Raw genomic sequence first — 72089 nt, 5'->3', positions numbered from 1 at the left:
CCAGGCTGGCATTGTGGGGAGGGGGAGGGGTAGAAGGAGGAACAACAAAACCCTATCTGAAAAATAGCTAAAGCAAAAGGGGTGGGTGCATGGCTCAAGCAGCAGAGCACTTGCCTAGCAAGTGCAAGACTCCAAATTCTCTGCTGAAAGAAAGACTGGATTAGTCTTCAGCCCCCTACCCACTGCCAACGCACACAAAACTCTACTGAATTATCTGGATTCTACCCAATGTTTAAAGAAAAATTAACACCAAATCTTCACAAACTCTTCTAGAGCAGGAAGAAATACTTCCTAACTCACTGTGGGAGACCAGTATTCCTTGATACCAAATCAAAGGTATCACAAGAAAATCACACACCAAATTCCTCAACAAAATACTAGTGAATGGAATCCATATAAAAAGGATTACAGGACCAAGTGAGATTTATTCCAGAAATGCAATGTTGATTCAATATATGAAAATCAATCAATGTAACATACTATATTAATTAAATAAAGGATGAAAGTACATAAGCATCTCAATAGATACAGGAAAGGCTTTGGACAAATGCCAACACCCTTTGCCATTCAGCAGCACTCAACAAACTAGAGATAGGGGAAAACTCCTCAAAGGCCATCTCTGGAAAACTCACAATTAACATCATACTCAATGATGAAAGATCAAATAACTTCACCCAATAATCAGGAGAAACTCAAGAACCTTCATCCTCACTGGAGGTTCAAGCCATAGCAATAAGGCAAGGGAAAACACTAACTCAGGTAAGGTGTCTCAGTCCTACATGGGAGGCAGAGTTTGGATCACAGTTGGAGGCCAGCCTGGGAACAAGTTCTCAAAATGCCATCTCAACATATGGCTGGGGGCAGTGGTGCACACCTGTAATCCCAGCTGTACTGGGAGGCACAAATAGGAGGGTGGTGGTCCAGGGCACCCAGGCATACAGCATAGCTCAAGTGGCAGAGCACCTGCCTGGCAAGCATGAGGCCCTGAGTTCAATACTTAGTACTGCCAAAACAAAACAAGAGAAACCTAAGTTACTCACGCCTGTAATCCCAGCTACTCAGGAGGTAGAGATCAGGAGGATTGTGGTTCGAAGCCAGCCCCAGCAAATAGTTCTCAAGACCCTATTTTGAAAAACCCATCACGAAAAAGGGCTGGCCGAGTAGCTCAAGTGATAGAGCACCTGCCTAGTAAGCATGAGGCCCTGAGTTCAAACCCCAGTACTGCCAAAAAAAAAATCCTAGTGTGTAAAAGAAGTAAAATTATCTCTATTCATAGATGACATGGTCTTGTACATAGAAAATTCTAGTGCATGGGTGGTGCAGGCACACACATGCATAGAACTCGTTTTTCTTTTCTATTTTTTTTTCAGCCCTGGGGCTTGAACTCAGCACCTTGTGCTTGCTAGGCAGACATTTTACTACTTGAGTCACTCCACCAGCATGGATACATAATCAATATACAAAAATTAGATGTGAGGCTGGCACAGTAGTACAGGCCTATAATCCCAGCACTCTGCAGGCTGAGGTAAGAGACTAGTGAGTTTGAGGCCAACCTGGCCTTCAGAGTGAGACCCTGTCACCAAAGAAAGTGTAGCTCAAGCCATAGAGCACCTGTTTGCAAGTGCGAAGCCCTGAGTTCAAACCCCACATCCACCAAAAAAATACAAAATCAATTGTATGTCTATATATTAACAATAAAATGAAATTAGGAAAATAATTCCATTCACAACCGCATTGAAAATTGAAAAGCAACAAAATATTGAAAATGGAACTAATATTTGAGGGAGGTTTTTTCCCTTTGGCAACACTGGGATTTGAACTCAGGGCCTCATGCTTGCTAGACAGGCATTCTACTACTTGAGCCACTCCACCAGCCATTTTTTGTGATGGGCTTTTCAAGATAGGGTCTTGAGAACTATTTGCCTGGGGCTGGTTTCGAACCACGATCCTCCTGATCTCTGCCTCCTGAGTAACTGGGATTACAGGCATGAGCCACTGGTGCCAGGCTGGATTGGGAGACAATATTGCTAAAATGACAGGTTCCCAAAGTGGCCCACAGACTGAGCACAATCCTTGTCAGAGACCTAAATGTAAGAGCGAAGAATGTAGAAACCTTAGAAGAAAACATGAGTAAACAACCTCACCAAAATTTAAAACTTTGGTGATTCTAAAATGTCATCAAGAAAGTGAGAAGATAATCCTCGACCAGGAGGAAATGTATGTGAATCAGCTATCTGATATATCTGATAAGGGCAGAGTCTCTAAAAGATATAAAGTTCTTAAAGTCAAGTTGAATACACAATAGACAAAAGATTTGTATAGATATTTTTCTGAAGAAGATACCTAAATGACACATAAACTCATGAAAAGATGCTCAAAATATTAGTAATTAGGAAAACGCAACTCAAACCCACAGTAAGATCTTATGTTACATCAGTAGATGACTACAAGAAAAAACAAGCCGGGAGTTATGGTTCACACCTATAATCCCAGCTACTCAGGAGGCATAGGTAGGAAGATAGAGTTTCAAAGCAAGCCCAGGCAGTTATTGAGACAAATAAGACAGACATGGTGGCACATGCCTGTCATCTCGGCTACATGGGAGGCACAGGTAGGAGAATTGAAGCTCCAAGACAGTCAGAGCAAAAATTGAGACCCATTAAAAGAAAAAAAAAAAAAACTACAAGGAAACACCTAAAGCAAAAAGGGCTGGAGGAGTGGCTCAAGGGTCAAGCTCAAGGCCCCGAGTTCAAACACAAGTACCATCACAGAAGAAGAAAAGGAAAAAGTCAAACAAATAAAAACCACTAGTGATGATGAGGAAAATAGGTTGCTGTCAGGGGTTGGAGGAGAGAGGAATGAGGAGTGCTGACAATGGAGGGGTTTTCCTCTGGAGGGAGGACGAACCTGTTCTGCACTTAGGAATGGTGCACGCTGCATTTAGAGGTGGCCGTCATCTTTGTGAATATCCTTAAAACTGCTCAGCTGTGCAGTTTAACACAGAAAATAGATGGTATGGGAATTACATCTTGATAAGCAGTTGCAAGGGGCTTGGAGGCATGGCTCAAGTAGTAGACCACTTGTTTAACAAGTGCCAGGCCTTGAGTTCAAATCCCAGTATTACCAAAAAAAGAAAAGAAAAAAGGAGAGGGCAAAGAGGAAGGGGTGGAGCATGTGAGCCAAATCGCCTTTCTATTTAGGAGTCAAAAGATACTGTCCAAAATTGAAAACAAGAGGAACAACCACACAGAAGCAGAGGAAATGCCAGAATTAAAGTAAGAAACAGAAGAATTAGCTGGGCGCCACTAGCCTGTAATTCTAGCTACCTGGGAGGCTGAGATTCAGATCATGGTTCTAGGCCAGCCTGGGCAGAAAAGACCCCATCTGAAAAATAACCAGAACAAAACTGACTGGAGGTGTGGCTCATAGGGTAGGGTGCCTCCCACTGTTGCTTGAGACAGGTCTTTCATTCCTGTGCTGAGGTAGGCCTCAAACACCTATCTTCCTGATCTCAGCCTCAGCTAGGATTACAGAAGTGAGCTATTGTGCCCCGCAAGTTGGATATTAAATTTTAAGCTTTCATTGAGTCTGTCAACAATGACTAACTGGTCTCCTTTTACAAGAGAAATGAGACAATTACTTTACTTTTTTTGTTACCAAAGGGATCATTAATGAAACCAGCAAAACAGTCTTATCAGAACATTATATTCCCTAGCCGTCCTTCCGTCCTTTAGCCCAGAACAAAATTATCTTCCTATTTTTCTTGGACTGGAACAGTAAGTTGGACCACAACATTGTTAAGAGGTACTGGGTGCTGACACCTGTACGGCCTGCACTGAGGTCATCTGGCCAGTACTGGTTCCTCTGTCCACGCTGTGTGAGAGGAGCTGGGGATGGTCACTGTGAATCACAGGAACAAACTCTCCAATTGCAGACTTGCTGTTATGAACTGAAGATCCTTTTGCTCTCCCTGTCCTCTTCCATCTGATTTATCAATTATTTTTCTAGAACTACATATTTCTGTATATGTTAGCTCATGAAATAGATGAAAGTTCATTATCTTTTTTTTCTCTCCACAATTCTTTTTATTTTGCAAAATACTTTCTTACGTTTTTGGTTTTTTTTTAAAATCATTTTTACATTTATTCACATGTATACATTTAGGCCACCTCCCCCCTACCCACTCCACTTCCAGGCAGAACCTGTTCTGCCCTCTTGTTCTCTGATTTTGTTGAAGAGAAAACATAGGAGATAATAACAAAGACATAGTGCTTTTGCTAGTTTAAGATAAAGATAGCTATACCAAGAGATTCCTACTGTTGCTTCCATGCACTTGTGTATTACAAAACACACTGGTTCATCTCTGCCAGACCTCTTCTCTACTTCCTGGTCCCCTTCCCATTGTGGCCTCTGCCACTTTAGGATTACTTTATTCACTCCTCTACAGAGGAGCACATCAACCACATTCAAGTTTTGGGTTTTCTTCCCTTTTCCTATTCCTCCTAAGTTCTCTCCTTACTGTGTAACCCATGTACAATAATAATACTGCATGTTTTAGGTCTATAAATGACACATGAGGGAGAACATGCTATTTTTGGCCTTCTAAGCCTGGCTAACTTCACTTAAGATGATGTTCTCCAGTTCCATTCACTTATTTGCAAATGACAAAATTTCACTGAAAGTTCATTAATTCAAAATTGAAGTTCACACAGCACAGAGAAACATCCTCCTAATCTCATGTACTACAGATGACACAGGTCTCCTGAGATTTGACCAGAGAACATTTGTCAGACCTTCTGCAACCCCAAAAGGGCACTGTGACCCTGACACATCCAGTGTCCTATGCTCCCCTTTCAGATGCAAGTCAGTGCCCTGGAATCCCACCATGCTGGGATGTGTTGGCTGCCCAAAGGTAATGGAAGCTCCAAAGGGAGGGAACCGGCATTATCTATCTGACTTTTGTGTCTCCACGCTCAGCAAGTGCCACCTCAAGAATAGACCCACTAGACACTTGTTGAAGGCACACACTCAAAATAGCAGCAGCTACTTAAATACATGAATTGACACTTTACAAATGTACTACAGGAGAAGAAGCTGTGTTTCTGGGCAGCACTTCTCCTTATTAATTTATGTTCAAACAGAGATGCTCTTTTCTAGGATTACCTGCGGCTTGGTTTAATGCAGATTCACCCTCATCTCTGATCCTTCCATCTGTCTACCACCTTCCAAGACCATGGAACCATGTGTGAAGCACAGCCTTCACCCAGGAATCATATCTGCCTTGGCCACCCACCAGTGTCCTGTCCTTCCTTGACTGTTATTAGCCTCCAGGACTTTAGCTGCAGTTGATGAAAATGTTCTACAAACTACATCCACATCTTTTATTCCATACCTTGTTGGCGCTACAACTATCTTGGTATATGAACCCGATCTCCCAGGCCCTTTCATAGTAGTGAAATCATATATCCTCCTGTTTGCTTCCTAAAAATTATTTTTTTCTTTATTCAAACAAGTTTCCTTTATCCTCATAGATCTTTTGTCAAATTTTGTTCCACTCAAGGTTAGGGTTTGACACAGGGCACCTGAGATAAGGTCTGCATATGTATGACTGGAGGAGCTGGAAGTCACCCTCTCTTCCTCCTGGTGTACCATTGACACATTCAATTTTGCCTTCAGAGAAGAATGGAATGTGTATTAAAGAGAAAGCTGTATCATCCTTACAAAGTTTAAATTTCATTAATCAAGTGAGAGTCAATGCATTATGTACACTAATACCACTGTGTTTATGTCAGTTATAATAGTGGTATCATTTTATTTCTACAAAGATGTCAGAGCTCACAACTTATCAAGCATTAGATCCGACACAGTATATATATATATGCAGTCTTTAGACCTAAAACAAATGCAGTAATATTATTCAACTTGGGTTGCACACTAAGGGGAGAACACATACAGGAGGAATAGGGAAAGGTAGGAAACCCAAAATTTGAAAGTGTTTGATGTCCCCACTGGAGAAGAGCTAATACATTAACCTTAAAGAGACAGAGGTCAATATAGGAAGGTGACCTGGAAGTTGTGAAGATGTCTGGAGGAGATGAATCGATTAGGGTTATAATACACTTGTGCATGGAAGCAGTGCTAGGATTCTCTCTGTATAGCTGTCCTTATCTCAACTAGCAAAACTGCTATATCTTTCTTATTGTTCCTTATGTCTACACTTTAACAAAATTGGAGAAGATTGTAGAACAGGTTCTGCCTAGAAGAGAGGGGGGTGGAGTGAGAAGGAAGAGGTAGGAGCAGGGGGATGAAATGGCACAAAGAATGTATGCACATATGAATAAGTGAATAAGAAAAAAAAGGTGAGAACAATTTATATGAGTTTATATTTTGTTATTAAATATTTTATAGAGTTATAATTTCAAAGTGTTGTTCTGTCCATTATGGTAAATAATGATAGTATTTATATTACTTTACCTTGAATTTGTTTTCTGCAACTAAATCTGTTGAATAGAATAGCCAGAAAATGGGGTTCACAGTGATATTTTCTTATCTTGCTCCTGACTTTCAAACCAAATCTTATAGAACTTTTAACCATGAACCCTGCATTCACATATACACTTGAAGCAAATTATAACAGACTTTTTACAAAAGCCTTTCTACTTTCCTTTGCATTCAAAGACCTGTGAGTAAACTATAGTTTTCATTTCTGTGTGTTCACGAATAGTCAGTCTCTTCTAAATGAAATTTTCTCTTCCCTTTCTCCTCACTTTCTTATAAGTGATCTCTGGAGTAACTTGCAGATTCTTTGAAAGCTATCTCTGTTCTGATAGTGCAAACTGACTGTTGAGTCCATACAGAAGCTCCAGCTTCCTCCCTGACCACAAGGCACACAGCAAAAGAGCCTATTCTCAGGAAAACATGTCCTTCAGGCTTTCTAGGTTCTAAGGATCCATCAATGAGCAAGACAGATGCTTGTTTTCTTTCCTCATTGATGTTCAAACCCTCCAGGAATGTGATATTCCACAAATTGTTAAATAATTTGTTCATGTCACCTTACACCAGTATTTTGTTGTGAGGCAGGACATTGCACGGTGCATGAAATAGTAGACTTTAAGACATTTATTTTTCATTTTGATTTTCACATAATTATTGTATATATGTTTTTAGTACAGTGTGATAATTCAGTATATACATGCAATATTTAGGGATCAGGCCAGGATTAGGAGAATTTCCATGTCCTGACCAGTGTTCTTTCTATATTTATGGCCTTCAAATACCTGTCTTAGTTTTCCCTTATAAAGTATATACTAGGGTATTGTGGGTAATATTCACCTCACCTTAGTGTAGAACATTAGAATTTATTACCCCTGACTAACTGTGTATTGTTTCTTTTTATCCAGACTCCCTCTATCTCTCTTACCCCTACATTTCCTTGCTTTAATAATTACTATTCTACTCTATTCTTGGTAATCAAATTATAAACTACCACATATGACTGAGAACATGTGGCATTTGTCTTTCTGTATCTATATAATTTCACTTAATCTGATTTTAATATTTAACAGCATCTCCTTGAAGAGATTGGAAGATGTGGCATGACAAACCCCCAGGTGTCAGTCTTTGGCAGCATCAATTTTGCTTTTCAATACTGAGGTTGGCCTCTCTTACTGTGAGAACTCACAACTTGGCTGTTACCCCAGGTTTTCACCTCTACCCTGCCTCTCCCCATTCCCATTTGCCTCCATATGGATAACTCATAAATCTGTCACTTATATTCATTGATCTTCACCCCTATTTTACCCCTCCTTCCTACAGGTTTTGAAACTCTGCAAGGTGGCCAAAGTCTCCTCAGAGAGCTGCTACTATCTCCCTGGACTAATAAGAAAATTGGCCATGATTTAGCTCTGCTAAAATGGTCCCAAATGTATGCTCAGAGAAGTTGTTTGAATATGATGGCATCTATTCAGCTCATGGTTTTTATTTTGCCACTCACCTTTGGTCAAATCCTCTTCCATCTGTTTAAATTTTTAATCAAATTTAGCTGTGTTAGTGAAGCTCTTTTAATCACTTTATCATCACCATTATTATTATTGTTATTAATTATTAGCAGTATTGGTAGTTGATCTCAATACCTCACCCTTGATAGGCAAATACGATTACTTCACCAACCCTTTTTGTGTTTGTGATTTTTGATATAGGGTCTGCTTTTTACTTGTACTGGAGTGCCCATATTCATGGTACTGACATGAGCTTTACATTTCAATAGAGAGAAAACGGGAGTTGGTGGCAACAGTCAACGTGTTGCCTGGTTGATCATTACCTCAGTTCTGGTTTTACAAGGGGTTCCAAAGAACTTATCTCTGTTTGCAGAGGATTTCTTATTGTTGTTTGCAGAGTCATTGTTACCTTTCCTTATTGTAACTTTTGCAAAATTCTCTGGAAACCAAGGTAGGTCTCAGGAGGAAAAAACTAAAGGGGCAAAAACAAATTCAGAGATAAATGAAATAGAATTAATCCAGTCAGTAACCAGTGCCCTCCTTAAAGAGATGTCTAAAGCAGGTCATAGAAACATATTTTGCCCACTTTCTGATTTGTGTCTTTTAGTTGGCCATAAAAAATCTTTCACCCACCTTGTGTGATAGTAGATCATTGCAGAGCATCCTGCCTTGTGCCCAGGAGGGAGCAGTGCTGCACAGATAGGCAAGGGCAAATAAGAATAGAAAGAGTTTGTCTTTATTTAGTTTCATCCTCTAGTTGTGTTAGCAACAGATAACGTTGTTTTGTTTCAATCCTACTTTAAAACAGTTGCCCATGATGTATTTCATTTACGCATGGAAATAGATATGTCACCCTGGTCTTTGGTTCTTCAATCTAAAGTATCTTCTGTCACATAAATGTGCTACACTTTTACCTTGTTAGCCTGACTTTTGGTGTAGGGGTTTTTCACATGAAATGTTAGCATAGACAGAAAAGGGATCATCCCCTTTTCTGCCCATACACTGTTAAGACGGAATTAGACATGTGGGTCTTGGGTGGTGATAAAATGAGAGTCAAATGTGTTAAGGGATTAGTACTAAGTAAAATGTACCTTTCTGTTGCAGAAATACTCTTGTTAAACTTCCCTCCAAAGAACTTGAGAGGCCTGAGACTTCCAATTTATGTGTTACTACTGCCCTCATGTGTCTCCATTTAGAACTGCAACAATCAGGACACAAGTCTCAGAAATGGTGCAAACCAGCACCCAAGCCCAGTTTTGAGAATGTCCTCCAATTCCTGTGACACTGAGGGTGGACTGTCCTGGAAAGCAGACAACCAGAAGAGTGTTGGTTGATGGGAACTAACTAATATGGCCAAATATTTACTGGCATTTCCTGTGCCTTCCCTCCCTTAATTGTGGGCCTCAAACAAACTATATAGTGCAGGAAAAGATGTGGGGTCTCACAACTGGTGTCAGTTTATAAAACTGTGACCTGCATTTTGGTTGTTTTTCCTCTTTTTCTGTTATCTCCTCTTCCCCCTTCATTCTCTCCTTCCTTTTCTTCTCTTCTCTTCATTCATTTTTTTCTTTTACTTTCTCCTCTTCTAATCCTCCTCTGTAGGATTTCTCTTCTCCTCCAACTTTTCCATTTTTCTGTCCTCAACCACTTCCACTTTGTCTCTCCTTCCCTTCCCTTCTTCACTTTCTTCTTTTTGCTTCCCAGAATCATTTGTCTTCTTTCTTAACCTCTTCTACTTCTACTTCTTGTTTCTCTTTCTCTCTCCTTTCTATTTTCCCTTCATTCCCTTTCATTTCTCTTTGCCACCTTTCCCATTAGCTTGTCCTCCTTCAAATTTCTCTTCCTATTTTTCTTCTTCTTCTTCTACATTTTCTCCTTCTCCACCTCCTCTTCCTTATTCTTCCTCCTTTTCTTGTTTTTCTTCTCATCTTCTGATGATCTTCTTTCCTGCTCCTCCTCTTCCTCCTCTTCCTTCTTCTTGTCCTCCTAATCCCCATTTGATTTCTGTCACTCCCTTGTTCCTTGTTTCTTCCCTTGCCTATGGAAAGGCTCATATTGACCAGCATTGCTTTCTTCTATTAATGAACAACTTAGGTCTACTCAGAATGACTTTGGGAGAAGACCTTCATGAATTCTCAAGACTTGGGGTGACACAGCCCCACTTGTGTCCCTCACTGGACTTTTATAAGATGTCCTTAGCAAGAAAATAATAGCTGAAGTCAATTCCAACTGCCTGACCTACAGAAACTATGACATCTTAACTATTGGTTGTTTAAAGCTGAGAATATGTTACACTTACAATGTTTGCAAGATTTTGTTCCATATATACATATAAATATATATGTACATATATATATGTAAACTTACATATAAAGAGATCATACATATATTTATATATACTTATATAGAGAGAGACATTTTTAAAGGTTTTCTGTAAGTTATGTTCAACTATAAAATACCCAGATGAGGAAATAATGATCATTTTGAAAATAATCTACCTAAGAATTTAAGAAAAGCAGATATGAAATGAATAACTGATAAGCGATTAGTAATATGCTTAAGAAGAATCATTGAAAAAAGATACTAAGTTAGAAAATTAATCATTTACAAATTACAAGGTAAGTAGTATTTCTGAAAACCTTCCCAAAGAGAAAAAATATCTGAACATGGAAAAAATTAGTATTTTGATTTAAATATTCCCATATTCTTAGTGGGACCAAAAGTTTCACACATGAATTCTGCCAAACATTAAAGGAGAATTAACATTCAAAGAGGAGTTCTCAGGGAAATGCCAATTTTAACTAAAGTAAGATACCATATAATCCCAGTTAGAATAGCTTCTATCAAAAAAATAGAAAATGCTAGTAAGGTTGTAGATGAAATGAATATTCTGAAATTTTTGGTGGCAATGTAAATTGGTATAGCCATTGTGGAAAACAGTATGGAGGTTTCTAAAATAAGGAAAAATATAGCTCTATATGCTCTTCTCATCTCAGGGATGACTTCACATACAAGGAAATAGTATTTTAAAGGAAAGTTAATTCTCATAGTTTGCACTATTCACAGTAGCCAAGATATGGAATGAGCCTAGCTACACTTGAACAGATGAATGGATAAAGATAATGTGTTGGGCCATGGCTTAAGCTTTGAGCACCTGCTAACCATGGTCAAGGCCCTAAGTTCAAACACCAGTATTACAAAAAAGAAAAGTCATAAAAAACAGTTTCTGGGGCTCTGGTAATGTGGCAGCACAGTAACATCACTTGGCATCTAACCTCATGGAATAGTTTATTGATCTGCTATTCTCACACCTATTTCCCTCCATAACTGCTAAGGAAGTTAGTGCTGGTAGACAGCAGTTTTGATTCTAACAACATTTCATGAGCTTCAGTAGTCATTCTCAGATGCAGATCTATGGACTCTAGCATGGAAGCTGCAATGTAAAGTTATGTGTAGTCCCATTCATGATTGTTAAAACAGTAGAGAAACTAGTGAGAGAAGTTAAACCTGAACCAAAGGCATCACAGAAACCTCCACGAGGCAAAAGATGGATTCCTGAGGTCTGGATGAACAATGTTACCAGCCAATGTTCCAACTATGAAATTGTGGCAGCTTGGAACTAAGCAGTGGAAGGTGAAGCAGAGCACAGCAGTTCGGATCAGGAAACAACAGTGCTGAGTGCAGAAAATAACACACTGTACGTTGGTAGAGACCTGAAAGATGGAAGAAGCTCAAGTTAAATGGGAAGTGAATGAGACTTGAGGATCGAGAGCCCAGACCACAAAAGCCCTCACTGGAGTTTGATTCAAATCACCATATCCCATGATGGGAAACCAGTCCATGGCTGTGAGTAGGCACAATTCCAGAGCCAAGTCTCCCAGTATTCTCCCACTCACTGGATTGAAGTTTTAGACTTGAGGAAAAATACAAGCTGATTTGGAAAACAATTGAAATTCTGAAATAATTTTTTTGTTTTGGTTTGTACTGATTTCTTTTTCTACACTTGGTTTGGGTAACATTGTCCTCTTTCTCATTTTCTCCTAGTTCTACTTTTCTTCCTTTCCTTTTTTTGCAGACTGTACATTTGTGCCATGACACACACCATTCAGTATTCAATTTTGACCTGTATCTTTGTTTTTGCTCTCTTATTTTCACCATTTATTTATTCTTTACTTCTGCCTAGAAATAGAACAGCTCTCTTAATTGTATTTCTATTGTCTGTATTTCCCCATTCATAGCCCTTTTTTGTTGCCTATACACTTACCAGGTAACTAGGTTGCCAAATACTTTGTGTATGTGTATTTTTCTTATTTTCTTTTCTTCCTTTATTCCTCAATAAAATATAAACTGTATATTCCCTACCACCACATTCTTCTCTATCATTAGTCCCTTCTATGAACTTTTGCTGCCACCCCTTCCTTCCTTATAACAAAATATACCCTGTGTTATTCTTTGGCATTATCTCTCTACTTCCAATTTCAACCATTATTACCTAAGTTGATACAGATCACAAAGAGTTATCTTTGAACCTATATTTATCTAATGATACTTGAACAGTACCATGATTGATCTTCATTGGGGATTTCTGTAATCTTGAGGTTGTGGTTTATCCACTGTGATAGTTGCTGCAGCTAAGGTTCTTCATGAGTGGAGAAGACTCTGACACAGTAATAGTGAAAGACTTCAATATCATACTTTCACCAATAAACAGGTTGCCCAGACAAATAATTTAAGGAGAAACTGTACAATTAAATGACACTATAGTTCAAATGGACTTTGAAAACATCTACAGAGTATTTCATCCAGCAGCTACACAATATACAATTCTTTTCAGTAGTCTGTGGAACTTATTCCAAAATAATTCATATTTTAGAACAAAAATCAAGTCTCAACAATTATAAGAAATTTGAAATATCAAAGCATAGTGTACCAGACCACAATGGAATGAAAGTAGAAATCAGGATCAAAAGAAAACATACAATATCCAAATACATGGAGACTAAACAATACATCTTTGAATAGTCAATGGTATTAAAGAAATAAGGGATATGGAAACTAAACAATTTGCATGGATGTAAATAAAAGGAAAAACATTACCAGAACCTTTGGGATAGAGGATTGTTATCCAGAATATACAAAGTGCTCAAAACTCAAAGACAAAAATAACAAATAACCCAATTAATAAATGGTCAAATGTATTGAACAAATAGTTCTCAGAATAGGGCCAAATAGAATATAAACACAAGGAGAAATGTTAAATATCTGTAACCATAAAGAAATGGATTGTAAAATAAAATGACACAGAGATTCCTTTTCATCTCAGTCACAGTGGCTATATTGAAGACAAACAGCAAATGTTAGCAAGGATGTGGATGGGATTGTAAAGTAGTGCAGCCTGTATGGAAATCAATATTGAAGTTCATCCAAAAGATAAAAATAGACCTGCTTTACCACTCTTGGGCATAAATCTGAAGGAGTATAAACCAGCACACATACAGACACCTGCAAATTCATATTTATCATGACACTTTTCACAATATTCAAAATATGCCATCATCCCAGATGCCCAACAACTGATGGATAGATAAAGAAAATGTAATTATACACAATTATTCAATCATAAACAAGAACAGAATTATGTCATTTGAAGAAAAATTGATGGAACTGCAGATCACCACATTAAGTGAAATAAACAAAGCTCAAAAATCCAGATATTTCAATCATGCTAGGAATTTACACCTAAAATGTTAATATTAACATTAATAATGTAACATGAGAATTGAAAGGGAATGTGTGGGAGCAAATGAAATCAGCAGGTTGGGGAGCAGAGAGGAGAGGGTTCTAAAGGGTGAAGAAGTTAAAAATATATACATGTGAAAGACAGCATAATGAAACCCACTGAATACACTTTGACAAAGGTGAAGGGAAGATGGAAGTACTGAAGTGAATACAAATTTACATATACTACACACATCTATGACATTTTCTACCTGATATGCCCTTGCACAAATAATAATATATAAAAAATTGAAAATCAAAATAAAATGCATAAAAAGAAATGACAAAGTGGTATACATACATAATGGACTATTATTCAGTCACAAAATATTAGATCCTGTCATTTGCAACAAAATGGATGGAACCTAAGGATTATGTGTTAAAGGACATGAGCCAGACACAGCATGACAACTATTGTCTTGTTTCTTTCTTTTTTTATGTATTTACTGATTTCTATTATTATTCAGTTATTCACATGTGCATACATTGTTTGGGTTATTTTTCCCCCCACCCTCCTGCCCCACACTCTCCCCCATACCCCCCTCGCCTCCAGGCAAAACCTGTTCTACCCTTATATCTAATCTTGTTGAAGAGAACATATAGGCATAATAAGGAAGACAAAACGTTTTTGCTAGTTGAGTTAAGGATAGCTATACAGAGAGATTCCTAGCATTGCTTTCATGTACAAATGTGTTAGAACCCAAGTTGATTCATCTCTAATTGACCTTTACACTGGTTCCTGATCCCTTTCTCATGTTGACCTCTGTTGCTTTAAGGTTTCTGTATTAGTTCCTCTGGAGTGGACACATCAAACGCTTTCATGTTTTGGGTTTTCTACCTATTCCCATATCTCCCGTATGTGATCTCGCCTTGTCATGTGATCCAAGTCCAACCACATTGTTGTGTTTGCCCTAGATCTAAAGTCCGCATATGAGGAAGAACATATGATTTTTGGTCTTCTGAGCCTGGCTAACCTCGCTCAGAATGATGTTCACCAGGTCCATCCATTTACCTGAAAATGATAAGATTACATTCTTCTTCATGACTGAATAAAATTTCATTGTGTATAAATACCACATTTTCTTGATCCATTCATCAGTAGTGGGGCATCTTGGTTTTTCCAGAACTTGGCTACTGTGAGTAGTGCTGCAGTAAACATGGGTGGGCAGATGCCTTTGGAGTAACCTGTGTTACTATCCTTTGGGTATATCCCCAGGAGTGGGATTACAGGATCATATGGCAGATCTATGGTTAGATTTCTAAGAAGACTCCAAACATTTTTCCAGAATGGTTGCACCAGCTTAAATTCCCACCAGCAGTGGACTAGGGTTCCTTTTTCCCCACATCCTCGCCAGCACCTGGTGGTAGTATTTTTGATGATAGCTATTCTAACAAGGGTGAAATGGAATCATAGTGTGGTTTTGATTTGCATTTCCTTTACGGCTAGAGTTGGTGAGCATTTTTTCATGTTTTTTAGCCATTTGAATTTGTTCTTTTGAGAAAGTTCTGTTTAGTTCAGTTGACCATTTCTTTACTGGTTCAGTGATTTTAGGAGAGTTTAGTTTGCTAAGTTCCCTGTATATTCTGGTTATCAGCCCTTTGTCTGATGTATAGCTGGCAAATATTTTCTCCCACTCTGTGGATGGTCTCTTCAGTTTAGAGACCATTTCTTTTATTGTGCAGAAGCTTTATAATTTTATAAAGTGCCATTTGTCCTTTCTTTCTCTTAATTGCTGGGTTGCTGGGGTTCTATGAGGAAGGCTTTGCCTATACAAAGTGTTTACTGCTCCTTCCTGTAGTAACTTCAGAGTTTCAGGTCTGATGTTAAGGTCCTTGAACAATTTTGAGTTGATACTAGTACAGGGTTATAGACATGGATCCAGTTTCAGTTTCCTGCAGAAAGATAACCACTTTTTTGAGCAACTTTTGTTGAAGAAGCACTCTTTTCTCCATCATATATTTTTGGCACATTTGTCAAAAATGAGGTGATTGTGTGGATACATATCTGGGTCCTCTATTCTGTTCCACTGGTTTTCTTGTCTGTTTTTGTGCCAGTACCATGCTGTTTTTATTGTTATTGCTTTGTAGTAATATAGTTTGAAGTCAGGTATTGTGATACCTCCACCATTGCTCTTTTTGCTGAGTATTGCCCTGGCTACTCATGGTTTCTTGTACTCTTTAGAGTACATTTTTTTTAATCTTTGTGATGAAAGTCATTGAGGTTTTGATGGAAAGTGCATTAAACATGTAGATTGCTTTTGGTAGTATACCCATTTTTACTATGTTGATTCTACCAATCCATGAGCATGGGAGATCTTTCCATCTTCTGTAGTCTTGCTCAATCTCTTTCTTCAGGGGTTTGTAATTCTCCTTGTAGAGGTCATTCACATCCTTTGTTTAAGTTTACTCCTATATATTTAATTTTTTGAGGCTATTGTAAGTGGAATTGTTTTCATATATTCCTTGTCATTTTGTTAGTTGTATAGAAAAGATAATGATTTTTTAAGTTTATTTTGTATCCTGCCAACTTGCTGTAGCTGTTTGTGTTGTCTAAGAGTTTTTGGGTAGAGTTTTTTGGGTTTTTAAGGTTAGGATCATATCGTCTACAAATAAGGATATTTTGATAGTTTCTTTACCTATTTGTATTCCCTTTATTTCTTCTTCTTTCCTAATTGCTCTGGCTAGAAATTCTAGTACTATGTTGAATAGGAGTGGGGATAGTGGGCACCCTTGTCTCCTTCCTGATTTTAGGGGGAAGGGTTTCAGTTTTTCACCATTAAGTATGATGTTGGCTCTAGGTTTGTCTTATATAACTGTTATAATGTTTAGGTACATTATTTCTAGTCCTAGTTTTCTTAGAGCTTTTACCATGAAGTGGTGTTGGATCTTGTCGAACACTTTTTCTGTATCTATTGAGTTGATCAAGTGGTTTTTGTCTTTGATTCTATTAATGTGCAATATTACGTTTATTGATTTGGGTATGTTGAACCACCCTTGTATCCCTGGCGTGTAGCAGACTTGGTCATGTTGTGTGATCTTTCTGATATGTTTTTGGATTCAGTTTGCCATTATTTTATTGAGGATTTTGCATCAATATTCATTAAGGAAATTGGCCTATAGTTCTCCTTTTTGGAGGTGTATTTGTCTGGTTTTAAGGTGAGAGTAATATTGGCTTCCTAAAATGAGTTAGGCAGTGTTCCTTACTTTTCTATGTCTTGGAACAGTTTAGGGAGGTTTGGTGTTAGTTCTTCTTTAAACATCTGATAGAATTCATCAGTGAATCCATCAGATCCTGGACTTTTCTTTTTTGGGAGAATTTTTAATTGCTACTTCATTTTCATTTTGTGTTATAAATCTATTCAGGTGATTAATATCCTCTTGGTTCAGTTTTGGATGGTTGTAAATTTCTAGAAATCTCTCCATTCTTTTAAAATTTGCTTATTAGCGTATACTTATTAGAGTATAAGCTCTCAAAGTAGTCTCTGATGATTTCCTGGATTTCCATGGTGTTTGTTGTTATCTCCCCTTTTGCATTTCTGATTTTACTGATTTGGGTTTTTTCTCTCTTCATTTTAGTCAGGTTTGTCAGGGGTCTGTTTGTCTTATTTATTTTTTCAAAGAACCAGCTTTTGTTTCATTGATTCTTTGTATGTTTTTTTTCTTTCTATTTAATTTATTTCATCCCTTATTTTAATTATTTCTCTCCTTCTGCTTGTTTTGGGATTTTCTTATTCTTATTTTTCTAGTAGGTTGAGGTGTAGTATTTGATCATTGATTTGAGATCTTTCTGACCTCTTAATATATGAACTCATGGCTATAAACTTTCCTCTTAGGACTGCCTTTGCTGTGTCGTATAGGTTCTTGTAGGTAGTGTTGTCATTTTCATTAACTTCCAGGAACCCTTTAATTTCCTCTTTTATTTCATCAATGACTCATTGTTAATTGAGCAATGTGCTGTTCACCTTTCAATTGTTTGCATGTTTTTTACTGCCGTTTTTGTTTTTGCTTTCTAATTTTAATGCATTGTGATCAGATAGAACGCATGGGATTATTTCTATTTTCTTATATTTGCTGAGGCTTTCTTGGTGCCCTAAGATGTGATAAGTTTTGGAGAAGGTTCCATGAGATGCTGAGAAAAATGTATATTGTGCAGAAGTTGGATGAAATATTCTGTAAACAACAGCTATGTGCATTTGATCTATGGTGTGATTTAGTTCTATGATTTCTTTATTGATTTTTTCTTTGGATGACTTATCTACTGGTGATGAGGGGTATTAAGTTCTCCGACTACCAATGTGTATGAGTTTATATATGTTTTTAAGTCCTTCAGAGTATGTTTGATGAAATTGTTGCATTGAAGTTGGGTGCAAATAGGTTGATAATTGTTATTTCCTTTTGGAGTATTTCACCTTTTATTAGTATGGAGTGTCCTTTTTTATCTCTTTTGATCAATGTAAGTTTGAGGTCTACCTTGTCTGAGATAAGTATTGCTACCCTGGCCTGTTTTCAGGGGCAAATGTCTTGGTAAATCTTCTTCCAGCCTTTCAAGCCCAGCCAGTGGTTATTTCTATTGATGAGGTGGGTCTCCTGTAGGCAGCAGATTGTTGGATCTTCCTTTTTAATCCAGTTTTCCATATGGTGTCTTTTGATGGGGGAATTAAATCCATTAATGTTCAGTGTTAGTATTGATAGGTATGTGGTGATTCCTGTCATTTGGTTATCTTTGTTGTTTGAGGGTTTTATTGTGTGTAGTTGAGTCAATGTTACTCTCTACTGTCATGCCTTTTCTTCTCCTGTGGTTTGGTATTGCCTGCCCTTCATGGTTTTGTATGCTTTCACTTTCTGTGTGCAGAATTCCTTGGAGAATGTTTTGTTGTGGTGGCTTGGTGGTCATATATTGTTTTAGCTTCTGCTTGTCATGGAAGTCTTTTATTGCTCCATTTATTTTGAATGATAGTTGTGCTGTGTAGAGTATCCTAGGATTGAAGTTATTTTCATTCAGTTTTTGGAAGACCTCACTCCAAAGTCTTCTTGCTTTTAAGGTTTCCATTGAAAAATCTTCTATGATTTTGATGGGTTTACCTTTGTATGTTATTTGTTTATTCTCTCTTACAGCCTTCAATATTCTTACTCTATTCTCTATACTTGTTGTTTTAATGATAATGTGTCATGGGGTAGTTCTATTTGATCAAGTCTGTTTGGTGTTCTGGAGGCTTCCTGTACCTGAATGGACTTAGTTTTTTCTAGATTTGGGAAATTTTCTGTTATTATTTTGTTGAATATATTGCACACTCCTTTTGCTTTCACCTCTTCTCCTTCTTCAATGCCCATGATTCCCAGCTTTTGCCTTTTGATGGAGTCAGTGAGTTCTTGCATATTTATTTCACAGGTCTTGAGTTGTTTGACTAATAGTTCTTCAGTTTTTCCTTTAATTACCATTTATCTTCAACTTCTGAGATTCCATCTTCTGTTTGTTCTATTCTGCTGGAATGCCTTCCATTTGTTTTGCATTTCTCTTTCATTCCTTTTTTATGAGCTTTTCCAAATCATGGATCTCTTCCTCTTTAATATTGTCAATTTTCATCCTTAATTCATTTATCTCTCTGTTTATGAGGTCCTCTGTTTCATTTTGGAATTTATTTAGGTCCCCTATGATTTCATTTATCTGTTTTTGTGTTTGCTCATATCCTTATTTTGGTAGTCTTAGAATTTCTTGTGTGCCTCATGTACTTTTTGTTTAACCATCTCCATGAATTTTTCATTGATTACTTGCAGGATTTTCTTTCAGGGGTTCTTGTGGGCTTCATTGGGTTCCTTGTTATAGTTTATCTTTGTTTTGTTGGAGTCTGGATCTGGGTGTCTGTTTTCTTCATTTCCCTCTGAATCCTGTACTAATTCATTTTTGGAAGGAGAATGGGTTCCATCCCTTTTTCATATTCCCATATGTCCATGAGGTAACATTTCTATGTGTAATTTAGTATTAGTTGAGTTACAGTGGTAATACTAACAAAACCAAGAAAAATGAGAAAGAAAAAGAAATAGAAAAAAACTGAGAACCAAAGAAGACAACTGGGAGAGATGGTGTTTGATCAAACAGTAAACCAGACAGCCAAACCCTTAAAGAAAGGGGGAAAAAACCCACCATTTTTGGAGCAGTAGAATTAAAGTCATATTTGACCTGGTGTTGCTACTTTAGTATCCAGTCCTGTATGTCTGTGTCTTTTAGGCAGGTTTGGAACCCTCCTGTGGTGGGTGGTGGGCAGGAGGGGGCCTGGCAGGCTTATGGGGCTGAGCCCCGGCAGAGCAGCATTCTGCTGGTCTGCCATGTGGGAGCATTGTGGAGTGGCTATCTGGCAAGACTGCAAAGCATAATGTAAAAATGAGGTAAGTATTCTCAATATAACCAAATCTGCTGGACATTGTGTTACTGAACCCAGTTACAGATCCTCACCACTAGAAAAGGCCAATGATTCAAAGAAATATTGCTGGGTCAAGGAAAACAGACTTATTTGTAAAACCTGCAAACCAAAGAACTGGGAGGATGTTGCCAAGAAAGACCATCATTTGCAGGAGTTGTGGATGCAATACTTACATAGAGATTTGGGGAAATATCGTTTTAGTCTCAGACAGAGAGGACATGGGTGATCATGAATTCCACAAAGGTCTATTCTTCTAGTCCACAACTTGTTACATATAAAGGTCGATTGATATTCTGAGTTCTGTTCTTCTAGAGAGAAATTACAGATTATAATCATTATGAACTTTTCAAAATTTTTTTCCCAAGAACAGTTAACCTTTTAATTTAAGCTACAGAACTCAGAGGAGAATAGAAAGTAAATTGTGTCTGAGAACAATTTTAACCCATTAGGTGTCTTCTGGCAGAAATGTCACCAAAAAGAAGACAGTGAGTTACTAACAACAGATGATTCAGTTATGTGAACTTTATGTAATTGATTTTTTCTTTTTTTCTTTTTCATTTTTTCTATTTTAAAAAACATCTTTTACTAATATTTTAATTGTCATATACTAATAACATTAGGGGGTTTCATTGTGATAAATGCATACCTGCATGCAGTGTACCTTGGACAAGTTCACCTTTTCTGTTATATTTCCATTTTCCCTTGTCCTTCCCCCATTCTCTGACAGTGTTTTCTGGGATTCATTATACTGTTTTTATTTGTACATATGCAGCAGACTCCATGCTTTTCTCCCCTAAGTTTCCTTTCCTTTCCCCCATGCCTGTCCCACTGATTCTCCCAGACACTCCCCATGTACATCGTTATTATCATCATTATCATTATTTTAGGTCTAGTTTCAATAGACAAGCAAGGACATGTGATAATTGGCTTTTGAGTATGGCTTATTTCATTCAACATAATCTCCAATTCTATCTTCTGGCAAGTAACATAACTTCATTTTCCTGTATGACTCAGTAATATTCCATGGTATTTAATTTTCGTTATCCACTCATCAGTGGTTGGACACCTGAGCTAATTTCCCAGTTTTGCTATTGTGAAGACAGCTGTTGTAGGTGTGGCTCAAGTGGTAGAATGCCTGCTGAGGTAACATGAGTCCATGAGTTCAAATTGCAGTATTGAATAAAAAAGCCAACAAACTATCTGATTTTAACTTAAAAGTCAGTGGACCTGAATGGCTGACTTATATTTTCTTTCTGATTAAATTACACTGAGTGTCTTATCCAATGAATATTTTCAGAACATAAAGGCAAAATTAATATTATATTGAAAATGAAGTAACAAAAGGTTTACTCATATGAAATTTTCACACACATGTAAAATCCAAACAAATTAATGAAGCAGTAATTAACTCTAGTGATGGCTGAATACATTTAGATGAACACAAATTTTCAGTTCTAATTAGTTGTGTCATATTTTGAAAAGACACTTAGAGCCAGGTGTTGTGGTGTGTATATAGTTGCAGCTGTGTGAGACTTGGAGATGGAAGGATTGCACTGCAAAGCCAGCCTGGGCAAAAATGTCAGTGGTACCCTATCTCACAAAAAGCAGTCCCAGCTTGGGAATGCATGCCTTCATTTCTTGCTACACAGAAGAAAGTTATAGGAGTATCATGGTTCTGTGAGTCCTCTGGGAAAAAAATTAGGACCTTGTCTTCAAAATAAGATAGAAGTAAAAAGGGGTAGAGTTGTGCTTCAAGTGATAGAATGGTTGCCTAGAAAACACAAGGCATTAAGTTCAAAGCCCAGTATCACTAAAAAAGTCACTTAAAAGTGGACATTTGCAATGTAAGATTATGAAACACATAGAAATATTTTGAATAAAAATTCAAATGATTTCTCATTAATTGATAGTACATCATTTGGAAAACTAGCATTTGAAAGAAATATGTGGACAAATAAGATTGGTTCTTGTGTGCAAAGTCTCAATTTTATGAACATGCCCTCACTTTTCGATTCGATCTGTAGACTTAGTGCAATTGCAATGAAACTTCTGGTATGTTCTATGATGGAAATAACTACTTACTAGGTAGGATATATACTTCAATTATAACACATATTGTCTTGGAGGATATGGTTTCTCAATTACCACTGGCCCCTTGAATGAATTGATACAGGACATGGGTCAGAGGGGAATAATTCAGCAATACAGGGAGATTGTGTTTTACAAAAATACATGTGTAGAAACATAGCCCCCAAATTGTGTGTATTATACGTCATAGGGATTTGTTTATGGTCATTAATTCATGCTAACATAAACAAATTTGTGTGAGCTTGCTTGATCTTAGTGCCATGTAATTAGAAGTTGTTTGGCAACATCATTTCAACACATACCCATTACCAGAAACTGAATCAGGTACCACTGTGCTCTTGAACTTCCCCCTGGTCACAGAACTTTGAGTAATAAATGTATGTTTTACCCCATACCAAGGCCCATGCATTTCACTGTAGCCTCCTTAATGTTCAAAGACAGTAAGTCATTTTGGCTTGCTGGGTTGCAAAAATAATTATCTCATCAAAATAAGTAAAGAGAACACCAGCTTTTAGTATACAGACAGATACTATAGGCAATATTATTTGGCAATCATTTCCTATACAACATTATTTTATTTCCTGCCTGCCATACTAAAGATGGAAAATTTGGCTAAGCTTGTTCATTTTGCATATTTGAGGGAGTTTTATTGAACCAGACTGATGACATTTTGCTTTTTTTGGCAGATATAGATCAATGTATGAAGTGTCTGTGTCATCAGTTTGCCCACAAAGAGTGAGCAACATGTGCACAAAAAGCCACAATGTTTCTGGCTTATGAAGAAACATTGGGGAAGACTCTGGTTTGTGCCACCCTGGACTTCTCTGTCCCCACAACTGTTGTTCTTGGTCTTCATAAAACACCAGGATACTACCTTTGTCAAGTTCAATAACTGTGCTCTTTGCTATATTCTGTTCTCTTTCCCCTTCCATACTCACTGCTGCTTTCTCTGCATTGTGTGTCATTGTGTAGCCACCTGCATCCTTCAGCATACCACATTTGGGGTTGTGTTCACTGTGGCTGTTCCCAGTCTCTCATTCAAAGTTCTTTCTGTTAAAATCACTGATCGAGGGGGAAGGAAGAAGTGGCTTGTTGTATCAGGTCCTCAACATAATCATTACTATCTGCACTGATCCAATTTATTCTCTTTGAAGTATAGCTGGAAATGTCTTCTCCCTTCATTGAAATAGATGTATACTCTAAACATGGCCACAACATCATCATGTACAACCAAGTCTTAGTCACTGCCTTCTACTCTATCCAGGGATTCCTGGCCTCCTTGGATGTGTAAAGCTTCAGTTTGGCTATCCTGGACAGGAATGTGAGTGACATGTACAATGAATCCAAGGTCACTATTGCCCTGTCTACTACAGCACCAAGGGGAAGGTCATGATTGCCATGGAGAGCTCCATTGTTTCCTCCAGTGAAGATCTAGCATGCATTTTTGCCCCCAAGAGCTATATTATTCTTATAAGACCTGATGAGATGTCTTTGAAAATTTTAGGGTATAAAAGTGGCTTCGGGTGGAAATAGATAATCTGAAGGTTATCTCACTACATTCTAAAATATTTTTAAAGATCTGGGCAATCACTATGGATCCTCTTTGTCTTTACATTCTGAGTTATATTTAAATGGAACCATTTAACATCTTTATCAACAAGATAAAACTCCAGTTCTATCCACTTTCCTGTATATTATATATTATTCTTATTTTTATTGCTAAATAATATCCCATCATATACATATGCCATATTTTCTTTATCCAGTAATCTCTTCACTGATGCCTAGTTTGATTCCAGGTCTTAGTCTTTGAGAAGAGTCATAAGATAAACATGGATATGCAGACATCTGTCTTATGCTAATTTGTTTTGCATATATCCATAGGGATAATATTGCTGAATCATACACTAAGTCTTTTTTAAAACATATTTTGAGATAGACCCTTATGTATATCCATAATGGCTGCATTAATTTTCTAATTACTAATGTACTAATTCCAACAATCTATCAAGCATTTCTTGTTCCCAGACCTCACCAGAATTTCTTACTTGTTTTCACGGTGTTATTCTGACAGTGCTTAGATGTAATCTTAATGTAGTTTGATTTGCATTTCCTAATGTATAAATATGTTGAAAATTTCTTCATGTCATTATTTTCTTTTTACAATACTTTGCTTGAGAAGCGTCTGTTCAGATCATGTGCTCATTTTATTGACTTGTTTTACTTTTTGAATGATTCACATATTCTGGATACTAATCTTATGTGAGATGAATATTTGCATTGGTTTTCTTTCATTTTGTTGGTTTTGTCTTCATTCTTTATTGTTTCCTTTGCTATTTAGTCACATTTTAATTTAATATATTCCTATTTGTCAATTCTTGCTATTAGTTCATGAACATTTGGATGCCTATTCAGTAGATCTTTGTTTATCCCAATAATTTAAAGTGCTGTTCCTATATTTTCCCTTACTTGTTTCAAAGTTTCAGGCAATTGATCAACATCCTCTTCATACATGGTAACTAGTTCTCAGTTGTGAAATGCTATTTTTGTCACTTTATAAGTTCTCATACATATACATGATTGGTTCTAAAGCCATCAATTCACAGGTTTTTTATTTTAAATTTTCATTTGACAATAAAAAAGTGAACAGATTTTATTTATTGACATGAAAATTGAGTCACAAAATTATATTAAATTAAGGAAATTAGTTATATTTTGCACAGTTACAAAGTTGTATATCTGTCCCCTTTATCTAGCTAGAACATACTTTTCAATCCAGTGTCAACCTCCTTCCTCATTAATCAGTTATTCATTATTCCTTCCTTCCCACAACCCACCAGTGGATTTTCTATTTCCATGAACTTAATTTTTCTGGATTTCTTATAAATAAAATATGATACTTCTTCTTTGTGGCTTCTTTCACTTGGCATGTTTTCAAGGTGCATCCACATTGTAAGAAATATTCTTCATTCATTTCCATTTCCTAAAATTTTAAATACCAAATATTTCCACTTATATGACATTATAACAGTGGACCTTTCTAATGCAATCCCATCATGAAAAGAAACAAAAGATAGACCTTATTGAAAGTCAAGAAATAAGTGTAGTACTTGCTCAGTATAAGAATAAACATGGGTCATACATTCTTGATGCTTAAATAGCTAAATAGATGGATATTTTGGAATTTGATGAGAGAAGAAAAATGCTTTTATGTATATGCCAGATGAATAAGAATATGAAACAGTAGGTTTGTTTACATAATCCTAAAGAAGATGGATTATGTTCATTTGGAGTAATTACCTACTTGGATTTCCCATTTTTGCCATTTCCAGGAAGAAAGAAGGAAAATAGACTGAGCTTTTCCAATTTTCTAATTTGAAGAGCTGAGTCTAACAGTAAAACAGTGAACTATACAGATGGTTCCTGAAATTCTGTTCCAGATAAGTTCAGTGTGGAAAACATGAACTAGTATGGTACCATCAGGAAAGATCACTATTTCAAAAAAAAGCACTGGCCATCCAAGTTTATGAAATCTACTTTGGGTTATCTTTGGCCATATAGCTCTGTATTTCTCTGAACAGATACATATTCTATTTCTGTCTTCCAAAATATATTTATCATGGCTGTTGTTCTTAAGCTTTTGGTGAAGCACCAAGACATTTTCTTTGTCAAGAAAAATTTTAAGGTTACCAGCTTTACACTGTTTATCTACATAACCTTGGTTCCTCTGCTCCTTACCCTTCACATGCCATCACAACAAAACCACCTATATTTATCACCAGACTATGGTGAAGCCATTTCTGATGTTCAGCATGGTGGTGTTTTTTATGGTTCTAAGTCAACAATTTCTCCCATATGCCAAGTCAGTGAAGAAAAGACCAATGTGCCAGTGGATGTCTTCTATATCTTGTTCTGCCATTCAAAACTGTTATAATGTCTTTGCCACCAAGTGCCACATCATTTCATTAAGTAAACCCTGCATTGATTCAGATGTAAAGCATGTTCTGGGTGCAATACATCTTTGTACATTTTAATTCATATGATTCATAAATTACGAGATTCAAATATAAGCCTACTAATATTACAGTGAAATATTGCAACATCATATTTACCTTGAATAATAAGCATATCTTGCTTTCTTCTCTAATCTTGTAAGAGTCATCATCACCTACATCTATGAACATTTCCAATTTCCCATTCATATTGGATTTTTTGAGACTTTCTATTACATATAGTTAATTTTGCTATTCTTACTTAAGGAAAGGATACTTTCCTTTAATTCACCTATGGTTACCAAATGATCCAACAAATTTTATAGAATATCCATCATGTTTCTGCCTATTGAAAATGTCACATAGAATTTAACATTCTGTAAGGAGGGACAGCAAATAAGGTTCATTCCTTATTGCGGGTCTTGTGTGTTATTGCTGGATCCACTTTGTCAAAAATCAGTGTCACTTTTATCTGCACTCCTTTCAGAAAGACATCCAATATAACAGTCCTCCTGGGGATAGTGTGATTACAAACCAAAATGGAAAACTGCATCCACAGAATGATGTTCTGAATTTTGGGAATTTTTTAGAATGTCTTCATCTCAAGGTTAATGTAGAAAAATTTTCCTCATATGTTGCACATAGTCAACAATTGTCTATTTCTAAGGACATGATAGAGTTACTGCAAAAGTATAAATGTGGGTTGGACCTAATGAACATTCTTTGAGTTACCCATAAATAGCCATTGTTTCAACTTATGCCTCTTCTGAGTACAAAACAAAATATGGACATTTACAATTCACCTTCCAGCTTTAAGCATTTTGTTACTAATATTTTTGTCATTGTTGGTATCTTTGTTTTGATATTTGCAATTTCTTTTCTAAGACAGTTTCTTGCAATAAAGACCAGGCTATCCCAGAATGAGGTGTACATCCAAAACTTGCCATTTTACTAGCCATTTTACTGGTGCTGGGCATGGTGATTCATCCATGTAATCACAGCTATTTGGGAGGTACAGATAAGACGATCATGGTTTAAGGCTAGCCTGAACAAAAATGTTAGCAAGACCTTATCTCAAGTCATAGTGGTATACCCCTGCTACCCCAGCCAAGTAAGATGTAAAAATGGAAGACCCTTCTGAAGAATTACTAAAGCCAAAAGGTTAGGAGCATGACTTAAGTGGTTAGTTACCTCTGGTTGTAGGAACCACAGTCATGAACATTGCTATGAGGACTTTCCATGAAACTTTTCCTCCTTCTGAGTAGTTCAAACACATCCACTTCAAAAACAAAGAGAGAAGAAAATATGTAACATGAATGATCTGTAATCCACTTCACAGCAGAGAAAAGGTTTCCTATCTAAAACCTCAGGAGTACTCTGTTCTTTCCAAATTTCATTAGTATTTTGGAATTCTGAGCTTCCCACCTGAATTAACTAGCAAGCCATTGCATGCTTTTGCTTATGTTGACTTAAAAGATGTTTACATATGATATGATTGTAAAAGGGGGGTGTTTGGGGGTAGCAAAGAGGTAGGTGCAGGGGGAAAGATAAGGATGAAAGGATGTGGACATTATAGATGTAGATATACACTACATGCATTTATGAAAGTAATATATTGAATCCCATTAAAAACTGTAAAAAAAGAAGGGGAACAAGAAAGGGGTTAGGAAGGAGTAATACAAATGAGGCAAATTTGATCAAAGTAGGTTTTAAACATCACAAGGAAACCCCCTGTAAAATTAACATACTCAGAAAAAATCTATTAATGCCCACTTACATTATGTTTTTGAAACTATCAATGCAATTTTTTTTATTTTACCATTAATAGTAAAAGGAAGTTCCATTATGAAAATTTCATAAATGAATACAGTGTACTTTTAAAAACTTTACCCCTTCATTGTATTTCCTTACCTTCCCCCTTTTCAACAGTATCTGTGGGGGTATTTGTATGTTATCATACATTTAATATACTTAGGAATTGCTTCACTTCCCAGTAACCTCTCTTAACTCCCCACTTACCCATAGACTCTCCTCCATAGTTATCATTTTATATTCTTGTCATATTATTATTATTACTATTGCCATCATTTTAGACCTAGATTCCACATATAAAGCAAAATATGTAATGTTTTTCTTTTGAACCTCACTTATTTCTTTCACAGTGATGATCTTCAGTTTCATCCAGTTTTCTGCAAATGACATGACTTTATTCTTACTTATGGCTGAGCATTATTCCATTGCACATGTATATCATATTTTCCTCTATCCACCGATCAGTTAATGGGCATTTATGAAGATTCCATAGATTGGCTATTTTATATAATGCTAGAGTGAACTTGGGAGAGCAGGGTCCTCCCCCTGAATATTGATTTATACTCTTTCATATTTGCTTCAGATATATCCTTCAAATAAAAAGCATGACCATAATGTAATTTTAGCTTGGTTTTACTACTGTGTAATCCCACCAACAGTGTAAGAGGATATGATTTTTTTCCTGACTGATATTTACTGTTTGTTTTCTTTTTGTTTGTTATATTTATCTATTTGTTTATTATTATTATTATTGTACTGGGTTTACATTGTGATATCCACAGAAGTTCTTGCAATACATTATAGCTAGATTCAACCCCTCTGTCATTCTCCTTTACCCTCCATTCCCCCATTCCTGCCTTATTTTTCTATTTTCCCATATAAATACAAATTTTCACTATGTTTGGCCTCCTTCACATTTTCATTGTATCTTCCCCCTCCCATTGGTACACACCCCCACACACGGTCTGTTTTTCTGTACTGTTCTCCATATTTGGGGCAAAAAGGCCTTTTGTTTGTTTAACATAGCTTGACATAGAATTTCCTTGTACAATTCCATGTATACGCTTATTATATCTTTAATTCTTTCATGCCCTCTATATTTCTCCTTTCTCCCTTAGTCCCTTTCTTATGGTGATTTTGACAGTATAAAATTGTATTTTCATTCTTGAATAGAAAGTACATCACCCACATTAACCTTCTTAAATTCCTTCTGTTAACATCCCTCACCTGTTATTGGTTTTTCCTTAGCATAGCCTGTTTTTTATAATATTGCTTATATTTTCCTTATGTCTATCTCACATATATAACCTTTATCTCTCTGAGTCTAGCTTACTTCACTTAACTTGATGTCCTCCAATTGCATCCATTTACCATCAAACCAGATGGCTTCATTCTTTTTGTACTTGAATAAAACTCCACTAAAAAACACACAACATAAATGTATGTATACATATATGTGTATACATATATACACACATTTTCTTAATTCACTCATCAGTTGTAAGGCATCTGGTTGATTCTACAGCTTCTATAGCTTCAAACAGTGTGAACAGTGCTGCAATAAACATGGTGTGCAAGTGTATTTATTGTTTCTTGATGTTAAAGTCCTTCAGGTGTATCCCTAGCAGTTGTATTGATGATTCAGATGGAAGTTCTATTTTTAGTTTTTTGAGGTTCTTCCTTACAGTTTTCCACAATGGTTTCACAAATTTATATTCCCACAAGCAGTGTATGAGAGTTCCTTTTTCCCCCTAGTCCTCATCAATATTAGTTGTTGTTTTTGTTGCTGATGATAGCCATTTAAACAGAGTGTGGTGGAATCTTAACGTGGGTTTGATTTGCATTTCATATATATGCAGGGATGGTGAACATTTCTTCATGTGTTTTGTAGCCATTTTGACTTCTTCCTTGGAAAAAGCTGTTATTTTGGCCATCTTCATGAATCATTGATTCTTTTTGAGTTAATTTTTTGATGTCCCTATATGTTCTGATTATTAATCCACTGTCAGATGTACAGCTGGGAAAGATTTTTTCCATTCTGTTGGGTGCCTCTTCAATCTGGTGACCATTTCTTTTGTTTTGCAAAAACATTTTAGTTTCATGTAGTCCCATTTGTCAATCTTTCTTTTCGTTGCTGAGTGATTTGTGTTCTATTCAGGACCTCATTGCCTGTGCCTGTTTGTTCCAGCTCTTTCCTTCACTAGCTTCAAAGTTTCAAGTCTTAGATTAAGATCCTGGATCCATTTCGAGTTGATGCTTGTACAGGGTCAAAGACATGGATCAAATTCAATTTTCTGCATGCTGATATCCTGTTTTCCCAGCAATATTTGGTGAAGACTATGGTTTTTTCATTGTATGTTTTGAAAGACTTTGTCAAAAATTAGGTGGGCATAGCTGCATGGATTCATGCATGGGTCTTCTATTCTGTTCCACTGATCTTCATGTATGTTTTTGTACCAATACTATGCTGGTTTTTTTGCTATAGCACTATAGTATAGTTGGAAATTGGGTATTGTGATACTGCCACTGTTGATCATTTTTGCTCAGTACTGCTTTGCGTATTCCTGGTCTTTTGTGATTCCAAATGAATTTTAGAGTTGATTTTTCTATCTCTGCGATGAATGTCATTGGAATTTTGATGGGGATTGCCTTGAACATGTAGATTTGGTAGTACAGCCATTTTCACAATACTGACTTTGCCAATCCATGAGCATGGAAGGTCTTTCCATCTTCTATAATGTCTTTGATTTTTTTCATCAGTGGTTTACAGATTATAGAGGCATTTAACTTCCTTTGTTTGGTTTATTCCTACGTATTCTATTTTTGATGGTACTGTAAATGGAATTGTTTCTTTCATTTTTCTCAGTCTGTTCCTTATTCATATATAGAAAGACTGCTGATTTTTGTACATTGATTTTGTCCTGGTATTTCTCTAAAGCTGTTTATGATATCTGTAAGTTTTATGGTGAAGTTTTCTGAATTTTTTAGGTATTAAATCATGTCATCTGCAAACAGTGATATCTTGACTTCTTTCTTTCTTATTTGAATACCATTTTTCCCTTCCTGCTTATTGCCCTAGCTATGAATTCCAAGACTATATTGAATATGAGTGGAGAGAGTAGAGACCCTTGTCTTGTTCCTGACTTGAGGGAAAATGCTTTCAGTTTTTCCCAATTTAGTATGATGTTGGCTACAGGCTTGACATATTTAATCTCAACATTATTATGTTGAGGCAAATTCTTTTGTTTCCCAGTTTCTTCAGGGCTTTTGTCATGAAAGGATGTTGAAGTTTGCCAAAGGCTTTTTCTCTAACTATTAAGATGATCATATTGTTTTTGTTTTCCTCCTGCTGATGGACTGTATTAATGTTAGATTTGTGTATGTTGACCATTCCTGCATCCCTGGGATGGAACCAATTTGATTTTGTGGTATGATTTTTAGAAATGATGTTCTTGAATTCAATTTGGAGGTATTTTATTGATGATTTTTGCATCCAAGTTCATTTTTAAAATTGTCCTATAATTGTCTTTCTTGTTGTGTCCTTATCTGGCTTTGAGATGAGTTTAATACTGGCTCCATAGAATGATTTTTGGCAGTGTTCCTTCTCATCCAATTTCATGGAAAAGTTTGAGGAGTGTTGCTATAAGTTCTTCTTTAAAGATCTGATAGATTTCAGCAATGAATCTGTCAGGTCCTGAAGCATCTATTGGTACTTCAATATAATATATTAGATATATTATATTTATTATAATTATACCCCCTATGATGTGGTATTATTTGTACGTAAATAATTCTTTTTTTGCAGTACTATAGTTTGAACTCAGGGCATCATGCTTACCAAACAGATGCTCTTCCACTTGAACTATATCCCTTACCTGTTTTTGCTTTAGTTATGGTTAAGATATGGCTTCCCATTTTTGCCCAGGGCTGACCCCAGATGACAATACTCCTACCTATATCTCCCAAATACAAGGATTTACAGTTATGAACCACCATGTTTATATTTCACTTCATTTTTCATCCTATCTTTTCTGTAATATTCATCAGGAACATGAAAACCACAAACCACACAAGTATTTCTGAATTCATTCTTTTGTGACTGACAGATGATCCAGAACTGCAGCCACTCATCTTCAACCTGTTTCTGTCCATGCATATGGTCACCGTCATGGGGAACCTGATCATCCTCCTGGCTATCAGCTCGGACTCCCATCTCCACACCCCCTGTACTTCTTCCTCTCTGGTTTGCCCTCCACTGAAATGTTTATCAGCACCACCATGATCCCAAAGATGCTGGTGAATATCCAAGCATCACTTACACAGGATGCCTCTCCCAGGTCTTCTTTGTGCTAATTTTTGGTGGTTTAGAAAGTTGTCCCATTGCAGTGAGGGCCCATGATCACTATGTGGCCATTTGTCACCCTGTGAGATACACAGTCATCATGAACCCCTTTCTGGGGACTGCTCACTCATTACTACTACAAATGCTCTATTCCACAGTCTGACGTTGCTGAGGCTGTCCTTTTGTAGAGATATGGAAATTCCCCACTTGTTTTGTGAACTTGTTCACCTCATGAAGATGGCCTGTTCTGATCCCTTTTTTAATAACTTCCTTATATACACAGTTACTAGTGTATTTACAGCGTTCCTCACTCTGGGATTATTTTCTCATACACTCAACTTGTCTCCTCTATTTTGAGGATCCCAACTGTGGGGAGAAGACATAAATCTTTTTTTTACCTGTGGATTTCAACTCTCAATGATATTCTTATTCTATGGAACAACTTTTGAAGTTTACATGAGTTCTGCAGTTACTGACCCTGCCACCAAAATTATTGTGGCTTCAGTGATGTATGTTGTGGTCCCTCAAATGTTAAACCCACTTATGTACATTTTGAGGAACAGGGAAATGAAGGAAGTCTTGAGCCATCTCATCCTTAGGATGCCTCCTTCTCTGTAATTGGGAAATATCTATGGAGTTTGGTTTCTAGCATAGTTAAATTGATAGAAATATAAATGAGATAGTATACCTGATTCCTCCATCACCACTTTCTTCCAAAAGTTGTAACATGATATGATTTCTCAATATATTTCAATGTGAGCTTTAAATCTGACTTTGACTTTTGTCCAGCTCTGTGTTATTTCACAAATGATTTCAATCTCCAATGCTTTAATTCCAGTGAGGCAGGACCAGAGACGAGGGTTCATTTTAATAAAATTTCATGAATACTTGTCTAAAAAAGGAAATTTGTAGAAGGTGATTGGGGCAGGGAAAGTTTTAATCAAAGTCATATCTAGGGTGTCAATTCAGCTTGATCTCAAGTAGACCTCAAATGTACTGAGTTTTCATAGTCCAGTAATTACTGAGATGTCCCCTCGAAAACTGTATTCTTATGAGGGCATGTTAGCATCAACTCTACTTATTTCATTATTTACAAAATTCACATAATATGATTATCTGTGTAGGTTGAGACTTTGATAAACATACTTTTCTAGTAAAGATGCTGTCAGCTTTCAAAGAAAAAGTGACTCTACTATACTGAGAAAATAAATACAATTATTGCACAATTACAAGGATGAGAATTTCAGAATGTAAAGATTTAGGGGCTAAGGTTTCATGAGTCCAACGTGAGGTAACATCTGTCTAGGACTTTTAGTAATACTCAGTGTTACCAGGTACAGTTGCCATACATGGACATGATCACAGTGATAACAAAATGTGTGTACTTTGCTTAATTTATTGTAAAAAGCTTTTCCTTGGAGTTACATAGAAAACATATCTAGCATGATTTGAATTGTGTACCTCAAAATGATACTTCAAAATTGAATACCTCTTGCTTGTAAATAGGTTCTTCAAAGATAACAGGATGAATTGTATTTATGAATAAATGGAGTCTTTGCAGATGATGTGATTATCCCAAATTATCTGACCGGGTACTAAATTTAAGTCCACATAGTCTTAGAGAGAAAGAGATAAATTGAATGAACTCAACAAATATTTGTTTGTCAGTATTGCAGAATTTGTCCAAAAAACAATTTTAAGGAATCAAATGCATTGGTATCAATCCTTTATACACGTTTGTACAATTTATTATATCAATTTCCTTTGTTTTGACCTTGATTCAATTTATAATGGTAATTAATGAGTTTTGTATTTGAGTTTCATATTCTTGCTTTTTTTGTTCCTGTTAAATCTATTTTATTACAAAGTGTGAATAATATTTAAGTGTTTTAACTTTGAATTATCTTTTCTCTTTTATTTTAATGGTGCAATCTGTGTGGTTTCATTAAGACAACTGTATATACACACATGATGTATTTTGATAATATTCACCACCTCTATTTCCCTTTCTTATCCCCTCCCCCTGTCCTCCATTCCCCTTCTACTTTCCATATAGTCCTCCTTTTATGTTTATTTCCTCCTCCCCAAGTTCTGCATGTGAGATTAAAACATGTAAAACTTGCTCTTTTGAGACTGGTTTATTCAACTTATGATGATTTCTGGTTTGGTCCACATTTGTGTAAACAACACAGGATTAACAAAATTCTATATACCAAATTGTCTTCATTCCTTCATCCGTAGATGGGTACCTAGGCTGATTCCATAACTTGGCTATTATGAATAGAGCAGCAACAAACCTGGGCATGCAAGTATCTATACGTTAACCAGACTTTAGTTCTTTTGGACATATACATAGAAGTGAAAAAACTGCATCAATCTGAATTTCTAATAATAAGTTTTTGAGGAAGTTCCATACTGTTCTGCATAGTGGTGTACTAATTTACATTACTATTAGCAGTGTATAGGGTTCCTTTTCCCAAAAAAACTTATCAACGTTTGTTCATTTGTTTTCCCTTCATTATAACTGGTGGTTAGATCCATCTCAAAGTTGTTTTGAATAATATTTCGTTTGTGCATAAAGATGCTGAATAATTTATTACTGCATCTCTTTGCTATTTGTACTTCTTATGAGATCTGGCTGTTCAATTCATTTGCCAATTCGTTAAATGGATCATGCTTTCTTTTGGAGTTTAGTTTGCTTAGCTTTTTATAAATTCTGTGTACATACTGCCTTCTCAGATGAAAAGCTGGCAAAAAATTTTCTACCATTTTGTCAGCTGTGCTTATTCTGGTTATTCTTTCTTTGATGTACATGAGCTTTTTATTTTGATGCAACCCCATTTGTCAATTTTCATCTTTGTTCTTGAGAATTAGAGTCCTATTCAGGAAGCTGTTGTATATTCCCATAACTTGAAGTATGTCCAGTGTGTTTGTTGTAGTAGCTTCAAAGTTTCAATCTTTCAGTATGGTCTTTGATCCTTTCTGTGTTTCTTTTCTACCAGGTAAGAGATAGGAAGCTAGTTTCAGTATTTAACCTCCAGTTTCAATAACACCACCTGTCAAAAAGGAACCTCTATACTAGTTTGCATATTGGATGTCCAAATAAGGTTGTTAAAAAGGCTTTCTTTGTTCCAATGTATTTTTCTGCACCTTTGACAAAACAAGGTAGCTGTACTTATGTGAAATTCTGTCTGGAACTTCTATCAATTGGTTTACTTTGGCCTGCTTTTGTGCGAGTACTGTGTTTGTTTTTTTACTGTGGCTCTGTAGTAGAGTTTGAAGCCAGTTATTTTCATACCACCAACATTCCTCATTGTTTTGATTTACTGTTATTCTTGAACAAACTCCACTTCATTTTTTAGAGTGTATTAGCTGGACAAAGGGGTTTCATTGTGATATTCTGCTTTATGCATATATTGAACTTTGACAATATTTCCCTCTGTCACTTCTATATTCCCTATCTCTCCCTGTATATTTTACATCTTTTAATGTACTTCATAATGCTATTTTGACATAGCCAGCATTGCTCTTTTTGCTCAGTATTGTTTTGGTTATTCATGATCTAATATGTTTCCATATGAAATTATGGATTGCTATTTTTTCTATGCATAAGGAATATCATTAGAATTTTAGTTTGGATTTGAATCTGTAAATTCTTGTTTTGTTATATTGCCATGTACTTCCATCTTCCAATGTCTTTTATAATTTCTTTTTTCAGTAGTTTATAGTTTCAATAAAGAGGACTTCTTAATTCATGCCTTGGTTTTGTGAGATTATTATGAATGAGATTGTCTATTTGATTTCTTTTTCAATAAGTTCATTGTTGTTAAATAGAAAATAATGATTTTTGTATGTTGGTATTGTACCATATTACTTTTCTGGAAGTGTTTATAAGAGTGTTTATAAGTGTCTTCTTGTGAAATTCCTCAAAATGAAATGCCACTTACATCCTCAGCCTCACACTAGTGAATATTAACTTATATGGCAAAGAGTGGATACTAGTTCCTTAGAAAATGGATAATTGCACAGAAGTAGCTGGGTAATATGATTCTATGGGTAGATTCTACATGTAATCACATGTTTTCATGTAAGATAAGAAGAGGTGGAGAAGACAGAGAGAATGAATATGATGCATCCATGGGGACAGAAATTTCATTTGTGTAGCTAATATTTGATCAATAGTGCTGTACAGTTTTGCTCACCAAATATGTTGTATTTGTAGGGCATATGTCTTTTTTCTGACTACATACTGTTCATTATATTTTTGAATTTAAATTTCAGAAGTATATTTTGTAATTTGATATTCTCATTAATGCATTTCAGAGATTTAACAAGGTTGTGTTTAGAAATCATTTATTTTCATTTATCTTTATTTTTAAATTATGTAGAGTAATGGAAAAATTAGTTGTCTTTCTGATAATTATTTAAATTGATATAGCATACTTGATGCTATTTTGAGTAAAGCTGATTTAAAATTCTATTTTTGGTCTTCTTGTCATAATGAGAGTCTGTGTTTTACTTGGGAATATGTTATTAGCTATAAGAGTGTATCTTTCTTTGGGTATTCCCAATGATGTTTCCTCAGTGATTAAACTACTTTTATTTCCCAATGTTAGTTCCTGATATCATAACATATAATACTTCATTTATCATGATGATACTGTGACTGTAGAAGATACCTAAGTTAATTTACATATGTAATCATTAATTTGAGAAATTTTTACATGTGTAAGATCATTAATTTCCCTCTGTGAAAAATATTTCATATTTTTAGTGAACTTTTGTGCTTTGCAAATTAGTTCTAAATGTTCTGTGTATTTCATATTTTGATAACTGTGGACATTGCTGTATTATACAAAAGAGTTCAAATGACTCTTGTGAATACTGCTTTGATGTCCATTGGATATATTCCCAGTAAAGAGATTTTTGGGTGATATAGTAGTTATATAAATATAAACATTTATTATCCCAAAAATATCTCCAATGATCTTACTTCTGAAATCCCAAAGTGTATGGCCACAGCATTCTAAGCTGTATACATTGGAAACTGATTCTTTATTTTAATAACCTTTACCTCTGTTTGTGTGTAAGAGTGTTAAGTTGATGCACACAAGTAATCCTCCTTTTAATATCATGTAACTTGACAATATTTACTCCATAATCTTAAAAATAAAACCCACATTAAATTTATCTAAAGGGTTTCTGTAGTCTTGTGACATACTTGATATCTGTTATAATTGTACCAATGAGGAACAAAAACATATTTTATGTCCTCTTTCACATGTTCTGTGTTTTATCCACACACAGAAATTCAAATGAAGTTAACCTCAATGTAGAATAGATGGCAGGGAAGGCAGTGGAAGTGAGTGAATAAAGTGATCTGGAATTTGATCACCATAGGCCTGTTTGGTAATTCCAGACTGGCCTCCATTAATGTGGGTTTTGTGTGTGTGTGTGTGTGTGTGTGTGTGTGTGTGTGTGTGTGTGTTTTGTAAAAAGCAAAATTTTAAAAACCCTCTGAGTCTGCTTCTATTTCCTTCATGGGAAGCAAGAAGTGTTTCTGTTTCTTTTCCCCACATCTTCCTACTTTATCCTGTTACAGTAAACTAAATTTTTGTCAAACTTTTCAAAAATATTCCCCCAAATCACATCTTGTTCTAAATGGTCTTATTTTCTGCCATTTATTTCTCCCATTTATTGAGAAATTTCTCAAAATAGATCTTTGCACTGACCATCTCTTCTTATTCTCTTTCCATTTCCTTCTGTGGTCAATCAAGTAAGTGCTCAAGCATGCTCAGTAGTTTCTCTTGACTATCCTTCAAAATTCTCGGTACCATGTTGACATGGATTAATCACCCATCATTCACTTATCTAATATGTCCTAAAAGTGACTCAATTTATTATTTCCTAGATTATTTTCTTCCCTCAACTTTCAACATTACATATTATTTTGTTTTTATCCAACCACATTTCCTACCACTTCTCATTGTTGTTTGGTATGCCTCCCTAACTTCCCCAACTTCCAAACACTGGACTCTTTCTAGGCCCAGTCCCAATTCCTATGATTTGCTCTATTTGCCTTCATTCCTTTACAGAAGGATCTAACATCATAGATTTCCTGATTGTCCACACTCCAACAATTCCCAAATTTATGTTTCCAAAGATAAATGCTCTCTGGAATTCTGAAAGTATATACCAAATCAACCCCTTGAAAAGACTAATAGAAATATCAAATTTAATACTTCTATAGCAGACCTCATTATATTAATTCTACAATATGCAATGCATAAATTTTTCTGGTCACAAGTGGTGGAAACTTCATTTTTAATTTACTGTCAGGTTTCTCTCATTGAGCATCACCACTAATTTCTCTCTTTGCTTTGTACCCTCTGCATAATCATTAACTAAAAAATGTTGTCCAAAGCTTTAAAATATATCCATAATTAAGCCAAATCCCATCACCTCTACCTTTACCACCATCATCCAAGTCACCATCTATTTAGGTTTATTCAAATGCAATAAGAACTGGCCTTTCATCCATTTGCCCTGTCATGAGTAGACCATTGTACAATCTACCTGAAACTATCTTTTTCATCTCCTCTTTCTGTTTTCTCCATTGCTAATTCTTTTATAACCATGCTGAGCTCATTACATTATGAATATTTGTTTTAGTGTTTCTCTCTGCTATTTTTTGAATGTTTCTCTTCTGTATCATGAGAAATACAATTGCCCTTGTGATGGTATTGATAGATTTTGGCCTTTAAAAGTTGATTTTACCTTTAGATCTCTGCTCTCACAAATGAATTAAGGATGCCAATTATAAAAATTCAGGAATTTCTTACCTACTATGTGAGAAATACCATTCTTCTTCTTTGAGGGAAGCAGAATCCAAAGCACCATCTTCAAGGTGTATGACAGATATTTTATTAGGCACTGATAATATCATCACCTTGATAATGAACTTTTCAGACTCCAGAATTGTGAGCCAATTACTGTGCTCATTATAAATTATCTAGCCTGGGTTATTAAATAACAAAATAGAAAACTATGCTGCTTCCACCTTACTTTTTCCTGAATATTTAATTTATTAGCATATTTTACTTGGGTAAGAATGTTTTCCCTCTTCCTTTCCATTCATTGTTTCACTAATTTTCATCTAGCAGGATCCTCATTGCCTTTACCCATCACTGTTCTATAATCCTGAATTCAATGTGGTGATCCTGTGTTGTTATTTTAACAATAATACAATATATCCAACCAGTCAACAGATGGCTGGGACAATTTGCACCTTGGGAGTTGTTGTGCAACTTCAGGTGCTCTAAATTCACATTCATGAGCCTAAGCAGCACATAAAATTTCTGTTCACCTCTATTTCCCAAGTATGGAAGCTCCACTTTTGTCTTCAAATGAAGCAAATACTTTCTTCTAGGAATTTAACCTCAGTCCTTGAAGAGTACAACATTTTCCTTTTGGTCATAATTCTATTGAGACCCTTGATTTTAATCCAATCACCTTTTATTTTTTTGGTTCATCTTTGATGAGATCAGTTGTGTCTTTTTATATTTTTCTTCTGCTTGAAATTAATGTCAGTAAAATGATTCAGATCAGCAATACTTTTCTCATATTTTTGTCAAATTATATATCAAGACACATTTTCTTAAAAACAATTTCATACAGCATTAACATGCAGGGAAATATATTGATAACCCTGATGACATTGAATTCATTAAAGATTAAATATTTCCAATTAACTATTAACATAGAATATTAACTTTATCTATAAACAACTGAAATATTACTATGAACATAGGAATGTGGATAAACCAGCATCCTACTGAGTTGATAGTGACTTTTAATTTATCCAACTATTATTAATAAAATGAGTCATTTTTTCCATCTGATTATCCCCCTGTGAAATAAAATATAATCTGAAAGTACTGTGAAAAATTTGAATAACTAGTTTATAAAGAGTAAGAATGATTAAAACATGTATCTTCGCTGCATTGACTACAGATTACAACTAGAATCTGTTGATTTTGTTAAGTTCTTGTTTTGATGTTATCACCCTAACATTGAGATGATGGGTCTAAGGTAGCTTTACAAAGGGTCTGTGACATTGGTGTCTTCTTCTTGTGACCTTGAGCATTTCTTCCTAATCAAAAAAATTACCTTATATTCTTGGACCAAATTACTCGCCCAAGGGAACTGCAACTCAGTTGGCATCTAAAGGAAGAGGGGCATAGCAGAAGTCATGTATGCAGGCATCCCCAGATGAGGAGAAATTCTAGTGGGAGAGGGTGTCCCTCTCTTCCTTGCTCCTTCCACTGTCACTTGTGGGTAAAGTTGTGGAGGATTTACAGATATTTCAGATGCACCCCCCCGAGATGATCTTTGACCAATCTCTCATCTATTTTGACTTGCCTGTTTGCCCTGCGACCCCAGTAGGTCTAGTTCTCCTCTACCAGCTGAATGCTTGTAATTAAAAAAATAACTTGGAATTCCAAGATGGTGGCTAGAGGGAGGAGGCAGAAAGCGTGCCTCCTAAAGTGAAATCTTGGAGAGATGCTGGAGACACACCTTTCAGGCAAGGCCACTGAGAAGAGGCAAATCTTTGACCCCTCCACACCTCCAGCCTGCACAGAGCATCTTCACTTCATGCTGAATGGAGAAATCAAGAGGGCCCCAGGACTGCCGCCAGACACTGGCACCCAGATGGCTTGGGAAGATGTGGACAAGAGAAAACAACCAAACTACACCTGCACTGAAAAACTTACTGAAATTGTATTGCATTTGAACTTGGGACATTTTGTTGGGTTTTTTTTTCTTTTTTTTTTTTTGGCTTTGTTCGGTTCTGTTATATTTTATTGTTCCCTTTGAAGAAAAAACTACAGAACAACTGAGGCACCATCTCCAGGATAGGAGGCTGAGGGACAATCACCAAAATTATTAAGACTGAAACTTTATTGCATTTGAACTTGGAGATTTTATTTATTTATTTATTATTTGTTTTATTTTATTTTATGTATTTTTTATTTACTTATTTTTTATTTTTATTCTTACCTTTATTCTTTTTATTTTTTAGTTTCAATCCTCTCTCTGTCACTCTAATGCCTTTTCAGCTAACAGTTGAATAGTACCCTGTCTTTCCCTGTTTTTATCTTAGAAACTTTTTTGTTTGTTTCTTTGTTTTGTTTTTTCTACTTTTTATTTGTTTTTCCCTTTTCCTTTAACTTCTTTGCTTTCCATCTCCTCCCACCCTTCCATTCTAAATATATAGTGCTATTATTACAAATCAGAAAATACTTAACTGCACACAGTACAGGGACAATAACAACACCAACGGTAATGACAGGAAGACAGAAAAAACAGGGAAACCAGCTTCCCCACAGCAAAAAATTAGTACAGGAACCAGAGGGAAATGAAGAAAACAGATATCAGATCCAGACTCCAACAAAATGAAGATAAACTATGCCAAAGAACCCAATGGACCCCACAAGAATAATCTAAAAGAAGAAATACTACAGGTACTCAATGAGAATTTTACAGAGATGATACTGGATATGCTCAACCAAAATGTACAGGAGACACTCAAGAAATTCCAAGACAACAAAAATAGAGAATTTGAAAAAGCAAAAGAAGACATAAAGGAAACCATAGAAGCACTGTATAAACACCAAAGTGAATCAGAACACATGATTAATAAAGAGATAAGTGAACTCAGGACAAAAATAGACAACATTAAAGAGGAAATGACACAGGGTATGGAAAACCTCAGGAAAAAAAATGAAAGAGAATTGCAAAACAAAACGGAAGGCCAATCCAGCTGAACAGAACAAACAGAAGACAAATCTCAGAAATCAAAGATGAAATGGTAATTAAAGGAAAAACTGAAGAACTATTAACTAAACAACTCAAGACCTGTGAAAAGAACATACAAGAACTCACCAACTCCATCAAAAGAACAAACTTGAGAATCATGAGCATTGAAGAAGGAGAAGAGGTGCAAGCAAAGGGAATACATAATATATTCAACAAAATAATAACAGAAAACTTCCCAAATCTAGAGAAACATATTCCCATACAGATGCAAGAGGCCTCCAGAACACCAAACACACCAGATCAAAATAGAGCTACCCCATGACATATCATCATTAAAATAACAAGCTCAGAAACTAGGGAAAGAATATTGAAGGCTGTAAGAGAGAAAAAACAAATAACATACAAAGGTAAACCCATCAAAATCACAGCACACTTCTCAACAGAAACATTAAAAGCAAGAAGAGCTTGGGGTGAGATATTCCGGGCACTGAATGTAAATAACTTCAACCCCAGGATACTCTACTCAGCAAAACTATCATTCAAAATTGAAGGAACAATAAAAGTCTTCCATGATAAGCAGAAACTAAAACAATATGTGACCACAGAGCTACCACTACAAAAGATTCTTCAAGAGATTCTGCACAAAGAAAGTGAAACCCAACTTAACCATGAAAAGACAAGCAGCACCAAACTACAGGAAAAGAAAAAGCAAGAAAGTAGAGAGTAACCTCAACTTAGGTACACACAACCAAACCTTCAAACAACTAAGAGAACTAAATGACAGGAATCACCACATACCTATCAGTACTAACACTTAATGTTAATGGACTTAATTCACCCATCAAAGAGCATCATTTGATGAAATGGATTAAAAGGCAGATCCAACAATTTGTTGCTTACAGGAGACCCATCTCACTGACAGAAATAAGCATAGGCTTAGGATGAAAAGCTGGAAGAAGTTTTACCAAGCCAATGGCCCCCGAAAACAGGCAGGAGTAGCAATACTTATCTCTGACAAAGTAGACTTCAAACCTACATTGATCAAATGAGATAAAGAAGGACATTCCATACTAATAAAAGGGGAAATAGACCAAAAGGAGATAATAATTATCAAACTATATGCACCCAATGTCAACACACATAATTTCATCAAACATACCATGAAAGACCTAAAAGCATATATTAACACCAACCCAGTGGTTGTGGGAGACTTTAACACCCCATTATCATCAATAGATATGTCATCCAAACAAAAAAAAATAAAGAAATTCAAGATCTAAAATATATAATAGATCAAATGAAACTAGATCCATGTATATCACCCTATACCAATATCAACTCAAAATGAATCAAGGATCTTAATATTAGACCACAAACTCTAAAGTTGATACAGGAAAGAGTAGGAAATACTCTGGAGTTAGTAGGTATAGGTAAGAACTTTCTCAATGGAACCCCAGCAGCACAGCAACTAAGAGATAGCATAGATAAATGGGACTTCATAAAACTAAAAAGCTTCTGCTCAACAAAATAAATGGTCTCTAAACTGAAGAGAACACCTACAGAGTGGGAGAAAATATTTGCCAGCTACACATCAGACAAAGAACTAATAACAAGAATATATAGGGAACTTAAAAAACTAAATACTCCCAAAACTAATGAGCCAATAAAGAAATGGGCAAATGAACTAAACAGAACTTTCTCAAAAGAAGAAATTCAAATGGTCAAAAAACACATGAAAAAGTGCTCACCATCTCTAGCAATAAAGGAAATATAAATTAAAACCACACTAAGATTCCACCTCACCCTTGTTAGAATAGCCATCTTTAGAAACACCAACAATAACAGGTGTTGGCAAGTATGCAGGTAAAAGGAACCCTCTTACACTGTTGGTGGGAATGTAAACTAGTACAACCACTTTGGAAAAATATTTGGAGGCTACTTAAAAAGCTAAACATTGATCTACCTTTTGATCCAGCAATACCACTCTTGGGGATGTACCCAAAAGAATGTGACACAGGTTACTCCAGAGGCTCCTGCACACTCATGTTAATTGCAGCACTATTCACAATAGCCAAGTTATGGAAACAGCCAAGATGCCCCACCACTGACGAATGGATTAAGAAAATGTGGTATCTATACACAATGGAATTTTATGCAGCCATGAAGAAGAACGAAATGTTATCATTCGCTGGTAAATGGATGGAATTGAAGAACATCATTCTGAGTGAGGTTAGCCTGGCCCAAAAGACCAAAAATCGTATGTTCTCCCTCATATGTGGACATTAGATCAAGGGCAAACACAACAAAGGGATTGGACTTTGATCACATGATAAAGTGAGAGCACACAAGGGAGGTATGAGGATAGATAAGACACCTCAAAAACTAGATAGCATTTGTTGCCCTCAATGCAGAGAAACTAAAGCAGATACCTTAAAAGGAACTGAGGCCAATAGGAGAAGGGGACCAGGAACTAGAGAAAAGGTTAGATCAAGAAGAACTAACATAGAAGGAAACACACTTGCACAGGAAATCAATATGAATCAACTCCTTGTACAGCTATTCTTATCTCAACTAGCAAAACCCCTTGTTCCTTCCTATTATTACTTGTACTCTCTCTTCAACAAAATTAGAGATAAGGGCAAAATAGTTTCTGCCAGGTATTGAGGGGATGGGGGGGAGAGGGGTGATAAGGGAGGGGGAGGGGGCAGGGGGATAATGACCCAAGAATTGTATGCACATATGAATAATAAAAATAAATAAATATGTATATATAAATAAATAACTCTAAAAAAGCTAGAATTGTTGAAATAAATATACAGAATTATTAAGGTTCAAGAAATATTCAGTGACACAATTTACTCTAAATGGTTTCATTTTATGGTATCTTCTAAATATATTTCTATCCAAATGAAAAACTGTGTTTCTCCACATAACAGAAAATCAGACTTCTGAAGTGGCTTGCTTGTACATAAAGAATGAACACTGGAACCAAATCATGGTAAAAAGGATGGTATGTGCATGTGTGCAAGGTATGTGAAATGTACTTAAGTAGAAACAGCTCATGATGCACAGATGAATAACTTGTATTGGCAAGGATAGAGATTCAGACTTCCTAAATTCTGTCTTTGGAGATTATTGGTCATTAAGGATGTTCTTATTTTTTTCTTGGCATAAAAGGTTTTTTATAGCTTTTTAATTGGGATGTATTCATTGTACAGAGGTGATTCATAGTGAAAATTCCAAAAAGGCTTATATCGACATTGGTTAGATCATCCCACTGTGTCTACCCCTCAACACCTTTCCTTACCCATATTAAAGCAGTTACAAGAGGTTTATTTGCTCTATATCATATAAGTATATGAAGTCCATCAAACATATACCCTCGCTTTAATTTACTTAATTCACCCAACCCCTCCTACAAGTACGCCCCCAATACTCACACACTCTGTAACTCTTTTACAGTCTTGTCTTTCATTATTAATGTTTACGTTGATGTTCAGTGGTTTCACAATGTATCCAATGCTGTGAGTATACTTTACTTTGGCCCATTCAACCATTTCCATTACTCTCCCTTACCCCTTTACCTCCCAACCACATTTTTCATCAGCTTTCAGTACATATCCGTATATCCTCTACCTTCATACATGTTATATTTTATGATATTATTGATGTTCCATCATTCTGTTTTTCTTTTCCTCATTCCTGTATTTCCATAGAGTAGTTCCATCATTACAAACATGTTCTACATATGAATTTGCATATGATCATGCTTGTTTTTGTGTATTTGTTCATCTTTAGGATCAATCTTTCAAGAATGAGAGAAAACATGTGACCATTTTGTTTCTGAGCCTTGCTTACTTCAGTTAACATGATGTCCTCCAATTTATCCAAACCACATGTTGTTATGTCATTACTTATAGCTGAGTAATATTCCATTATATATATATGTATATATACATTTATATGTATATTTATATATATATATATATATACACACCCATACACACACAGACACACACACATACATAAACATATATATATATATATATATACACACACATATATATATATATATATACACACACACACATATATATATATATATATATATATATATATATATATATATATATATATATGTATATATATATTACATTCCCTTGATCCATTCATCATTTATTGACACCTTGGTTGTTTCCAAAAGTTTGCCTATTATAAGTAGTGTTGTGATGAATATCAGTGTACAGGTATCTCTATTGTGTCCTGTCTTAAATTCCACTGGTTGGATGCCCAGAGGTAGTATCACTGAATTATATAGCAATTATGTCTTTAGCTTTTTGAAGAATGTCCATACTGCTTTCCATAATGGTTGTACTAATTTGCATTCCCACCAACATTGCATAAGGTTTCTTATTACACCACATCCTTGCCAGCATTTTCCCTTGAATATGGTCATTTTAGTTGGGGTGAGATGAAGTATTACTGTAGTTTTGATTTGCATCTCTTTTATAGCCAGAGAATTTGAATACTTCTTTATGTATTTACTAATCAGTTATATCTCTTCCTTTTAGAATTGACTGTTTAATGTGCTCATGTCTTCATTGGGATGTTGATCCTTTGGGGATTGAGTTTTTTGAGTTTTCCTGTAGATTCTGGATATTAGTCCGTTATTGAATGAATAGCTGGCAAACATTTTCTCCCATTCTGCGTACCATCTCTTGAGTCTAGTGACTATTGCTTTTGCTGTGCAGAAGCTTTTCAGTTTGATATAGTCCAATTTATTCATTTTTTCTCTGAGATATTGACCTTTTTGGGTTCTGGTTAGGAAAATTCCCTATGTCTCTCTGCTCCAGTGTATTTTCTACTACTTCTTGTAGTTGTTTCCAAATTTCAGACAGTATATTAAGGTATTTTATCAACTTTGAGCTACTTTTGGTACAAGGTGAAAGACAGGGTTCTAGTTTCAGTCTTTTACATGTGGATATAGAATTTTCCCAGAAATATTTCTTGAAGAAGCTATCTTTTCCTCATTGGGTGCTTTGGGCTCCTTTGTCACATGTTAGTTGACTGTAGCTGCACGGGCTTATATCTGGGTCCTCTTTTCTAATCCATTGGTCTTCATATCTGTATTTATGTGAACACCACACTGATTATATTGTTATGGCTCTGTATTGTACTTTGAAATTGGGTATTGAGTTGCCTCCAGCATTGGGCATTTTGTTCAGAAGGGAGATCTTTCCATCTTCTGCTGTCTTCTTTGATTTCTCTCTTCAAGGGCTTATACATTTTTATTGAAAAGATTTTAGCTAACCTCATTCAATTTACTCCAATGTACTTTATACTTTTTGAGGATATTATAAATGAGATTGCTTCCCTGATTTTATTCTCATTCTGCTCATTGTTGATATAAATGAAGGTTACTGATTTCTGTCTATTAATTTTGTATCCTGCTTCTTTGCCAAAATAGTTTATGATTTCTAAGTGTTTCCTTACAGAGTTTTTAGGGCACTTTCATTAGAGGCTCATGTCATCAGCAAATAGGAATAGCTTGACTTATTCCTTCCTTTTTTGAATCACATTTATTTCTTGTTCTTTTCTTATTGCTCTGGCTAAGAATTCCAAAACTGTACAGAATAGGAGTTGGGAAAGCAGGCATCCCTTTCTAATTCCTGACTTTAGTGGGAATGCTTTCAGTTGTTCTATATTTTTAGAATAATGTTGGCTATGTGTTTGTTCTATTTAACCTTTATCATGTTGAGGAACATTCCATCTATTTCTAGCTTCTTTAGAGCTTTAATCATGAAATGCTTTTGAATTTGGTCAAAGGCATGAAATCAACTTTGTCATGCATAGTGCATGCATGACACATTTTGCATGTGTTGTTGAAGTCTGATTGCTGGTATTTTATTGAGAATCTTGGCATCCGTATTTGTTAAAGATATTGGTGTATAATTCTCCTTTTTGGTTGCATCTTTATGGGGTTTTGGAATGAGGATGATGCTGGCTTCATAGAATGAGTTTGGTAGTATTTCTTCCCTTTCTATTTCCAGGAGAAGTTTCAGGAGTATCTATATTAGTTCTTTATTAAAGTTTTTGTAAAATTTGGCTTGAATCCATCAAGTCCTTGACTCTCCTTTGAAGGGAAGCTCTTTATGACTGCATCAATCTCATTGTTTGTTATTATCTCAAAGCTATTTTGGTGGTTAATATCTTCTTGATTCAATTTTGGTTGGTTATATGCATCTAGAAATTGTCCCTTTCATCTAGAATTTCCAGTTTACTTGAATATACATTTTAAAAACAGTTTCTAATTCTTCATGGATTTTGTTAGTATTTGTGCTTATGTCCCCTTTTTCATTTTTATTATTTTATGGTCTTACTCCTCCACAATTTTACCATGTTGTTAATATTTTCAATGAGCAAATTTTTGTTTCATTGCTTCTTTATATAGTGTTTTTTGGTCTTGATCTCATTAATGTCAGCCCTGATCTTTATTATTTCTGTCTGTTGGCTTTGGGTTTGTTTTGTTTTTGTTTTTCCAGAAGCTTAAGGTTCATGATTAGGTTGTTTATTTGAGAATTTTCTGGTTTTTTTTATATAGGCACTTATAGCTATAAATGTCCCACTTAACATAGCCTTTTCTGTTTCCCTCAAATTCTGGTAGGTTATATTTTCATTAGATTCTAGGAATTTTTTCCCTCATTTCTGTGGTCACTAACTGGTCATTCAGCTGTGTGTTGTTCAGTCTCCATGTGTTTGAGTGTTTTCTGTAGTTTCTTTTGCTGTTGAGGTCTAGTTTTATTCCATTATTATATAATATGATACAGGGGATTAGCTCAATTACCTTAAATTTGTTCAGACTTACTTTGTGTCCTAAACTATGATCTGTTTGGAGAAAGTTCCATGAATGCAAAAAAGAATGTGTATTGCCTGTCTTTTGGTTTAAATACTCTTGTACATGTCTTATGTCCATGTGGTGTAATGTGTGCAATGTCTCTTATGTTTCATTGTTGCTCTTTTGCCTGAATAACCTATCTGTTGGTGACTGTAGGATATTCAGGTTTCACACTATCATTGTATTAGGGTCTGTCTGTACTCTATGCCCATTAGTGTTTATTTTTAATGTAGTTAGGTGCCCCCATATTTGGTGCATATTTGTTAAGAATTAATATTTCCTCTTGATGAAATGTTCTTTCAATCAATGTGAAGTGACTTTCTTTGTCTCTTCTAACTGTTTTTATTCTGAAGTCTACTTTTTCAGATATGAATGTAGCTGCTCCTTCTTGTTTATGGTGTTAAATTGCTTGTAAAATCTTTTTACACCCTTTGTCAGCCAGTGTTTATTTTCTTCAGTTATTTGAGTCTCTTGTAAACAATATATGTTTGGGTCTTGCTTTTTAACTCAGTTTGCTATTCTATATCTTTTGATTGGGACATTGAGGCCATGGACAGTCAATGTTAATATTGAGAGGTCCATGTTATTTCCAGTCATTTTTATTCCCTTGTGGTATTCTTTGTACCTATTTTTTGTTTACTGGTCTGCTTGCTGAAACTTCCTGTCTTACTCTAGTTTCTTTTTCTGTATGTAAAAGTCTTAATTATTTCCCTCAGTGCTGGCTTGGTAGTTGTGTGGATTCTCTAAGTTTTTGCTTTTTGTGGAAAGTTTTACATTCTCCTTCAATTATGAAGGATAAATTTGCTGGGTACATTATTCTAGTTTGTCACTTATTTTCTTTCAACACCTGGAGTTTGTTTTTTCATGAACTTCTTTTATTAAGAGTTTGTGTTGAGAAATCTGCTGTTATTCTAATTGGCTTGCCTGTATATGTGTCTTGTCTTTTCTCTTTTGCAGCTGTAAATATTCTTTCTTTGTTCTGCACAGTGAGTGTTTATATTATGATATATCTGGGGGTGTTTCTTCTTTGAGTCTAACTTTGATGTTCTGTAAGCTTCTAGCACCATCATGACCCTCACTTTCTTGAGGTTGGGAAATTTTCTGTTATAATTTTATTGAATCAATTATGCATGCCTTTAATTTGTATCTCCTCTCCTTCTATATCCATGATTCATAGGTTTGGTGTTTTCATTGTGTCCCGTGCTTCTTGCATGTTCCATTCATCTTTTCTTAGCCTTATTCATGATTTTTTAATGTTTGATCTAATTCCCCTTCTTTGTCTTCTGCACATGATACTCTAATTTCAACTTGCACTACTCTCAGGCTTTCAATTGAGATATTGATTTGGGATATTAAGCTATTTATTTCAGATTAATTATCTTTCAGGACTTCCATATCTTTATTGATTTCTTCTTTCATATCCTGCATTGCCTCTTTATCTCACTCATTGGTTTGTTTGTATTCTCTCTGTGCTCCTTTATTTGTTTATTCACATCTTCCTAGAGATCAGACACTAGTTTTTGTGTCTGTTCTTTGAGCCCAATCATTCTTATTATTCTTTTGTTAGGATTTGATATTTGCTATTTCTTCCTCTTCATTGTTGTCTAGATCCTTAGTGGTGTTGTTCTTTGAGGGAGATCTGTTGCCTTGGTGTGTCATGTTTCTGTACTGAGATTTGTACATCTGCAGTTGTATTTGGGTGAGGGTTCTAATCCTTATACTCCATGGTTGGGGTTTTATGAAGGATTCTACAGGACTGGGTGGTAGTTGAACTCTGATGTGCTTTCTTGTCTAAGATGGTGGGTTAGAGGCTTGATACTGTTTCCTTCTGCTTCTTATTCTCAGGGTACTGGATTCTACCCTTTGTTCCACTTAATGCAGGTAGCCCTAGCTACCAAAGCTGCTGTAGTTATTAAACTGCAGACTTGAAATTTTCAGTAACTCCTCCTGAAGATTGATTATTGGTACTGTTTCAGTATCTTGGTTGTCTATTAGAGAAAGGATGTAACTTTGTGGTCCTGAAACACGAAATTTGGTAGGGGTTGTGATGGAAAGGAAACAGAAGGAATATTCTAGTGAGTTATATGTGATGAGAATTTTATGTAGCAAGAAGGCATGGTATCTAATAGGAGGGAGTGATTAGAAAGATTAGGATGTAGTGAAGAAAGTCAGTTCATGTTGAAATGGGTGAAGGGAGATAGCATTAAAGAAAGTTGAACAGATGGACAAATGGATATGGGCACAACAAAATTGAACAATTGATCTGGAGATCAATATAACCACTAATAGTACTGTTAATGAAGGAGGATTTTGCATGGATGCACAGTAAGAGGGAAAATTCAGAGCTAGGGAGAGGGTTTGGTTGTTGTTAGGTAGAAAGTGTAAGATGGGGACATTGATAAAAAGGTGGGGAAGTAGAAATGGTTTAAGGTTAAAGAATGAAATGCATGCTATAAGGTTCTCCTGTGAAAAGGCCCCAGAGTGGGAAGGGTAGAAGATAGGGATTGAGAGAAAATAGGCAAGGAAGGGAGAGAATGTGAATCTACTATTGGAGTGCACAGCACAGGAAGATGTAGGTTGACAAATATAAAATCTACGTTACCGTCTTAACAGTGAAAAACACCAATTTTACATTAAAAGATTCTGAATTTTCTAGAGCTCTTGTGATCAACTTTTCTTCTCCCTCCTCACTTCGTGATTGTGTCTGTAAGTCCACTAGATGGCACCTCTTTAGATACCTGGCTCCAGGGTAGTGTTTAATGATGGAGAAGAGAGGGTGTTTGGAAATGTAAGCTGGGTCTCTTGTCAATTTGCCAATCTCATGCCATCACCTGTTGCAGATTTTCCCTCTTCGGGCTCCCCAGTACTTACAATCTTTATCTGTACTCAGAAGCAGGCTTTTTCCAGATTTCCTCACTGACAGAAGACTCTGGGATCTGCATTTCCAAGGGCCTTATGTTTGCCCAGCACAGGGAAGATCCTTGTTCTAAGAGAGCCATGTGGAACATGTCAGCTTTTTCTTCTGGAATTCAAACAATTTTTCTCAGGGAGAGGCATGCAAGAAATCTTATACCATGCACAAAGCAAAGTTTTTGTGGTGCACATTACTTGCTTCCTCTCCTCAGTTGAGAAGCTGGTGCTCCTGCTCTTTGACCAGGGAATGGGGAATCTTGGCCAGACACAGTGGGTGTGTGCTGGGCCTCTGTCCTGGCAGTCTGTGTTCATTTGGAAGCAGGCCACCCAGCACCTGAAGAGTAGTGGAGCATGAAAAATGGAGTCCACTTGCACATGGCAGTGGATTTTTCAGGGTCGAGTACCATTGATGGATGCCTGTGGGGCAACATAGCTCTTGAGTGTGTGCCTTCTGGTGCCTATGTGGCAGTGGAGCCCTGGGAGATATCTTTTATTTCAATGATTTCAGAGGCAAGAACTGTAGGACAGAGTTGAACTTCCTTCAGTTTTCCACAAGGTGGCCTCATTCTAGGTCTTGCTCTCTTCCAGATGACTGCAGAAAGTGCACTTGTCAGGTGTCACCCAGAAATGATACCAGACAAAGAAAGAAGAGCTACCTTTCCTCGGTCATTGATATTTCACTCTCCCATGGAAGAGTGAAATATCCCATATCCCAAGCAGTATACTGAATGGTGGACCTCAGAATAAGTCCACATCTTGTCCACTAAAAGGTGATTAACTTACATGATAAATAGATTATTGATATTTGTTTGGAAAAACAGGATTTGACAGGTGGAGTATTTCCTGAATTAGTTGACTGGGCCCTAGGTATGATACCATGTTAATAATAAGATATACAGAAGAAGAGAAAAGACCAAGAAAAATGAGGCATTGTAACCACAGAAATAGAAATTAGATCGATGTTGCTATTATTGTTTGGAGATGTTGACTTATTTTTGTCCACAAAACTAATTTTCATAAAACTACAATAGATTTTCCTCTCACTCTGGGAAAAACCCATATACAATCTATTATATAAATGTCCTCATTTTGCCTTTGTTTAAATTTCATGTTTGGTGAGTTAATCCTATGTCATGTTATTCTGATGGTTTTTCTGTTGGGTTTTTCAGTTATTTCATCTTTTTCAATTATATGTATATATATCTATATCTATATCTATATCTATATATATATATATATATAGTGCAGGGGTTTGAACTCAGTGCCTTCCACTTACTAATAAGGTGAGCTGCAATATGAGCCAGCCCTTCTTGGGTTCATTTTTTTTGAAATAGGTTTTTGCTTTTTTGCCCAGGCTCACCTGAACGGCAATCCTACTACTTATGCTTCCACACCTAGCTGAGGAAAAAAATGCACCAATTGAAATGGAATCCTAATCTTCTCCTGAGTAGCTAGGATTAAAAGTGTGAGTCACCATGCTCTTCAATATTTCAAGTTTAAATGCCATCACTTTATATGGTATGATTAAAAATAGAGATAATTTATGATGATTATTATGTTATTGGTACATTTTCTTCTGCCATAGTGAATAAAGTTATTTGCATCTTCTCATTCTTGTTTTCTGAAGTTAGAAAGGAAGGTTTATTATTGTGTTGGAATTTCTCTTACTTTTATGTTATTTGTATACAAAAAATGTACTTAGTTCCTATTCACCCCTCAACACCCTGTCCTTTCCCAACAAATTGCCACTGGTATTCACTCTAACAGTACCCGTTTAGGTGTTAAATATGAGAGAAAGCATGATATGAGACATATGAGAGATATATGAGAATGTATAAGGAAAATCACGCCACATTTCTCTTTCTGATACAGGCTTATTATTGATGTAACATGTTAATCATATTAAGTTGTTTCTAAAGAGTTTTCCAAAGCAAACTTAACTTCCCTTGAAATATTTTTAGTGATCACCATCGTACCCAAAATATTATTATTTACTCTGACATGTGATGAAACTAAAGTAATATTTATTTCATTCTTATTTCTCTGCTTTTGAGGTGCTGAGTGTATTGACATTCACATTATTTTTGTCTGCGATATATGCAGTTATGATTTTCCTTTTTTCTGCTTACCTTTTTCAATTTAATTCCTAATAGCATTTTATTTTATCACGATCTTGGTGTTTCAATCCATAAACATTGCTAATTTGGTCTTTAGGAGTGAGTCTCCAATTGCATTTGCTTTGTAGTGTTCAGTGTGTGCTCACTGGTACTTAGTCTTTTGTTTGTTGTTTATTTTATTTTTATTTGATATAAGGTCTAGTAATGTAGCCCAGGCTTGCCTTTGCCTCCAAAGTGCTGGTTACAGAGGTTCTCCACATGCACAGTTATGCACTGAGTTTTAACTTGGATTAACATGCCAATGTTTTACCTTATGGTCTGGGGTCAGTTGTTCTGGCTATTGAAACTCCCACTTACTTGCCTTGATGAAAGGAACTATAGTCTATCTTTTGCAGTTGAGAGACAGGCAACCTAAAATTTATTTTTTACCTTTGGTGTAAGCAAGAAATTAAAATTCATTTTTCCTGGCATCTTTACTTGTCTATTCATTGTAATTCCAACTGAGCAATAAAGGCACAAATTATGAGTTGACATTTTCTGGACACTTTTTTATCTGAATGATAGTGATATTCCATCCTTCCCTATACCAATTTTACATTTCATTATGACTTCAACATATAAATCTGCTAAAACAAATTTTCTTGTATTAAAAACTAATTTAGTTGTGATCACATATGTACTTTGTAACATAGATTAATGCTTTTTGTCATGTACTCCTGGGATCAAAATTATGGTAACATTTTTGGTATAATGAGGAACTTTTGGTATTGAGCTGTGAGGAATATTGAGATTGTAGGAGTTAGCTGGTGAGAAAATCCCTAAAAATTCCTTGCCTGTTGGGACTCACTAGCTATATGTTTGCACAGAGATGATCATGCTTGAGCCAGAGCCCATCCATGCAGTCATCAAGTCTGCCTTTCTTAAGAACAGAACTTCTGTATTCCAAATCCAGGTAAGATGCAATGCATCATTCTCACTGAAGAAAATAGATAACCCAGTCTTCATGGTGAAGGATTTAGATGTGAAGATAGTTTTTTACTAAAATTGCATCCAAAGAAACATCATTCATGAGATTATGAATACCAGGTTCCCCTAGTTATAAGTGTGAAAATACAGTTTACATGGATGTGTGTGTATGTACACATATATACAGTACATTTACAATCACTAAGAGATGTGTTTCCATAAGAAGAGCATCATTCTTGCCAGTTGATATGTTATATTTTGACACATTCTCATTTACATTTTCTCAACTCATTAATCAACTCAATCTCATTCAAGCTGGTCACTTATTCTCTCTCTACAACAGCAGGGACCTATTTCCACTCAATACAGAAAACTGTCCCTTATAAATATGGTGATTTTTAAAAATATTCTGACACATGTTTGAATTCTTTGGGTGGTGAGAAGAATTTTGGCCAGTGTATTAGATTTCAAGAAGTACTATAAAAAAGTACCACAGACTTGGTGGATTAATAACAGAAATTTATCTTCTCATTCTATTGTATAGAATTTTATCAGTGAAGGTGTTGTCAGGGTTGGTTTCCCCTATGGTCTGTCTCTGTGACTTGTAAATGGCCCTCTTCTGCCATTGTGTTCATGTATTTCTGTCTGACTCCTAATTTCACCTTGTGATGAGGACCATGGACATATTACATTAGGACTCATGCTAATGACCATGTTCCAAATTAATCACCTTTTCAAACAACCACCTCCAAATGCAGTCAGGGGCTGAAATTTGGGCATTAGGATTTCAACCTACTGAATGTGAAAGGAAAAAAATTCAGCCCATTCCAAATCCAATCAGTCTATCTCTTATTCTCTTTGCTGACCCTTGATCTTACATTTCACAGAGAACTTCTGTCCTAAACATTTAGGAGGGCTGAGAGGACTCTGTCATATCTTGCAGCTTTTTTGTCCATGTGTTTCAATTGTTAATCTTACTAATCATTTTTAAACAGCTGCAGCAGAGACAGTGTAATTAAAAACAATAGAAGCAAATGGATCCATCTCCTCTTTCCAGAATTAAGAAATGTTGATATTATGCTGTAACTATTTCAGGTTTTTAAATTAAGTTTTGAATTACAGAGCAAAAGTAATCTACTACATTCATATTCCTCCTCTTATCTTCCCATGGAAATGTTATCTTGAATTTTATGTTGTTCCCCATGTATGGTACCATATGAGCATATATTAAAGGCAGTAACTATAGCACTCATTGGTTAGAAAATATAAAATAAATTACACTGTAACTCTTCTATATACTAGAAGAATCTCTAGTTAATAAGGACTAGTGTAGATATATTATCATTAATCTAAAATGTAAAATATCTAAGGAAACCTTTTGTAAATATTATGTATTTGCATATTTATAAGATGCTTTAAAATGCAAACTACTACTACTATTAGTAGTAAGAATAATACCAGACACAATGAAAAGTATGAAGGAATAATATATATGCATACATATGTACATGAATATGTATATAGTTTTATACATATAAATGTGCGTAAAGTTATATATAAATGTATGAATATAAAGTTACCATATATATGTGCACATAAATTTAGGTGGTGGTTTCTCAAAGTGGGAAGACAAGTTGACTTTGTGCAGAGATATAAGGTGAAGGGCATCAAATATGCCTCAATTACTGCAGTGAAATACATGGCACGATGATAGTGAAATGTGCAAATTTTTTACTTTTCAATGATGGCATTCAGCATTTAATGCTTCTCTGTATTTAATGATGCATGGATAGTCCATGAGTATTTATGTACCAGTGTAGGTTCAAGAGCATTTTAAATTTTTGTGTAGATAGAATTTATTCACACAACTTTCCTTATGCAGGTATTCTTAGATTTCATGGACAATGTGTACAATTTATGTGTTATTTAAGTCATTTGCATAGTGAGTTTCATCATATGTAAAGATCACATGAGCATTGGTATCATTGATGTTTATATTTCCTTAATTTTCTCCATAGTCAGGCTTTCTAGAAGTAGTTTCAGTGTAGAGACTTTTCCCAGAAATTTGTGTCCATTACCCTGGAGTTTTTTCTTTTTTCTACTTGACTCAGTGGCTTCAACTGCTATCTAACTTCTGAGGGTGGAAAGTGTCAAGAGTTATTGCTCATGGAAGACACATACATATGCATGGACACACACATTCACAAAGTACAGAGGTCAGTAGAAGAGTACCATGTGCCCATAATGTACTGGCTGATTATAACCCATTCATTTCTCTTCATTGAAACATCTCCATGAGTATTTCTCCTCTAAAATTTATTGAGATATAACTGCACAAATTAAAATTTTATATATTTAAGGTCTGTAATGTACTGTTTGGAGAAATATATATAGTTAAATTCTTATCACAAGCAGCTAATTACCACATCATTAAAGCAGTTCCAATTATACAAATGAGGACATCCGAACTTCCCATCCAGTTGTATGCATTATTCTAGTTTATAAACCTAATGTAGACACCTTGATTAAACTCATCATCTGTGAGTCTAATATTAGACCAAAGTAGGATTGTTATCATTTGAACTTCTCTCTCCCAATGAGAGGAAATGATTTGCTCCTCAAGGACAATGCTGTTCAAAAGCTGATTAACTAAGCCAGTGTTATCATACAAGTCACTTTGAACCAATAAAAAAATAAGATTTTCATTTCTATCTTCTTCCCCATAGGAGTCTATGTATTTCATTCTCTCATTTAGCTATTTTTATGTGCTTGTACATGTAATTTAATTGTATTCTACTTTTTTCATTAAAGGAAGAAATCACCATGGAGTGTCACAGAGAATCTTCAAAATTGTTACCCAACTTCTCTCATAATTAATAGATAAAGCAGATTCCTTCCATTTCCTTAAGAACATTCTTAAGAAATTCAATTGTAAAGGAAACATTTTCAAATCTTTGGTCATGAGTACTTGGATAATCTTCCTTCACCGTTCCCACTTCAGGGGTACAAGAGAGTGTATAGCTTGAAAGCAAAGGGTAGCATGGGATTTTTACAGGAAGAAAGTGATCAAATTATAAATGGAAATTATGAAATCTGCGAGGTCTCTTAGGAATGCAATCCACTATGCTCCAGAAACATTGCAGAGAATGATCTAGAGAGACAACTTGTCAGTTGAGTTCTGATTCAGTCTTTGGCAAACACAAATATTATACTTTCCATAATATGTGCTCGTGTCTCCATGTGTCTGATAACATGACACATGGAAATATCTGTTTCTTGCAGAGGCTGTCAGAGGATTCTGAGGAATACCAAACTTGAAGACATTGTTCTAGAAGATATATTTGATTAGTTTATTTTCATTTTTTATTTTATTTCAAGACGTTGAATCATTTAGAAGAAAACTATACTTCTATATTTTTCTTTGCTTCCAACCCATAACTTGGTGATATGTAAAAAAGGATTCATGTCTAATAATAGATGTAAGTTAGAGGAGTAATGAGGGAGAAGAAAGTAGGGTTACCATGAACATAGGATAATTTTTGATATTCTCTTTGATACACCATACATATGAAAAGAGGTTACTTTTTAAAGCATCCATTCTTACTCTTTAGAGAATTCTACAGTGTTTGTTGAAATACAGACTAGATTGCTGGTCTTCATTCTCAGAACTAACCATCAGTGGTGGTGCCCATTATGTTCATTTCTTCTCAAGTCCAATATGATATTATTGAGGCTGACTCAGAAGTCATTCAACTTATTTTTATCTCACTCCATATTTCAGTAAGATTCATCAGGAATATGGGATCTAGAAATCAAACAGTTTTATCAAAATTCCTTCTTTTGAGACTGACAGATGATCCAAAAATACAGCCCCTCATTTTCATTTTGTTCCTTCCAAGTACCTGGAAGGTACTATGTTGATCATCATCTTGACTCTAAGTTTTGCTTCCAAACTCCACATTCCCAGTACTTAGTACTCTCTAATCTGTCCTTCAATAACATCTTCTTAACCACAACCACAATCCCCAAAAGCTAGTATACATCCAAACATGAGATTAGAGCATCACTTACACAGGCTGCCTCACTTATATCTACTTTGTCTTGGTTTTGTGGAAATTGTCTTCTTACAGTGACAGCCTACATCAACTATGTGGCCATTTGCCATCCACTAAGTTATGCAGTCATCATGAATGTCTGTCTTTCTCAGACTGGTTCTGGTCACTACGTTTATGAGCATTATGTATGTCCTGTTACACATTCTGATTGTGTTGCACTGATGGTCTGCACAGATTTAGAAATCCCCTAGTTTCTCTGTGAACTTGCTTAACTGACCAAGCTCTCCTTTTCTGACACCCTCATTGATAACATCCTGACAATTGTTTCTGTTTGTGTACTTGCTGGTGTTCCTCTCTCAAATTATCATTTTCTGTTCTGTTCACATTGTATTCTCTGTCTTGAAAATGCCATCATCAGAAGAAAGGTATCAAGCAGTTTCCACCTGTGGCTCTCACCTGTCTGTTTTTCCTTATGCTATTGGACACCAAGGTAAATTACAATGGCTTCAATGATGTAAATTTTGGTCCCTCAAGTGTTGAACCCATTTATCTATTCTGTGAAGAACAAAGTCATGAAAGTCACCTTGAGGAATCTCATGGGTAGAATTGCTTCACTTGTATCATATACTGTTCACTGTGGACTTGGATTTCTTCAGTAAGCCAAAATGACTAGATTCCTGGTGACCTAGAATGTTTGACTGTTTTATGACTACATTACTCTAGAATGATGAGACAACATGTAACCAACTACAATGTACCTTGGTTTGATAATTTATTTTTATTTTTGTTTTGATCTCTGAGATTTGACATATGATTTGAATTCTGTAAACAAAATTTCTTTGTTTAGGTTTAAGCTGAAGCAGGAGTTTCAATTATAAAAAAGTTCATGTGTACTCTTACAAAAAGGGAAGTTAGAGAAAGAGACATGACTGGAAAATTTGTGCTCTGACTATATTCTGGATTCTTTTATCTTGTTTTAGTTTTGTTTACTTCTAATTTAGTGATACTCTATGTCACAGTCTCAGAAGATAGAAATTTTTAGAAGGTGAATAGGGTAAAGAAAATTTTACGCCAATTCTTTCTTATATGTGGACATTAGCTTTAGTATTTTTATTGTACAAAATATAACCATGTTATGATAGTTAGTCTGATTACTGAGAGATCAAAGAAAGTACCTAGATACAGTATGCAACAAAATAAGGCTTATTGAAATATACTGACTCTAAGCTGGACAAGTACTTTTACCAGAGAACCCAGTTGCAACATGCTGGACAAGAAACTCACTGGAGGTCCACTGAGAAAGGACAGACAGAAATCTTGTCAGAGACCCAGTGCCCACTCAATAGAAAAAGATCTTACTAGACTTCATTGAATGAGAACTGGACAGGATGCTCTCTAGAGGGTCCACTGACTGCTAGCTGGACAGACAGCATCTTTCTCCCCACTGAGCTTGCCTTTTGCCATGCTGTTTTCTCTAAAGAGAAAGATTTGTAAGTTAGATTGCATAAGACTGATACCATTATCTTAATTTGTTTTTTTTCTATATGACCAGCATCCGAAGGAACTGGTGATTTATGTGAATGTGTAAGAAGACGTTGCCTTCTACAAATAACAGTAGTTTTCTCAGTTACCAGTATTTTTGTGGGCAGTTAGCTGTAGTTTAACAGTCATTTTTGCCCATCTGGCCTGAGCTCATTAGTCTTTTGGCTTGGCTGCTGTCTTGGCAAGAGAATCCAGCTTTTCAGGAAATGGCATGTGATTCCCAACTTTTATCAGAGATCATACTTCTGATCTCTGGTTAAGTCTCGCATTATCCCACAAACATAGTAGGAGGAAAATGACCTGACTTTTCCTACTTGAGTAAGTAATTACTGAGACATTTCCAGAAAAACTGTATCATTATGATATCATATTAGCATGTATTTTAGTGAATTTAATTATGTATAAAAATCATGTAATTAGGTTTCCTCAGTGGCTTGACATGGTTTTATGATATTGGGACTTCTTAGTGTAGATTTGTTTAATTCTTATAAGGTAGAGAATTCCTGATACTAATAATATACTGAGACAACAAAGAGAATTTTAGATCATTACAATTACTTCAGAAATATGAAATATTTAACTTCAGTGATTAGGGCTTCATTTAGTACTACATGAGTGTCCTCTTTCTAGAACTTGTTATCCTCATAGTCATCAGGTGGTTACAACAGATGCAAGTTTTAGATGTAGCCAAGCTGCCAGAGACAGTAACTTCTGTGTCAAACCTTGGTCCATTGAAAACAGACATCTTTATGCCATCATGTAGAAGATATCATTTTTGTATGTTGAATGCAGTTCCTCATAATCAGACTTTCATATCATAATACCTCTTACTTGTGAATATGGGCCTATGTGTAAGTGGGTAAATATCATTTTTGTGGCTGAAAGATTTTTGTAGAAAATTATATTATTTCAGGGTATATGGATGGTCCTTAAATGTAGTTTCACTCATTTTTATAGTACAGAAACAAGCAAAGGGGCCAGTGGAGAGGCTCAGGTAAGAGCACCTGCCTTGAAAGAGTGAGGCCCTGAGCTCAAACCACAGTACCACCAAAATGGGGGAAAAAAAAAAACCAAGAATGGAAATAAGTAAAGTCAGAAATTGAATTAATACACCCAGCTTTTTGTCTCAACAGTTGTGCTTATTTTATTAGCATAAATTAATTATACAAAGGAGTTTCATTGTGATAAGTCTACACATGTATAAAATAAACTTTGATTGAATTCACCCACTCATTACTTTTTCTTAACCCTCCTGCCATCTCCCCACCTTTTGAAACAGATTTTAGGTGGGCGGGCGCTGCCTTAGTGCTCGCTCAGGGTGTTGGTGAGGCATGGAGCCGGTAGGCAGCGGTGGCGATTGCCGTCGCCCCTGCTCCACAGACCCACGGAGCACCTAAGTGTTGAGCAACCTCGCGGAGGTGGTAGGGCGTGTGCTCAGCTTCTTGCCCGCCAAGGCGTTGCTGCGGGTGGCCAGAATGTTCACATCTTGCCACAGACTGCTCTCTACATGGCTGACTCTGATGGTTTTGTTAGTCTGGAAGAATGTCGTGGCCATAAGGGAGCAAGGAAAAGAACTAGCATGGAAGCAGCATTTGCCCTTGAGAAGTTATTTCCAAAACAATGCCAAGTCCTTGAGATTGTGACCCCAGGAATTGTAGTGACTCCAATGGGATCAGGTAGCAATCAGCCTCAGGAAATAGAATTTGGAGAATCTGGTTTTGCCCTATTATTCCCTCAAATTGAAGGAATAAAAATGAAGCCCTTTCATTTTGTCAAGGATCCAAAGAATTTAACACTAGAAAGACATCAACTTACTAAAGTAGGTCTTCTTGATAACCCTGACCTTCGTGTGGTCCTTGTCTTTGGCTATAACTGCCATAAGGTGGGAGCTGGGAATTATCTGCAGAGAGTACTGAGCACTTTCAGTGATACGAACATCATCATGGCAGGAGGCCAGGTGGACAAGCTGTTGTCACTGACTTCTGAGAAGAACCCTGTGGATATTGATGCCATAGGTGTGGTGGGACTGTCATTTAGTGGGCACAGAATCCAGAGTGCCACCGTTCTCCTTAACAAGGAGGTCAATGACGAGAAGACAGCAGAGGCAGCCATGTAGCGCCTCAAAGCAGCCAACATCCCTGAGCAGAACACCATTGGCTTCATGTTTGTGTGCGTTGGCAGGGGCTTTCAGCATTACAGAGACAAAGCAAATGTGGAGGCTGATACGTTTAGAAAGTTTTTTCCTAGTGTTCTCTTATTTGGCTTCTTTGGAAATGGAGAAATTGGATGTGACTGGATAGTCACTGGGAACTTTATACTGAGGAAATGTCATGAGGTAAAGGATGATGATCTGTTTCATAACTATACAACAATAATGGCACTCATTCACCTGGGGTCTTCTAAATAAGCCCATCTTTAAAGTGGCTTTCGCAAGATCTAACTTTTGGGTTCTGCCTTTTCCAGAAAATGGAAACTCAAACAAAAATAATCTGGGTGATTTTTTTTGTTTGTTTTATTTTTATCTTTGACTGATGCTCTACGATCATGTTGGGGTAGTTTTTAATATATTAGGTGAAAGACAACTTTGTATACAACATAACACAGACCAAGATTTGAGAGCTATGCATCAGCCACAAGCAAACCAGTTCTGGCCATTTGCACCAGAGTATGCAGCAGCTACATAAAGGTGACGTTAAGTGGCTTTCCTGCATAGGACGATCGAAAGTGATTCACCAATGGGAAGGAGATCTGAGACATTCCAGAATCATGAAAACATTTTTTTCTCCCTTATTAAAAAGGAGAAAAATATATAGATGACTCAAGAACTCTTTCTCAGTTTTACCAGTTTTTACTTACTTGATAAAAATTAAAGAATATTTTTGTTTTGGTACACTAAAAAAAAACAGATTTTAGTGGGTTTAATTGTTTTATTTTCATACATACATACATATTATATATGTACATATATATAATATATACATATACATATTTGTGTATATACATATACATAAACACACACACACACACACACATATATATATATACCTAATATACTTCAGTCATATTAATCCCCATCACCGTTTCCTCTACACAACCCCTTCCTTCCTGCTGTCCTCAAACAATCCCCCTTTCATAAGCAGGTACTATTATTATTATCATTGTTATTGTTATTTTTTGGAGGTGTTGCATATAGATTGAAGGGTTTCATGTTTGCTATGCAGGCATTTTAGCTCTTTAGCCAGGCATTCTTGCTTTATGTATTGTTTGTAATGCTTCTACACAGCTGCGATGATAGGTGCATGCCACCACACTTAATTATTAGATGCATGGAGTCTTGTGAAATTTTGCCCCGGTAGTCCTCAAACCATAGACCTCCCAAACACCATCTCTGGTGTAGCTGAGCTTACAGGTGTGAGATAATACACCTGGCTATTATTATTGATCTTATTTAATACTAACAGGTCATGACACAACATATGAGGAAAAACATGCAATATTTTTCTGTATGAGTGTGGTATATCTCACTCAATACGATGATCTTCACTTTCATTCATTTAAAATTACAGTAAGAAAACACTAATAGACATAGACATAAGAAATGCCTTTCTGAATAGAGCTCCAATTTCCTAGGAAATCAGAGCAAGAATTCTAAAATAGGATCATATCAAATTAAAAAGCTTTAGGGCAATAAAAATAATCACCACAATGAAAAAATAGCCTACAGAATGGGAAAAAAATCTTTGTAAGCTATTTATGTGACATAAGATTACTAATCAAAATATAGAAAGTTAAAAAATGCAACACCAAAATAACCAGTGATCCAATTTATAAATGGGTAAATTAACTGAAGAGAATATTTCAAAGAAGAAATAAAATAGCCAATAAACCCACGAAGAAGTGCTCAACACCCTTAACTATAAGGAAGTATAAATGAAGCTATAATCCTAGCTACTTGGCAGGTGACTGAGAAGACATCAGTACAAGGCCAGCCCTGGCAAAAAATTCATGATGTCATACATAAACCAACAACAATTGAGTGTGGTGGCATGTGCCAGCCATCCCATTTACATGAGAAGCACAAATAGAAAGATCATGGTCTATGCTCGCCTGAACATAAATTAAGACCCTATCCCCAAATTAAAAAAACCAAAAAGGCCTGGGGGCATGGCTCAAGAAGCAGAGTACCAGCTTTGCAAGTATGGTGCCCTGAGTTCAAACTCCATTACTACTTCCCCTCAAAATAACAGATTGTAAATTAAAATATCTTTAAGATTATACTGAAATCTGATTCATGAGTCAGAATTATTATCATCAAGAAAGTAATGAACAAATGCTGGCAAGGATGCAGGGGAAACAGGAGTGCTTATATACTGTTGGGAGGTAATGTAAGTTAGTACAGCCACCAAGGATGATCTACCAATACCACTCCTGGAAATATATTCAAAGGAATGTTAGTAAACATACAGTATAGATACCAGTGCACCATGTTTGCCACAGCACTGTTCACAATACCTAATTAATGGAATCATTGGATGTGCCCCCCAATAGAATATGGATGAAGAAAAATTAGTGAATACCTTCAATGGGGCATTCCACAGCCATAGGGAATAATGAAATGATATCATTTGCAAGAAATGTATGGAACTTGAGAGAATCATAAACTAGACTCAGAAATACAAATACTACATATTTCTTCTTTGCAGAACCTACATTTACAAAAAGACATGAATATAAATGGGGAAATAATTAGGGAAATCAGCTGGAGTGGAATGGAGAAATAGAGGGTGAAGATAACTAAAATATGATTGAAATACAATGTGTGCATGTATAAAAATATCATAGTTAAATCCATTTTTTAAATTGCATGAAATTATAAAATATGGTTGGGGAGAGGGCAATAAGAGTTACATAGGAGAAGAGAATGATCAAAACACATTATACACACATATAGTGAAACACAGTTAAACCATAAATTTTGTACAATTCATGTACACTAGTAAAAATGACTAAAAGTTATGCTAAGGTTCAATGTCACTCCTCTCATATGGCTATCATCAAGAAACAAAAAAAATACTGGTGCAAATTTGAGATAAAAGGACTTTTACACACTTGGCTGAGCATAAATTAGTACAGTCTTTATGAAAATCAGTATGAATGTTCTTCAATAAAGCAAAAGTAGAACTACAATATGATCCTTATGTACCTCTCCTGGGAATACAACTTCAGGAATTTAAAGCAGCATTCAACAGAGATGTGAGCACCAAGATACAAAGGCTGTTTACTATTGCAGCACTGTTCATAATTTCCAAGTTCTTGTCCATCAACAGTTGAATGAATAATGAATATGTTGCATAAATACACAACTAAATATTTCTCAGACATAAAGAAGAATGAACTTACATCATTTGGACAAAAGTGATTGTGATTGGAGAGCTTTATGTGGAACCAAATAAACCATATGCACAAAGGCAAATAGAACAATGAAATCTATTGAAATTGTTCTGAGAATGTGGTCAGGGGGTTGAGGAACAGTAGAGATGGTGAATTTGTTTGGAGTACACTATAAGTATGGAAAAAATCACATGTATTGTACAACTAATACAAGCGAAAAGTGTAAATCAAAGAACAAGAAGGACATGAATGTAAAAGGGAGACCATGTGAGAGGACTAGCAAGAGGGCGAATGTGGTAAAAAGAATTTGACATTAGGGTTAAATATGATCAAAGTACATATATGCATATATGAATATTTTCCAGTGAAACACATTAAAAAGCTAATGAGAAAAATAAAATCCCAAAACCAGAAAGATAGAACAACTTGGCTTTAAGCACATGTGTATTAATTGCAATACCTATAAGTAAAGTGAAGATTGTGATGATGAATTTGACATTGACAGGTTGGTATCACATCTTTCATTTGTTCTGTACTTTTTTATGCTGTTTAATCCATAATAAACATAATTCTTGTTTAAGCTTGATTAAATAGTTAAGTTTATTGCAATATAATCTGCAATCCGCTTTTTTCTCCTGTAAATTTTCAATGCTTGTATTGATTCAACTACTTAACATATATCATTTATTTCATTTCAGTTGCACTATGTGAAATAAATGATGATGTCATTGAAGGTTTTTTTTTCTTTCCTCTGTTCATGACCACGTTTCCTGTGAGAACGTTGAACATATGATATTCCCTGCCTCTAAAATGTGCAATTACAGTGTTAGGGGCATTCTCTTTTCCTCTTCTCATGTTAATCACTGACCACTTCCTTCTCCAGATGGAAGTAACCAAATGGTGTGTCCTGGTACAAATATCCCTATGTTACAAGTCACTATGAAAGTAACTGATCCTATGTTTACCTACTGTATACAGGATGACAGTGGCAACTAAAAGTGTTTACTTTTTTTTACATTTGACAAATGAAAAGTGGGGCATAGATTCAATTCAATGTGTGAGGTGAAGAATTATTTCAAGTGATTTATGCTACAATAACTACATATCTCCCAGAAGGTGATTCAAGTTCTATAGGGACATTCCTGTTAAGATATTTGACACTGCTCTCTTCTCTGAGACTCTTTTTCTAAGAACCAATAAATTGTTGCTATATTCATATGCCATTTAGGAGCCTACATTTATTCCCCTTTAAAGATATGTTTAAAAATCATATGTCACATACCAACTTAAGGGTAGAATTTTTGGTGTTACATGCTTAAATTTCTGTTTGCTTAAATGTGAGACATAATTTTTAAAAAGTAAAGTGTATTTAATTCTTGGCACTCTCTAGAGGAATTCTATCAACTTCACGTATTCTACAAAACCAAAGGAAATGACACAGTATAGAAGAGAAGCTATCCTACTAATTGGATTAGTCAGGTCATTCTTCATGTGTCTTCCTCTGACCACAGAAAAAATGGCTATACATTTGAGGGACAACAGAATATATCACTGAAACCACAACAGTTTTCCTGGTTCACTTACTGCAGAGTTCATGTACACTCCAAACTTGTCCCATATACATTATTAATTTATTTTAAAAATTTAATCTTTTATTAGTATGTAATAGTTGTAAAAGGGGTTCTTTGTGACATTAACATATATGCATATAATGTACCCCTTTTATTTCATTCCTTCCATTATTCTCCATGTCTGATGAAGTTGTCAGAAGAGGCCACTTGATCTGAGCAAGGTTACAGGTGACGTAGGGAATGTTTGGTTCTCTGAAGGACACCTACAACACCATTAGAGAGTCGGTGCACCAACCACAATGCTAATAGAGAAGGAGAACAGAAACAGCAGAAGGCAGAGATGTCGATTAGAAATGGACATGTAGCCAAGTGTAGGGCAGATGACCACATAATGGTCAAACCCCACTGCAGCAAGGAGAGAGTTTCTAGTCTTATAAAAGTCAGGACAAAGAGGACCTGGGGGACACAGCCCAAGTAGCTGATCACTTTGCTCTATTTCTGGATATTTGTCAGCATCTTAGAGACTGATTATGCTTAAACAGATGTCATTCAAGAAGAGATTAGAGAAAATGGAGTATATGCAGTTGTGGAGAGAGGAATGAGAGTTGACAGCTAGGATGATGAGCAGGTTTTCAAGGATAGGGACCAGGTACATGGACAAAAACAGGCAGAAAAGGAAGGGTTGCAGTTGTGGAACTTCTGCCAGCCTCTGAAGAAGGAATTCTGAAACAGCTGTATTCTTTCTAGTTTCCATTATGTGCATGAATATGAAAAAAGAAGCACTACATTTGAATTCTCTTTCAATAAGTATAATTAGAGTCACACATATCATAGCTAAAGTTACCAGGAAAACTGACACCATGTTTAAACTCAAAAATAAGATATACTGATGTGTGTAGACATAGTTATAGATCTACCTATCTGTCTGCCTGTCTATCTGTCTATCTATCTAATATGAATACAAATGATGTGTTGGAAAATGCATACACCATAAAATACCACTACCTAGGTTCAATTCTATTTATGTCTCAGTGAATTTTGAAGCTGTGTATAAACAAATTTCTAGTACAGCCAGGAGTAGTGGCTCATGTCTCTAATCCCAGCAACTTGGGAAGTAGAGATTGGAATGACCATGGTTCAGGCCAACTTGAGCAAGTTGTTAATAAGACCCATCTAAACAACCAACATGTGTATGGTGGCACATACATGTAGTTTCAGGATTGTGGAAGGCTTAAAGAAGATTAGTGGCCCAAGACTAGCCCATGCAAAAGTGACACCCTATCAGAAAACAAAACAGGCACCTGCACACCCATGTTTACTGCAGTGCTATTCACAAAACCAAGTTATGGAAACAACCAAGATGCCCCACTACTGATGAATGGATCAAGAAAATGTGGTATTTATACACATGGAATTTTACTCAGCCATGAAGAAGAATGAAATCCTATCATTCGCAAGTAAATGGATGGAACTGGAGAACATCATTCTGAGCGAGGTTAGCCAGGCTCAGAAGACCAAAAATCCTATGTTCTCCTTCATATGTGGACTTTAGATCTAGGGCAAAAAGAGCAATGTTGCTGAACTTGGATCACATGACAAGGTGATAGCACACAAGGGAGGTATGGGGATAGGTAGAAAACCCAAAACCTGAAAGTGTTTGATGTCCCCACTCCAGAGGAACTAATACAAAAACCTTAAAGTGATAGAGTTCAACATGAGAAGGGGATCAGGAACCAGTATAAAGATAAGTTAGAGATGAATCAACATGGGATTTAACATATTTGTACATGGAAGCAATGCTAGGAATCTTTCTGTATAGAGACCCTTTATTCAGCTAGCAAAAACTCTTTCTTCTTATGCTTATGTTTTCTATTCAACAAAATTAGAGATAAGGGCAGAAAAGGATCTGCCTTGAAGCGAGGAGGGTTTGCGGGGAGAGGAAGGAGGTAGGGGGCTTAGAAGAAAATGGCCCAGACAATGTATGCATATGTCTGTAAATGATTAAAAAAAGAAACAAAAGAAACAAACAAAAAATCTGAGATGTCTGTGAGCATGGTTCAAGTGATTGAGTCACTGATTAACAAACCCCTAATTAACATCACTCTATTGCCCCAGCAAGGAAGTTTTTTGTGTATTCTCTATTATTGTAATGATAGGGACAACAACATACAAGAGGTCACAGATTAAAATTTTGTGCCATGGTTGTTAGTATTGTTGCAGGAAATTGCAAATTAACAGAAAAATTAGAAAACTTGTGATCCAAGGGTGCCTTTGTGATTGGTACAAGAACAGGGCTTGTTTGTTACCAAACTTACATTGTTTTTACTGGTCGACATGCTAAAATCATTGAGATAGGAGATGTTCATGCAAGGTTAGATACAATTATTCTCTTTTCAGGCAAGAGTATATAAAATAATCAAGAGAAAAAAAGAACATTTTCCTTATTTCTGAAATGGCATTGGTGATTATGGGGCCTATTCTATAAATGGTGCTATAAATGAAAACTAATTTCTCTACCTTTCTCCTATCAAAGCAAAATATAAATTTCAATTAGCTTCTGCCTCAATTAAAAAGGCAAGACTGTAAATACTGTATTTACCTTCATAGGGGTTTCAATGCCGAGATCAATTGTGCACAATCCATAAGGGAAAATACTGATAAATTAAATCATATTAAAACTTAACACTATGGAGCTGAGCTCAGTGGCAGAGTGTGCTTGTCTAGCATGCATGAGAATATATGCTCAAACCTCAGCCCTGAAAAAAGAACAAAATTAAACACTTATAAATGTCTACATATAGCCTAATTCATGTGCCAAGGAGGCATGCCCTTAAATAATACATACACAATATTTATAGAGAACTATAAAAGATTAATCTTCCAAATGAATAAATTTCTATTATGAATTAAGGATACTGTAAGTAGTTCAATTGAACTGCTATAATGTAATTTACAGATGAAAGTAAATACATCATAATATGTAAGGACCCTCCTCAAACTTACAGTAAGAGAAAAGTAAAGTAATCAACATTTTACACTAATAAGACTGCCACGTCAGATGTAAATTTTCTGCAGATGATATCAAATATCAAGAATATCTAATCAACAGAGAAATTTTCTCAGCTCATTAGGAATGTTCTTCAGATCTGCACAAAAGGTTAAAGTTATTTTGCAATACTAGAAATGGTTATTACTCTATCTCCCTATGTATCTGTCATCTATCTGTCTATCATATGAATGCAAATGACACAACCCAAGGTTTAATATGCAGCCCCATTATTATATCATTTTTATTTCCTTTACAAACTGAAGTATTGTGCACAATTCATGTCAACAGGATCACTTGGCTTAACTTACCTGGTACTGACCACATTCTCCCATGTACTTTTTCTGAGGTACACCCCAATGCACTAAGAGTAGGAAATCTACTTCAAGCTCCTCCTTCACAGACACTGAGTGAAGAAATTGCATTTATAAAATTGGAATAATGTGTAAAATATCAAAGATTTAGTCATAAACAAAGTCAGGTTTTAAGTCAGGTCAAGTTAAATGCTCCTAGTCATTATGTTCTGTCATCATTTTAGAAAAATTAAGTAAAAGAAATACCAGAGAAAAATATCTGGCCCCCCAGGAATCTGTAACTGTTACTCTAGAAACACACTGGTAATGCAAACAACCCTGAAATATTTCATGGCTCACTGATAAGCCAGAAATTGAACTTTTGATCTTCACTTGGACTGTGATGATCTTAATCTTTCACAAAAATCTCTTAGCTACATTTTAAAGTTAGTAAAGAGTACATCATGTGCTTTCCAAGCTGATAGAAATTCTTTTAAAAATTCTCTCAAACTGCCATGATCTTATCTATTGAAAGGGATAAGAAGGAATGAGATGTCTCAACGGACCCCACCCCCCTGTTGGAGAAACCGGTACCAGATGCCCCGTGTAGATAAGATAAGCAGGGCAGCAGGGCTCGGCTCAGGGATATAGAATGTGAGGAATGTGAGAAGGTTGCGAAAGGTGACGGGATGTACGTGCAAGATGTGCTCTGCCTGCTTGCTCAATGTTGATAACGAAAATACGCGCGCAACTGCTGACCTTTTACTCTGTGTTACAAAATCATTGGTTAAGTGCTGCGCGGGCTTTTGCTGTAACGGCAGGTAGTGGTCTATATAAGATTTCCCCTAAAGAGGCTCAGGGTCGTGTTTTCCTAACCGGTCCTGCGTGTCCGTGTGGGAGCTCGACCCTGGCTAGCCAGCCCAATAAACTCTGCTTTGTTGATTGCATTCACGCCTGGCTCTCTGTCTCTCGGGGGAATAGGATTCCCGTTCCTAACATTTGGAGGTCCCACCGAGATTCCATTTTCTCGAGAGACAGAACTTGCCTGCGAGA

The 72089-nt window shown here is 35.8% G+C and overlaps 1 pseudogene; it reads left to right on the top strand.

The window, feature by feature from the left end:
• The first annotated feature begins 62066 nt into the window (after positions 1-62066).
• Positions 62067-63408, top strand: LOC109698241 (F-box only protein 22 pseudogene; annotated as a pseudogene).
• The last annotated feature ends 8681 nt before the right edge of the window (positions 63409-72089 follow it).

The sequence above is a fragment of the Castor canadensis genome, chromosome 13 (assembly GCF_047511655.1).
Source record: "Castor canadensis chromosome 13, mCasCan1.hap1v2, whole genome shotgun sequence".
Lineage (NCBI taxonomy): Eukaryota > Metazoa > Chordata > Mammalia > Rodentia > Castoridae > Castor > Castor canadensis.
This window is presented reverse-complemented; position numbering and strand designations above follow the sequence as displayed.